The sequence below is a fragment of the Biomphalaria glabrata genome, chromosome 16 (assembly GCF_947242115.1).
Source record: "Biomphalaria glabrata chromosome 16, xgBioGlab47.1, whole genome shotgun sequence".
In the NCBI taxonomy this organism is placed as follows: Eukaryota; Metazoa; Mollusca; class Gastropoda; family Planorbidae; genus Biomphalaria; species Biomphalaria glabrata.
The window spans coordinates 30,380,464-30,445,665 of NC_074726.1; the positions used below are offsets into that span (position 1 = coordinate 30,380,464).

General features: G+C 38.6%; 2 protein-coding genes across 3 annotated transcripts; both read right to left on the reverse strand.

Moving 5' to 3' along the window:
- Positions 1–1,651: 1,651 nt before the first annotated feature.
- Positions 1,652–12,577, reverse strand: LOC106053261 (uncharacterized). 2 transcript variants are annotated; one of them, XM_056014245.1, is made up of 6 exons: positions 12,451–12,577; positions 10,708–10,809; positions 8,970–9,082; positions 6,529–6,729; positions 4,196–4,252; positions 1,652–1,809 (listed from the first exon to the last, which is right to left on the reverse strand). In XM_056014245.1, exons 3-6 carry the CDS (start codon positions 9,039–9,041, stop codon positions 1,762–1,764), a joined length of 378 nt encoding a protein of 125 aa, XP_055870220.1. In that variant the 5' UTR covers positions 9,042–9,082; positions 10,708–10,809; positions 12,451–12,577; the 3' UTR covers positions 1,652–1,761. The 2 variants fall into 2 exon arrangements, 1 of the variants encoding a protein (XP_055870220.1); XR_008775363.1 differs by lacking the exon at positions 6,529–6,729 and having other exon boundaries at positions 1,731–1,809.
- A 2,779-nt stretch (positions 12,578–15,356) lies between these two features.
- LOC106068849 (uncharacterized) lies at positions 15,357–44,791 on the reverse strand. The gene is made up of 11 exons (XM_056014448.1): positions 44,627–44,791; positions 38,718–38,867; positions 35,496–35,672; positions 34,250–34,579; positions 30,903–31,013; positions 26,545–26,754; positions 22,237–22,382; positions 18,905–18,955; positions 17,743–17,832; positions 17,304–17,348; positions 15,357–15,451 (listed from the first exon to the last, which is right to left on the reverse strand). The coding sequence occupies exons 2-11, from the start codon at positions 38,794–38,796 to the stop codon at positions 15,398–15,400; spliced, it is 1,293 nt and encodes a 430-aa protein (XP_055870423.1). The 5' UTR covers positions 38,797–38,867; positions 44,627–44,791; the 3' UTR covers positions 15,357–15,397.
- Between the last annotated feature and the right edge of the window lie 20,411 nt (positions 44,792–65,202).

Consider the following 65,202-nt stretch of genomic DNA (forward strand, 5'->3'; position numbering starts at 1 on the left):
TATATATACAGGGCCGGTCATACAGGTTGCGGGGCCCTATGCGAAACGGATTGCGCGGGGCCTAATTTGGGTTGTGATAAGGATAATAAGTGAAAATTAAGATTTTGTATTAAAAAATAAATTCGACTTTGCATTTTATTTATACTTTACTAAGTACAAAATCAGCGTCAAATTAACTTTACATTTACTTTACAGTAGATTGTAGTTTTCCAACAGAAAGCCGATAAACATTCAGATCTGTCTTTTAGATTTACTATCGACTAAGCAAAATATCGCTTTTTTTTTCCCTCAGAAGTCGAGATAGATTTAGATCTACAAATATTAGTAAGCCAGTGACTAGAAAAGTAAATGAAGTATTTGAACTTCTTGTTTTGGTTAAAATTCGACTTACTATTACATTTTAATTAAATGAAAGTTGACAATGCCGTTTTTTTTTTAATCGCGAGTAGGATTAGCGTTGTTCATATTGAATGACACCCCGAAATGACAATTTTGTCATTTTTAAGGAGACTCACATCAGTTTTAAGAAAATTTTAATAATTTCAGGAGAATTCCAAGAACGCTTTAGTAATAAGTTAAAATGGTTTAATTTAATAATTTACACTTAGAGTTCGCATCGCGCGGGGCCTATGAAAGAGCGGGGCCCACTGCGACCGCATAGGTTGCAGTGGCCTAAGACCGGCCCTGTATATATATAGCCACATATATAACATTATTCACAAAGATGCTATTTCAAGTTTTACAAAAGTTAAAATATAATACGCCTGCTGTGGTTTAGTTGTCTATCAGCAGTTTGGTGCTACAAGTCAACGATCGTCCACGAAACCAAACAAGTATTATCATACCATCAGACTACTTATGGTTGATGCATAAAAAAAAATTTGATAGTATCTAATTTAGCTGGATTTCTATCAATGAAAAGTTGATGAATTTTGGTATACAGATTTTGGTAATGTTCACTACATATTAGTTTGCTGTTTATACTTTTACCTAGGTTTTTATATTCTTGCTTTTAGTGTACGGTTCGGTTGTTGATCTAGATTTCTTCTAGATGGTTTTGACGTTTCCCAAAGTTTACAATTATTTTTTGAGTTTTCTGGATATTTAAAATTAGAAAGTTATCTTTTTTTTTCTTATATTAAGACGTCAGCGACGCGATGTCATTGCTGCCTTTGTTGGACAGATATTACAAGACGTTACATCGAACAGTAGCCTGGTCGTGCGGTTTGCGCGCTGGACTGTAGTTTGGATTTATCGATGCCTGCCCGCTCCCATCCCCCGTCGTCCTGCGGGAGGTTTGGAAAAGGAAGTAAACCATCTTCAACTCTGAAGGAACATCCGAAACATGTCAAACATTTTACAAACATGTTACAGGACAAAGCAGGACAACATTTTACAAACATGTTACAGGACAAAGCAGGACAAAGCAGGACAACATTTTACAAACATGTTACAGGACATAGCAGGACAACATTTTACAAACATGTTACAGGACAAAGCAGGACAAAGCAGGACATAGCAGGACAACATTTTACAAACATGTTACAGGACAAAGCAGGACAAAGCAGGACAACATTTTACAAACATGTTACAGGACAAAGCAGGACAAAGTGGGACAAAGCAGGACAGAATGACAAGTTGGATATAAGTGTTTAAAATAACATATTTATTACAGCGCGAAGTATTCAACCATTGGCTCGTTCGTGGCTTCAACCATTACGTCATAAGCAGACGAGACCACGAACATGCGCAGTGACCTATTTAGACCTCGCTTTCAATCCCTGAGTTGGACAGGTCATAGTTTCGTGCCTAGAGAATAGAAGCAAAATATTTTTTTTTAATTCTTTAAAAAAAACAACTAGCTTAAATTAAGTATAATTTGATCAATTAGTTTGGATCAGTCATGTAATTATATGTACAGGAAACAAGGCGCTATGATCCTATGAATAGTCAGGACCAGTTGTGAAAAAAAAGGGGGGGGGGAGAAAGAAGTAGGCCCCTATCTCTGTGAAGGATCGTTTATTAAAGGCAAAAAAAAAAAAAGTTCACTCAGGGCTCAAGAGTCCTCAAGAGGACTAATTCAACTTCAATTTCATTAAATAAACAAACCTATCCAATATAAATACATAGAAAAAAAAAATTAAAAAAAAAAATTATAAAATACGTAACGACAACAAACCAAGCATATCAAAGGGAAAGAACTCGTACAATTATATATCTAATTACTGTAGAAGCTATTTCCCCTATTCGATGTCAAACAAAATAATTAAGTGCCGATACTAATCAACCAATTGTTACTTATTCAATCAATTCATATTTTGTTAAGTACATTTAGTAATTGTTTGCAGTTTGAACATGATACGAGAATGATTATGGGGAATGTCGTGTGTTCAATGATCCAAGGGACGTAATCCTACATATTTAGACGTATGGTCAATACAAAAAGAAAATTCTTACCAGTATATTAATTCCTTAATTATTTTTTTTTTATGAATGTCTTGTCTAGTCCAAAATAATTGTGAAAAGTTTTAACTTGAATAAAAAAAAATGGATGTAGGAGAGATAACGTGTACAAATTTTTTACCAGACAGACAGACAGACAGGTAGTTGATATAAAAAAATGGATGTAGGAGAGATAACGTGTACAAACTTTTTACCAGACAGACAGACAGACAGTTGATATACAAAAATGGATGTAGGAGAGATAACGTGTACAAACTTTTTACCAGACAGACAGACCGACAGACAGTTGATATAAAAAATGGATGTAGGAGAGAAAACGTGTACAAACTTTTTACCAGACAGACAGACAGACAGACAGACAGACAGTTGATATAAAAAAATGGATGTAAGAGAGATAACGTATACAAACTTTTTACCAGACAGACAGACAGACAGACAGACAGTTGATATAAAAAAATGGATGTAGGAGAGATAACGTGTACAAACTTTTTACCAGACAGACAGACAGGTAGTTGATATAAAAAAATGGATGTAGGAGAGATAACGTGTACAAACTTTTTACCAGACAGACAGACCGACAGACAGTTGATATAAAAAATGGATGTAGGAGAGATAACGTGTACAAACTTTTTACCAGACAGACAGACAGACAGACAGACAGTTGATATAAAAAATGGATGTAAGAGAGATAACGTATACAAACTTTTTATCAGACAGACAGTTGATATAATCTTTGCAAAAAGTAAAACCAAAAATAAGTTAATCAATAAGCATTATCGGACATACAATGCAAAGGACATCAGGAAGTATTGCAAAGCAAAGGGGACATAAAGTCTGAAGAAACAAAAAGTTAATTGCGTGTAACTTTGAAGTTCTATTTTTTCGTTGACCTCCTTCAACCGTAACAACTAGGGTTCATATGAAAGCCTGGGCATTATTTATGAACGGAACGATGCCGCCCACACAGCAGTTCTTCCTCTACGCGCAGCTGGTGTGACCAAAGGAATGAAAATATCCGAAAAGTTTGGGTTCAGTAGCGTCGCAGGTTCTGCCAGGTTGTAGCACAGTGAGCTACGATCCACCTAAGGGTCACCACTTCATAACTTTTTTACTCAGGGTCGTCTACCATGGGGGGACGCTGTGGATAAGTGGTTAAGCGCTTGGTCGACCTCCACAGGACATTCTGTATGGCGATCTAATAGAAGGCAGGTGAGCCGCTGGTCGCCCACTTTTACGTTATACGGATGTATGCAAACGCGACATGAAGCTCTTCAAAATCGACACTAGCAGCTGGGAAGAGGTGGCACTGGATAGATCTACATGGAGAGAGAGAGCATAAAGGAAGGGTCACGGATTGCAGATGTCATACACAACAGAAGCAGAAAGAAGGGTGAAAATGCAACGGCGCCTGGTGATTATATATGCCCACACCTGCGATCGCAGCTGTGTATCAAGGATTGGCCTCTTTAGTCACACAAGAAGTTGCAAAGGGAAAAGATCATCTCACTAGACATACAATGCCACAGGACATCGTTCCAAGCTCGTTTCTTAATCATCAGTAGAGTTTAGGTCACGTGGACAAATCTGAGGCTCTTTTAAAAACTATCTCCAAGGGCAGTTATTCATGACATTTAGGTCTGGACTTTTTGCAGCTTGTTCTTCGTGATCTGACCCTCAAGTTTTCCCCCTTTTTTAGCGATTACACATATCGCACATATCTCTGTATACTGACCATAAGTTCTTCTATTCGAGTTCCCATCATTCCAGATGAGCTTGCGTCTTTTGGAAGCTGAAAGAGATAATTAGACCAGTTATTTCCCTTTCTACAAAATAAAATATATATTTACAAAGACTTAACTTAAGTGGTTGAGCGGTTAAACGCTTGGCTTCCAAACCTGGGTTCCTGGGTTCGAATCTGGGAATCAGAATTTCGGGATTTTTTAGGGCGCCTCTGAATCTCCACTGATTCTAATGGGTACCTGACTAAATTAGGGGAAAGTATAGTCAGTTGGTCGTTGTGCTGGTCACATGACACCCTGGTCGTTAACCGATGGCCAAAGAAATAGATGACATAATCTGCCCTATAGATCGCAGGGTCTGAAAAGGGAGCTTTACTTAACTTATGTAGAGACTTAGATCAGCGGTTTTCAACCTTTTAGGCTAGGCGACCCCTTTTTGCAATCCCCCACTCTGCTGTGACCCCCTCCCCCCCCCCCCCGCACACACACACAGCGATAGAAGAATGGACAAAAACAATCCATTTTTTCGATGGTCTTAGGCGACCCCTGGCAAATCGTCAATTGACCCCCAAAGGGGGTCCCGACCCTAAGATTAAGAACCACTGACTTAGATGTTGCTGGGTCTAACTTCTGGGTCCCCGACAAAATAGCGACGGAAAAAAAAAAGAACTACTTTAGATCTCGATATTTCGCTCTTTTAATTTTATCATTATTTTTTTAATCATTTTGCAGCAAACCCTTTAGATATCTTAAAATATAAATATTCAAGCATTATGCAGTAATTATAAAGTCCACACAACCGTAAATATATCATTTATTTACATTCCAAAAGTGGGAAGCGCTTGAACTTGGCTTGGCTTGGCTACCTAGAAGAGGCTCGAGGTTCGACACCCGGCTCGGGCAGAGTTGTGTTTACTGAGCGCCTAAAGGCAGCACGGAAAACCAACTCGTAGATACCCCCTCCCCCCCCCCCCCCCCCCGCTGGTCCACAAATGAGACTGGACCAAAGCGCTCTGAACATGCTATAAGCATGAAAGTAGCGCTATATAAAAGCTATAATAATAAAGTGAACTTCAAAAAACACGCAGAGATACTTCCATACTTGTTAGATTTACACGCACAAGCACGCATACACACAAACTTTCACAAAGTCAAATTGTATGCAATGTCCTGGAATGCTATCGGAAATCTTGTCTAAGTCATTGATTAATTAACATGCACGACTAGTTTGACCTAGTTACACGCGAAGGACGTAATCATCTTCTTTTTGTCAGCCAGCAAAACCAGTGATTTGGCAGAGTTTAAGTCATTGATTAACATGCATGACTAGATTGACCTAGATTCACGCGAAGGACTTAATCATCTTTATTTTTTTGTTGAAGTAACGTCTATATATAACAAGAGAAGAAGATAACATGTCTGCTAATCCTAAGCTCAATGTATCGATTCGGTACGTAAATGTCTAACTAACGACTCGAGAAGTCCATGCTGACTTAATTGCAGTGTTTCTCAAACATTTACCGCTGAAGTATTACAGTGATAGCATGTACCCTCCATTCAGCAACGGGGTCTGGAGGCATAAGCGTTCTCAGAAGGTTCGAGACGGAGCCCCCAGCATCAAGCGTTTTCCTGAGATCCGAGCGTCAGAATTCACTTTTCTTACAAGTAGAAGAGCAAACGCCAAATAAAGGTTAAAGGTCACTTAAGATGGAACAGGCCAATATTGAAGTGTTTTATTGCAATAAAGCCAACCATTCATTGTAGTTTTTAGTACAGTAGCAGATTGTAATAAGACTAATAAAGTAAAAGGAAGCACTGATTAATACTTTTATGCGGTAACATTCTAGGTACATATAACGCACACACGTCTGTAAAGAGATAATTGACGTCAAATCATCTTCGTATTGAGTAAGACGTCTTGCCGCTTAAAGTCGAATTTTTTTTCGCCACACAAAAGTTGTCAGCATAACGAAGTTCGGAGAATTTCGACCATTCAAACCCTAAGAAAGTCGAGAAGAATCACGTTAGTGGAGACGTTTTTTAAAAGTTTTTAGTCGACATTGTTTCCAAAAGATCCTTATTAGAAGATGAAACGACGCTTTCAAATATTTTCAATTAAGCATTTTTAATGATGTCATTTTACTTGGTTAATAATCAAACATGGATTTATAACTACAATGAAAATACTAATTTTATTTTATGTGCCGCTGGAAAAAGAAATGTTTCATTCTGCCAGTGTCGAGCAACCCTCGAAGGGACCTAAGGAGGCGCGCCCCCAACAGTTTGAGAAGCACTGCATTACTGCTTTGGACGTAGAGCCACTTACTTGGTCAGGATCGACGGAAGGCACACACGTTCGTTCCGGAATAAGAGGGCTTATGTTGGCATCCCCTACATTATGCCTTAGATTTTCATCGCTGGCTACCGTGATCACATCCTCGGCTTGGGTTATTGCCGCTGTTTCAGTCTCTTCGCGAAACTTATCATCCGGAGCTTCCAGAAGGGATGTCGCCTCTCCTGTGCCACTCTGGCGAGGAAACAGATCAGTAATTTTACTGCATTTTCGGCAGACGATTCCAGAAATGTTTTGACTTTTTAATTCTCGGAGTTTTTTTTTTCCGTTCCTGCTTTGTTCTCCATGTTCGGTCCATGTTTGGTCATGTGACTTGGATGGCTGCCTTGTCACGTGGTATGCGCGTCGGACTTTCGTCTCGGAGGTTCCGATTTCGAATCCTACCCGTCGCCATCCCCCGCTGTCCTCCTGGAGCTTTGGATAAGGATGAACTAATCTTCATATCTGAAGCAACGTCCCAAGACAATGTCCAACTGTTTTAAGAAAAAAATTTTTTGATTTGTGAATGACTTCGAGGTGAGGTAATGCCCAGATTAAGCAACGAACGGACCAACCCAATAAAAGTATGCAGAGCCTTCAAGTGATTGGACACGCGATCTCTGAGTAGATTGTGGCAATAGTCAAAATAGTGTCATAGACAAATGAAAACAAAACAATACCATTAACCCTTAAAACGCGTGTGGCCGTTTAGCCTCTAAACATCAGAATTGAAATTCCATTTTGTATGCACTCATTCTAAAACAGCTCAGCACTTTAAGGGTTAAATAACATCGCCGAATAGGTTACAGACTTAGAAATACATAATTCCATAATAGATTCGTCCGATTTATGTTTACACGAACAGGAAATGCATAGGACTATAAGAAATATAGGCTTCCAGAGTTCAATGGGTTAAAACCCGACAGAGTTATGTCACTCGGAGATAAGCCATGATTTTTATAACGGTAAATCTATTACACCGCAAAGTCTGTTAGAGATCTTTAATAAAACGCAAGACCACGGACAAACACGACACTCAGCTCTTATAAATGTATATTAGCATTACCCACCGGCTACGCCCGTTGATTTGTCCCCGTGAAAAATGTTTTCTTTTTTTTTTACCATGGATACATCCTTTTTTTCCCTTCCTAATAATAAAAGAAATGCCCCACAGGTAATCGCTGCCCCACAATTAAAAAAATAACGCTGCCCCGCATGTTTGAGTATTAATCAAGTAAAAATGACATTAGTACTTTTGTTTAATAAATGAAGTGTTTTAACTTAAATAAGGTCGTTTCATCTGTTTTCACCAGAGGTGCGTTGTAGACGTCAGGAGGGGCGAGGTGGCTGAGTGGTTAAGCGCTTGGCTTCCGAACCTGCTGTTCTGGGTTCAAATCTCGGTGAAGACTGGGATTTTCAATTCGGAATTATTAGGGCGCCACTGAGTCCAACCAACTCAAATGGGCACTTGACCTTAGTTGGTCGTTGTGCTGGCCACATGACACCCTGCTCGTTAACTGTTGGCCATATTAACAGATGACCCTAACATCATCTGCCCCATAGAAAGAGAAACTACTTTTTTACTAGACCCCAGAAGAATGAAGTCCAGAATGCGGGGAAAACGCTGGACGCCGCTGGAGCAGCATACATTACTCCCCAGACCACATGACTGCCTTGGAAGAGCGGTGAACATAAGTAATGTTCTTTTTGTTTGTACTCATATATCATGGGTACATCAGGAGTACATCAGAAGTACATCAGTAGTACATTAGGAGTACATCAGAAGTACATCAGTAGTACATTAGGAGTACATCAGGAGTACATCAGTAGTACATTAGGAGTACATCAGAAGTACATCAGTAGTACATTAGGAGTACATCGGTAGTACATTAGGAGTACATCAGAAGTACATCGGTAGTACATTAGGAGTACATCAGAAGTACATCAGTAGTACATTAGGAGTACATCAGAAGTACATCAGTAGTACATTAGGAGTACATAATGAGTAAATGTTTGAGAAACACTATCATATATCTACAGAGGCGTAGTGAAGGGTTTGAGAAACACTATCATGTATCAACAGAGGCGTAGTAAAGGGTTTGAGAAACACTATCATGTATCAACAGAGGCGTAGTGAGGGGTTTGAGAAACACTATCATATATCGACAGAGGCGTAGTGAAGAGGCAAAGGGGGCACGATGCCTCGGGTGCCACCATTGTGGAGGGGGGCGCAACACGCAGCCTATATTTCTATGTCATGTTCATGAAAAATGGGGGTGCGGCGCCAATAATGTACCTTTCCCCAGGCGCACGTTTTGCTCACTACGCCTCTGCACATCGATCCTTCATTTCGTTTGACATATATCGCAGTGCTTCTTCCAAAGTGAACCTTCAACTGTGAACTGTGAACTGTGAACCTTCAACTGTGAACTCACCATGAACGATTCCTCGTCAGCGATCTCATCATTGTCCACGCAAACGATCAAGATGACCACGGTCAACAGCATCCCGACTATCAGTATGGCGTAAACTATCAAGGGCTTCCGGGCTTAGAAACAAGAGGAAACACCAGATACATAATTTAAAACCCAGAAGCAGTGACGTAGCTAGGGTGGGGGGGGGGGGGAGAGGGAGAATTGGAAAATCCACCAGAGCCCCCACTTTGGGGGGGGGGGAGGCCCAAATGTTTTTTTTACGTTGAATATTAAATATTAGGCTACGCAAAATGCAGTCCCCCCCGCCCCCAAAGAGGTCAAGCCTCCACCCCTCCAAATTATGTCGATATCCTAGCTACGCCCCTGTCCAGAAGACAAAACTGTATGGGTTTAAAACACAAAAGACTCGATTTAATGGGTTTCATAACCCTTCAATCAAAAAAAAAAACAGTAGATACGATTATGTCGTTTTAACATGGCTGGAATTCATCTTCTTCCTATTAAGATGTTTATCAGAAATTTCAGAAACTACATAGATCAAATATTTATCTTAAAAAGTATTTAGAAAGCGTCTCTTGTATACAAATATATAAATGGCAAAAAAAAATAATTTTCTGTATAGTGCTACTCTCGCATCGTCAGTGTCTGTCCTATACGGGACAAGATGGTCTCGAGGCTATGCGATATACAAGAAATGTAACTATTAGATGAACACATTTCTCATTTTGTGTAATATGAGGATAGATTGTTAAGTCCAATCCTCGATTTAAAAAGCCGGCCACATACGTAGCATTGGATGGTTTGGTCCCGTTTCAGATAGGCCTGCGTCTTCTCTCAGCTTTTTGTTGGTTCGGCGCAGTAAATATGTCATTTATAAATAATATATTTTTTTGATTTTTTTTTACTGTAAGAAATAACTAAACTGTATGCATAAGGGATATATAAAAAATAAATGATATAATTATTATGCTTTCTAAATATAGCCTCCCCTTATGTTTTTTTTATACTAATAATAGTACATAGTTACCAAAAATGATATATATATAAATCTGTTACAAGTCTATCTGTATTTATCTTTATATTTATAGACTTATCTAGTAAAAGCGTGTACACGTTCTTTCAGCCACACCCATTCTCGGATCAAATTGAAACTTTACACAACTATTTACTATACCTAACAAAATTTGAATCAATTTAAAAAAAAACGAATTAATCAATCATCTTTTGGTTATTAATTAGTTTCATTGATATAGAAGAAGGGAAATAACTTCTACATTGTTGAGAAATATGGTTGTAAGTGCGGAATTCTTTCCCTTAGATAATCTTTTAAAACATGATTTTTTTTTATTCTACTGGTTGAAAATTGGTTTACATATTTAGTTTTACAAACAAAACTATTCGTTCTCGCAGAAGATAAAAAGAAGCTGTATCATAAAAAATGAACAAGATATAAAATATCATAAAAATCAGATTTTCAATCTTTTCTAGATTTTGAAATATAAGCGTGACGAACAGACGGACAGACAGACCACACAATACTAATAGCTGCTATTCCCCTTTTAAAAGGCCTCTACTAAAGAACGGTAAAAGATTACAGCAGATTAAAGAGATAAGCTTAATTAGGAACAAAGAGTAGAGGAATGAGATGAACTTTAATGAGATTAACAAAGAGTAGATTACTGGGATTAAGAGCAGTTGACTAGGATTAAGTTATGATGATTAATCGGCAGATACGTACGGATCTCACATCTACTGTCGTCGTACCCCTCTAGGCAGCCAGCGACACAGGTCCTGTTGTGTTGGTCACACTTGCCCTCCCCCGCACAGTTGTTACTGCAAACTGATAATGGAAACATTTTTACAATTTAGTAAATAGTCATTAACAGTTTTATAATTAAATAAATAGTCAGTAACTTTTTTCTATTTAATAAGTAATTAGTAACTTTTTTAAAATTTAGTAAATAGTCAGCAGTAACATTTTTACAATTTAGTAAATGGTCAGCAGTAACATTTTTACAATTTAGTAAATAGTCAGCAGTAAAAGTTTTACAATTTTTTAAATAGTCAGCAGTAACAGTTTTACAATTTAGTAAATAGTCAGCAGTAACAGTTTTACAATTTAGTAAATAGTCAGCAGTAACAGTTTTACAATTTAGTAAATAGTCAGCAGTAACAGTTTTACAATTTAGTAAATAGTCAGCAGTAACATTTTTACAATTTAGTAAATAGTCAGCAGTAACAGTTTTACGATTTTTTAAATAGTAAAATTTTTTACAACTAAATAAATAGTAACATTTCCACAACTAAGTAAATAGTCAGTAACATTTTTACAATTTAGTCAATAGTAATTTTTTTTACCAGTAAGTAATTTTTTTAAAATTTTTTTTTGAAATTGCCATGTAGAGTTGACCATCGCACTTGGACCCCTAAGGCCAGCAAAAGCGAACAAGAGCTTCCTTAACCTGACCTGAATGAACTGTGTACACTTCGTACACACCATTCTGTCTGGCGGTGGGGGGAGGGGGGGGTCAGACTCGGGGAGGGGGGGTAATTTGACGTTCACTTCCAGTGGCTCGGACACTCCGGACTCTCGGACTAGAGACACAGCCGCGACACCGGGGCCTCAGCTATATTCCTTTTAATCTACCAGGCTAACCATGCGTGGCGCGCCGTGGACGCAAAGGCCCTTGAGGGGCGGGGCCTGGGCGTTGACAGATGTTGTGGGGGCTCTTTTTACATCCCCCGCACAGTGCGAGGAGGATACTCCCGCACCTGACTTAAGTTGAGGAAAGTTAAGGCTATAATTTAAAAAAAAACAGAAATGGAATAGTGGTTTGAGTGCTGGGACAAGTCCCAAAAAGCCCGCCTGGAAGCGCATGAGGCGCCCTGACCGCACTTCCCCGTGGTGGGGGCTGTCCAGGCTTGAGCAAGCTATTATAGCACAGTGCAGGACAGGCCATTGTCCTGTTGGCTCATATTGCTCACGGCTATGGCCAAATTTCCATTCACGGTGCCTCCACTGCGGGGAGGAAGAGGAAACCGTGCCTCATATTCTGTTTGACTGCCCCAGACTTGCTGATCTCCGTCTCGACAGGTCTGGGAAACCCAAAATTCTCGACCTGTATGGCGACATTTATGCACTACGCAAGACAGCAGGGTTTCTGTCCAGGGCTTTTGCAAGAGAGGATTTGAGCCTCTCAAGCCCTCAATCTAATGGAGTTTGATGATGATGATGAAGGCGGTTGGTAGGTCGCTTTACTGGCTTCATGATACCCTGCTCGTTAATCGTTGGCCAAGAAACAGATGACTTTATCATCATCTGCCCTATGGCTTGCCAGTTTTGAAAGGGGATATTTACTTTTGCTTCTTCAGCGTACCCTAGTATTTATACATGACTTCGAATCCGCGTATGCCATGTGATTGTGGAGACAATACAACACTCGGTCTCCTAAGCAGCATAGGTGACAGTACTAATACTTACCCTGGTCACAAAGAGGTCCAGTGAACAGACCAACACAGCCGTCAGAGCATTCCCAGGTATAGCCGTCACACTTCCGGTTCACGCAATGATCGCTACAGGCTAATCACATACAGAAAGCAATTAAAATATAAAAATAATTAATTTAAAAAAAAAAGACAATGCCTTTTTGATATAACTTACATAGCGATTAATTTTGTCGTATTAACTAATGAATGCTACATTTAACTCTTTGTCTCTTAATTGACTATGCCAACGTTGATTTGACCCCCGTTAAACTAAATGGATTTTTTGTTTATATACTTTAATTTGCAGCGTAAAAAGAGCACAGCATTCTCCTACAATTCAATACCAACTATAACATTTTCTGAGAATAAACAACAAATAGATAAAAATAAATTTCATTAAATGACGAGCTTAACAACTCCCATTCTCGGATGAAGTTGAAACTTTGCACAATTATTCAACGCCGTAGACAAGATATGAATCAATTTAAAAAATTAACCAATAAGTCAATTAATTACTAGTAAATAATTATTTCGTTTCATGCCCAGAAGGGAAATAAATCACAGATAATGGCTAAATTCTCAGGTTTTATCCTCTGCAATATATGCATACGCTACTCCACCCAATCTCAGATCAAGTTCCAATTTTAAAATATTGTAATAACTTAAGGGAGGCAACTCAAAGAGGTAACTATGTTTATTCACAGGACATCACAAATACATAATAGCAACAACTGCCTTGAACACAGTCTCTTCAGAGTGGATTGGGAGTCTGTAAGGACAACAATATCTGATGGTGGTTGCACTCCTTCATATAATTTGTTTTCCACTGTCTGGACTGCTATGGTAATTGCCTCTATTTCGGCTTGGAAGTTTGAGCAGTAATCGCCACAGGGTGCGCTTATCTCAAAGTGTTTATTTTGGGGAAAGACCAGGAAGGCACCAAGACTAGCATTGATGGTGGCTTTGAAGGCCGATCCGTCGGTGTATATATGGATAGCTGTTTTTGGATAGCTTTCAATTGTTTCGAGCGTGCCTACTTTCAGCTCAAGTGGATTTGATTCTTTTGTTAGGGTATTAGTTAGTAAATGTTTTTTAATGGTTGGTTGTTTGTAGTTGAGTCCGGGCGTTATATTTGGTAATTTTTTCTCTGTTATTGGGTAGATGGTGTTTTAGGGCTAGTTCGTCAGTAAGTTGGATCAGAGTTCTTTGCTTTTTTTTTTTTTTGTTTTTCCTATTTCTCTGTGTTAGTAGTTTATTAGGATGGTCGTTCTCCAACCTTCTGCATCTTTAAATAGCTTCTAATGCTGCTCTTTTGCGCCGCATATACAGTTCTTGTCAATCGCCTGGATGCAGTTGCCAGTTACAATCTCTTAAGTTCTCTATTAAGTTGCTGGTAAAGTCAAATTGGCCATTGTTGGGGTCCGCATTCACAATTTCACCCGACGACATCCAAGGCAACGAATTAGAAACGGTTATCAGGCTTTCATGGTTGGAGTTCTCGTGAAAGGTACTGACAGATAAACAGAGGTCTTCAAAGTCCACAGCAGCAGGCTTGGACGCAGACCCAACGTTGTTTTGATCTGTTCGGCTCATTGAGGTACTCGTTGCAAATACATCAGGAACAAAAGCTTCAGGCACATAACAGACTTTTCTAGTTTCTTCATCTGTTTCTTTCCCATTGAGATCGTCGCAGCAATCGTTGTCACGTTTCTCGTCTTGAAAGTCACACCCGCAAGACTTGCCCACAACACAGTCACAGACGGCGCTACAATCCCCAGCGCCCCCTTTACTACTGTTTGTGCTGCCACAATCCTGGCCATGCAAATGCTCCTTCACTAACGAGTCTATTCCTCCTTTCACTTGCGACACCATTTTATCACTTTAGTCTATTTGGCCTTCCTTTTTCAATACAATCTCATCCACCTTATTCCCCATCATGCTCACCATCATTCTCATTTCTTCACGCATCGAGTCGTATATATCTTTTAGCGAGTGTTTCATAGTTTTCAGGCCGATATCTGGATCCACCTCAAACAAATATATTTCCGGATCCTCCCCTTCATCAGCTAGAGCCACCCGAAGACGTGCTCTTAGAATGTCCTTATTCTTTTCAAAGCGTTTCAGACGCTGCCACTCGAGCTCTACTTTCAGTTCAACTCCAGCTCGTCTAGCCGTTTTATAGATATCATTTTAAATTTTAAGATCCTACCTAAGGCCTCCGTTGACACCATTGCAATAACTCAAGGGAGGCAACTCAACGAGGCAACTATGTTTATTCACAGGACTAGACAAATACAAAATAAAAACAACTGCCTTGAACACACTCTTTTCATATCGGCTCTAGACGTGTGCGGAACTTTCTTTTCTTCCTAATGTTGACATCCTTTTCAGTCTAGTCTCTAACAGTGCTCACCTTCTGCACTAGCTTAGATGGCGGTGCGCATGGCAGGGTTATAACAAAATTTATTGTTGTAACTAAAAAAAAACATGAACCAAATTAAAAATTAACCAATTAATAATAATAATAATCGTGATAATAATAATAATGATAATAATAATAATTGTTAGTACATTAATTATTGATAATTAAGTAGTTTGGGTGATATCGAATAAGGGAAATAACTTCTACATTATTTAGAGATATAGTTGTAAGTGCAGAGTTCTTTTATTTTGATTTTTCTTTTCTAAACAGATTTTTATATTTGGCACTGTTTAACTCAATTTACAAACTTAAATTTTATGTATTAGCGAGTCGACATGGACTCATAACAAATGAATCCATTTCCTTTATTTCTTATGGGGAAATATGTTTCGGATGCCGAACTTTTCAGGTTGCGACCAACTTTCCAGAACGGGTAGTGCTCGTTAAACCGAGGTTGCACTGTATTGCTACAACTTACTATAGTTACAGAAGTCTCCGAAACGGTTCTGACTGCAGCCTTTCAGACACACTCCAGTAGTTCTGTTACATAATCCCATGCGACAAAACGAACACACTGCCAGAAACAAAATTTGGAGGTGTACATTATAAGCTATCTGCATATATAATTCTCTACGTCGCCCAACCATGCGGGACACCACGCACGCACTTCAACTCTCTAACTCTCCTCCCGCCCCCTCCCGCCCGCACCCGCGCCTTCATCGCTCTCCAGGCATGCGTTCACAGTCGTTTGCTTAACTCACCCCATTTGGACAACTGTGTATTTCAGGAAGTGATAAACCGTGACTAAAAAGCGGCGTATGCTACGCCGCGGGTCGGCTTGTTTTACTTTAACAGTCAGTGTAATGAACACTCGGCACAATTCTGATCTGGATTCGCGTTATGGAGGGTATGTGTGTTTCTGATGGGAAAATTGAAGCGGATGCTTTTGGTTGTATGGGCTGATTAGATTCTGATGAAATAACGAGGTGGTCTTTCGTCAGGTATGAAAGTTGAACAAAGAAAGGATGTGAGAGAGAGAAGACGTTTATTTTTACAAAGTTTATATCAACACAATCTGTCTGTCTGTCTGGTACAAAGTTTGTATACGTTATTTCTCCCAAAGCCAATCTCGCATCAAGACGAAATTTTGCACAATTATTTCTTTTAGTTCCCCTTATTGTTTGTAGTAACAAAAAAAGTAAAATAATTATAAATAACTATAAAGCATATTTCCATAAGCAGCTCTCTGGCACAGTGGTTAACGTGTTGGCTGGATGAGGATGAGGAGGCCGTAGCTCTCGAGTTCGAATTCAGGTCGCTCACATTTTTTTAAAAAATACATTTACAACGCGACGACACAGAGACCCCCTTATTTCTCTCCCCCCCCCCCCCCAAAACATCTTTTCAATTGTAAATTATCATTTCCGTTGTGTATCTCCATAAATCTACTTTCAAATTGAATCTATGTATATTTATAAATTAAAGTTGTATTCAGTTTTGTTTTAAAAGAAGTTTTTTAATGTTTATTTCAAGCTCTACATTAAGAATGTAAAACCCTATATCGGGTTAGTTGTATTAGCTGTTTGGAGCAGCCAACGACCGACCTATATATATATACTTTATCTAGACCGGAAAACGGTAACAAATTCTTATCCGCGATTGATCAACTCACAGACCTATATATATAGATTGTTATGTATTAATCACAGAACTATATATTCACACAAATTCATGAAATAAAGCCATTTCCTGTTAGTTTCCATTAAGATGATACTACAAAATCCTAGATAGAAATAATTCACGTCTATAGATTTTAGTCTTCTTATATACATTTAAATTGATTTTGTTTTTTATGAACCTAAAAATTGCAAAATAATAATTATGAGACGAGAGGGCGCTTATTTTCAATGTTCAATTACTAGATCTAGATCTAAGCGTTAAATTATATGTTACATAGGTTAGGGTTGAAAAACAACTTTACTTCTAATTAGTTTACAAAACAACTAATTGTTGCATCTTTTTTAAAAGTTTTTCACGACATTTTTGTAGTGTTCAGTTTCCTGTTCAAGTAGGCTCAGCCAACACCCTGTTCAGTTTGGGATCAGAGGTAGCTATGTGCGCTGCAAGCTGCCTAAGGTGCAGCGGCCCCTGTTTTTTTCTCAGAGTTGACTCCCGAAACCTTCCCCATGTTTGAGTATGGTATGTTTAAACTTGGGACCTGATCGCCGTCTCTTCCTACAGTCATGCAAGACTGTGCGACATAGGGGTAGTTTTTAAAAAGTTGAATTATAATAAAAACAACAACCTGGAACTTACAATATTAACATTTTGTTGTTTTTGTTGTTTTTGTTATGGTTGTTATAAAAAAACAGACATTGAAAAACATGGTATGAGAAAAGAAACATTTTTTAATAGACATTACTCACTCTGACTGCAGTTTTCACCATATTTAAACAGAGGACACTGGTCAACTGTAACAAAAAAATAAAAAATTTGTAAATGATAAAAACCAGTAAAAAGTTAATTAGAATACTGTTCAATATATAGCCAGTAACAAAAATTAAACAATGAACATAACATATATATAGTAATAGAAGGACTTTAGATGCGTAATGAGTGGCTGATAGGCTCAAGCCACCTGTGTCCAGATGAGTGCCCCTGCAGAGCGCCAAATAGCAGCACGGAAACTCTCTCACAGAAACTCCCTCATCCCCAAGGAACCAAGAGCATAGCTTATTGAAAAAGACATAAGCATGAAAGTTGGGCTTTACAAAATGATGCCTTTAAAAAAAAAACTCTTCACGATTCCATTTGCTAATCTGTCGATGGGCTATGTCGAGAAAGGAATGCCGATATTCTACCTACCACGCAAAAAGCAAACCTCTGGTGGGCCGCAATCCTTGATACATGCCCCAGTCTTTCTGTCACACGCTCCCCCGAAACAGGACTTGCAAGCTGTGGAAACATTGTGGCCGCTGCGTTAAATATGCAAATAATGTCTACCTCTATACTATCAAAGTATTCACATTCAAATATTGCCTGTCAATATACCATCAAAGTATGCACCCGCAAATTATAGCTGTTTCTGTACTATTAAAAGATTCTAAGAATTACAACATGTTTTGTTAGTACATAGGGATTAAAGAAGATCACTTATGCCTACTAGCAGCAGAGAGCCTGGCTCCAAATCTCTGATGAGGACGTTTGAGCCAGGAATGTTGGGCTACAAACCGGAAGTGCTAGTGTAGCTGGAGCCTGATTGAATTGTCGCCTCTGAGTCCACCCAGCTCTAATGGGTACATGATATTAGTTGGGGAAGAGCAAAGCCGGCTGGTCGTTGTGCTGGCCACATGACACTCTCTTTAACCTTGAGCCACAGAATCAGATGATCTTTACATATATATATATATATTGATATTTTGTGTTTTTGACGCTTCGGCACAATTTAGACCCTATCGTACCAATGATCCCTGAAGAGCTACTTTCTCTTTATAGCTCAAGATACTATGAAGTGACGTGTGCGTGCTATAATGCAAATAGTGGTTGCAGGTTTAAATGCAAATATTGTTTCTGGTTAAATGGTTTAATTAGGTGTTATTGTGATAGACTAATGAGTATAGATATGATACTGAGGTTTGCTATTGGAGAAATATGCAACGTACATGTCAGGTCTCCCTAGAACAGCGGTTCTCAACCTTTTAAGCTCGGCTACCCCTTTTTACTATCCCCCGCTCTGCCGCGACGCCCCCCCCCCCCCTTATACATACACAGCAATAGAAGAGTACACAAAATATAATCCAAATTTCGATGGTCTTAGGCTACCCCTGGCAAATCGTCAATCGACCCCCAAAGGGGTCGCGACCCACAGGTTGAGAACCCCTGCCCTAGAAAGACAAATAAAGCAGGTCAACTAGACCAGAAGTTCTCAAGCTTTTTTTTGGACTCGGGGATCCCTTCAAAAAGTTAAAACCTACACACGGGGGACCCCTACGTGAGAGAAATAAACAGCATCAATGTAAAGACTCACGTTTATTGCACTGAGGTCCGTACTTATGCTTGCCACACGTAAATGAGAGATCTAGAAAGAAATTAAAAAGTGATCTCTTGTTAGTTCGAGTCATAATTAGCATTTTCATTTTCAAGTCTAATATTCGTTACTAGTCGACCGGCGGCGTAGGATACGTTGGCGAATTTCTCCTCATCATCCACTGAAAGTTGTTCTCGTTTTGAGGCGCAGCCTCTTATTTTCTTGAATCCTTCCCAGCATTCTTTTTGAGTTGTTATTTGCAAAGAAATTCTCCATTTTTTCTTTGTATGTTTTTTTCCCTTCAATTATTGCTTTTCTCAGTTTATTTTAAGCATTTATAAACTCTTCGTTGCTAGCCTTTTACTTTGTGTTTTCTTTTCAGTAATAAGGTGTTTGATTTTTTTGGGTCATCCAGGGCTTATTGTTTCCATAGACTTGTATTGTTTTTGTTGGAATTGTTAACTCCTCGCAGAATGATAGATATGAGTTAACAGTTTCTGTTAGTTTATGTCTCGACAGTTCTCAATAAAGATTTCCCAGTTAGTTTTCTCAATGCATCCTCGAAGTTTTTCTACAGTCTTATCAGGCCACATCTTGACCGTTTTTATAACTCTCTTTGTAGTTTTAAGAGTAGGTTTGTAATTTGGTATAAGATGACATAACGCGTCGTCAGATTCTCCAAGTGGGAACAAACTTTTACATTTGCAAGCCTGCTTAATGGTTACGTAGCATTTGTCGAGCGTTCTACCCTGCCTTGTGGGGAGGGAGACATACTGGCAATAGTTTGGCAGTGTGTTGTCAATATTTAGGTTGTTGAAATCTCCAGTTACGATACAAACAGAGTCTGTGTGATTTGATTCTACATTGTGAAGCACATCAAAATTTATTTCCGACGCAGTTGCTGTGTCAGCCGTCGGTGGTATGTACACAACAACAACACACACCTGGGTGAATTCTCTAGGCAAGAAGTAAGGCCTAAGTGTGACACACATAAGTTCAATGTTAGGGTCACAAATTTTATTCCTGATGTTCACATTATTGGCGTTGCAGTATTCCTTGTTTATATAGATTGCGTGTCCTCCTCCTTTTGACTCCCCACTATTAATTGTTCTGTCTGCTCTATAAACGTAAAATTTATCGAGATCAACAGAAGAGTCGGGTATCGTATCATTGAGCCAGGTTTCAGTGAAACACATTAAGGAACACTCTCTAAATTGATACAAATGTTCACAGCAACCTGTTAATTCTTCCATCTTATTTTGTAAAGATCTAACATTGCCTGTTACGATGGGTGGAAGGAAGCCTCTTTGTCCTCTTCTTCTACACTTAACTCCTATTCCTCCTCTACGTCCTCTCTTCTTACGTCTTACAAGTGTAGTCTAGGAAAACCATAAAAATATGCCATCAGGTCTATAAGCTCGTTTTGAATCCTATATACGAGGTTCTGTTCACTACCCTATGCGTTCGTAATTCGTCGAAGATGTTTTTTTGCATGGTTGGGTCGAATTTGTCAAGCATCTCAACCAAGCCTAAAAACTGACCGTTGTTCGCGCTGAAAGTTTCATTGTTCTCCCACGACATGCGCCATTTTGTTGTTTTCTCTCTTTTTTATTTTTAAAGGTACTGATCTATTGCTAAAATTCTTGCTAAGACTGCGCGCCAATGCATTTTTTGTTTTTCTATTTTGTTCTAGCACCAAGTTAACCATTTCACTACCATTGGACATTCTCAGAACTTAATCCAACCGCGCTGACACATAATTATAATTATGGAATGGATGACTGGCCGTGCGGTATGCGCGTCGGACTGTTCTTCGGTCGTCATGATGGTCCCGGGTTCATATCCTGCCCGCTGCCATTCTCCGTCTTCCTGCGGGAGACTTGTACTAGGAAGTAGATTATCTTCAACATCCGAAACATTTTACAAACATTTTAATGTGATTTACAGAAATCTCAAGCAGCTGAATTTTATTACCAAAAGGTTTCCATTCTCAGATGCTTGTGTTTGCTAATTGGCCTTCAGTAGGAAAACAAAATACTGTCTTTAGTCTTTGGTATGAGAGCAAAGAATATGAGAGGAGCTGCAGTGGTCCATTGTTTTTCTTAGATCCGACTTTCTAATGAAAAAATACGTCCGCGTTTGTTTTTTTTACCCTGAGACCGAAGTTCTCCTACTTCAGCCGATGTATATACAGGCAGTGATGCCCAACCTTCTTCAGCCCGCGGGCCTAATAAATTCCCCACACTATTGTCGCGGGCCACATCATTGCGAAAATGGAAAAGCAATAGAGCAGACGACATTTTCATTAGAAACAAGTTGTATTCAACATTAATTCTATAGCAATTAGTTGGATGTTTCAAACTTCTGAATGACAGGCTGCAATGCAAATATTCCATTAAAACTGATATACTTTATGTATTCTATATACAAAATAAAATGTGTCCATTTTCCTATTTATTGTGTTCACTCAAAGCCAAGTATTTGTTTAGCATTCCCATGTATTCAACACTCAAATGTTGACCAGCAAGCTACCAATCACGTCGCTACCAAAAGAAGTCAACTAAAAATGGCAAGGACACACGGTTTGGTTATTTTTTTAATTATATATTTTACATTCCCATTTATTGTATTGTGGAGAGAGGTTCGGAAGGGCCGGTTAGACCTTAATCGCGGGCCGGATGTGGCCCGCGGGCCGTATTTTGAGCATCACTTATATACACAGAAGCTTATTGGGTGGAAAACGAATACGACATCGTCAAACTTTCTGGATGCTGATTGGCCGAAATAACTATACGAGCTAGGCCACAGTACCAAACAAGGAATCTTTTGCACAGCCCTCGTCCTTTTTTGTCTATGACGAACTAAAGTAACAGTATATTTACTATTACACATACCAATTCTTTTTTTTAATGTAACACGACGTAACAGTACTGTATGACTCTTTATTTACGAAATAAACGATTTTGATTGGTTGCTTCTGGCTACGTGTTTTTATTATGCCAAGGTGAACAAGGTGAAGGGTTAAACAGTGATAGCCGCTTATAAAGTACAGGTCATAAGATGATGTCTTTACCAAAACGGAATCTGTATTTCGAAACAAAAAATGTCGTAACATGGACGCTCCTTATATAATTGTGGTGATCTTAGGCTGTGTCGATTTGACCTACATTACTAAAGTAGATCAATGAGGCATGTTGGCATAGATACAAAATATTAAAATAGCGCAGCTGCCTTACTATATAACAAAACGAAAACAGAATTTAAAAAAAAATAACCCGAGCAAAGCTGGGTAAAAAACAGCTAGTATATATTTCCGCGTAAGTCTGGTTCACCTGGGCTAGGATTGTCGCACTCCACCTGTTCTTCACTGCATAAGATACAGTAGCCATTCGATATGTCGCATGAGTCATAGAAACAGGCGCTGTCACATCTCTTGTCACACTGCAGACCATAGCTTCCCTCTCTGCAGTCTGCACGCCTCGTAAAGAAAGGAAGAAAAAAATACAAAAATTCAAAAACAACTCTCAACCCATCTTACGCTCTAAAGCATTATCTCTACATAACAAGATACGAATCTATAATACAAACGTTAGGTCGGTCCTTCTATACAGTACAGAGACAAGGAGAGTCACTTAAACAAATACGTAAAAGCTCCAGATCTTTGTTAAGAGATGCCTATTAGGAATTAGGTGGCCAGAAAAGATAGCTACTGACAATTTGTGGGAGAGAACTAGACAAAAGGCCTTAGTCCAAGCCAGCACAAAACGAAAGAGGGGCTGGATAGGACACACCCTGCAAAAAACCCAGCTACCACTTGATTGGAATCAGCAAGGAAAATGGGCAGACCAAATCAAACCTAGGAGAGGTCAGTCATCAGTGAGGCCGAGGATACTGGAATGACACGGGAGCAGATGAAGAAATCTTCTCAGAAACTAGTTCGATGCAGAAGTGTGGTTGCGGCGCTTTGCTCTCTTGGGAGTGCACAGGATTAAGTAAGTAACAGAGACAAGGGTCATCAGCATCATAAAAAATTGTGTGAGGACTTCAGAGGCTCTAATCCAGTGTTTCTCAAACTGTGTGCCGCGGCACACTAGTGTGCCGCCGAAGATGTGCAGGTGTGCCGCGGGAGTTTTGATGTAAATTTTTTAGGTGTATGCTAATAATAACAAGTTATCACTAAGCCTTATTCATTGTTATCCATGAAGAAATACGTTAGCAAGAATGAAACTGCGAAAGTGTTAAATGAAAAGCAAGGAACCAAACGAAGGTACAAAGAAGATTACATCGGATATGGTTTCATATCTTCTGGACCTGAAGATGCTCCATTGCCATTCTGTCTGATCTGCAATGCAACTCTGTCGAATGAGGCGCTTGTTCCAAGCAAATTGAAGAGACACTTGGAAACAAAATATCCAGCTATAAAAGCGCAACCGAAAAAATACGTTGAAAACATCAGGGCTCAACAAAATAAACAAGCTAAGAAACTTACAAAGTACCTAAAGCTGCCAGAAAAGGGATTAATTGCAATTTATAAGGTTGCTCAGTTATTAACAAAAACGCAAGAAAGCACACACAGAGGCTGAATCAATCATTGCACCAGCTTAAGCAATAGTTGTTGAAACTATCCTTGGACCCGATGCCGCCGAAAAAGTTAAAAAAGTTCCTTTGTCAAATGATAATATCTCGCGCAGAATTGAAGACTTATCGTCAGATTTACAAGATCAAATCTGCGAACTCTTCGACGTGACTGACGATGAAGTGTCTCTGCTGTGGTCTCTTCAAGTTGATGAATCCACAGACATTAGTGGCAAAGCCCAGCTGCTAGCTTTTATTCGGTTCATAAAGGATGAAAAATGTGTCAACGAATTCTTATTTTGAAAAGACTTACCAACTACGACCAAAGGCGAAGATATTTTTAAAGTGGTGAAGGAAAACATTTAGCTCTTCAAACTACAGTGGAAAAACTGTGTCAGCGTTTGCACCGATGGCTGTCCTTCCATGCAGGGAAATAGAAAGGGATTCGTCACTCTTGTGCGTCAAGAAAATCCAGATGTATTAGTTGTTCACTGCATGATCCACAGAGAAGCTCTTGCCTTCAAATCTTTACCGAAAGATTTGATGTCTGCTCTGGATCAAGTGATTGAAGTTGTAAACTTCATCAAATCTCGACCGCTTGCATCCCGACTTTTCTCAGAGTTTTGTGAAGCAATGGATTCAGACTACAAATGTCTCCTGTATCACACCAACGTTCGTAGGCTCTCCAGGGGAAAAGTGTTAAAGGTGTCGTCCAACTCAAGGCTGAACTGATTTCATTCTTGGAGGCTGAAAACAAAAAAGACTTTGAATTTTCTATTCATGACGAGATCTGGTGGGTTAAGGTGACATTTCTCTCTGATTTATTTGACAAATTAAATTCACTGAATTTAAGTCTTCAAGGACCATCGGAAACCATCATCACTGCATCCTCAAAACTGAAGTCATTTGGTGAAAAATTGTCTTTGTGGCAAAGTAAGATCTCGAAAGGAGTCTTCGACTGCTTTCCTACATACTATGAATGTGCTTCAAATAAAGAAATCACCCCCGAAATTCTGGACATTTTGACACACTTGCGGTCAGCATTGCAGCATTACTTTCCAACAGTTGGAAGTAATGAATATGGATGGGTCAGTTATCCATTTGGAAACAATGAGGCTACAAATCTGAAAACTGAAGAAGCATAGCAGCTCATTGATTTAAAAAAACAAGCAGTTCTTAAGTCAAGTTTTGCCGAGAAAAGCCTGGATAAGTTTTGGATTTCAATCAACAAGTTATATCCTGCAATCAGTTTAAAAACAATCAAAATAATTCTTCCATTTGCATCTTCATGGTTTTGTGAGTTTGGATTTTCAGCATTGACTGAAATCAAATCTAAGAAAAGAGAAAGACTTCTTACAATAGACGATGAAATACGAGTTTGTTTGTCGACTCTGGAGCCTCGATTAGATCGCATTTGCTCTAAAAAAAACAACTGGCAAACCCTTCACATTAAATGTAATACTTCAAAAGAGGTAAAATACTTTTTTTCCTTTTTATTATAAAATAACTGTTGCTCTTCGTGGTGTGCCGCGAAATTTTTGTAGTTTTTTTACTGTGCCGCCAGACAAAAAAGTTTGAGAAACACTGCTCTAATCCTCTCTTGCTCAAGCGCTGGACAGTAACCCTGCTGGGTTTTTTTTTAGCGCATAATGTCACCATACAGGTCAAGAAACTTTGGTTTCCCAGACCTATCGAGATGGAGATCAGCAAGTCAGGGAGAGATCAGCAAGTCAGGGGGAGATCATCAAGTCAGGGGGAGATCGTCAAGTCAAGGGGAGATCATCAAGTCAGGGGGAGATCATTAAATCAGGGGGAGATCATCAAGTCAGGGGGAGATCATCAAGTCAGGGGGAGATCAGCAAGTCAGGGGGAGATCATCAAGTCAGGGGGAGATCAGCAAGTCAGGGGGAGATCAGCAAGTCAGGGGGAGATCAGCAAGTCAGGGGGAGATCAGCAAGTCAGGGGGAGATCAGCAAGTCAGGTGGAGATCAGCAAGTCAGGGGCAGTCTCAAACAACCTGAAACACGGTAACCTCTTTTTCTCCGGGGGCACCGTGACACAAAGTTCGGTCAAAGCCGTGAGAAATATGAGCTATCTGGAGAGTGGCCTGTTCTGCATCGTGCTACAACAGCTTGCTCAGGCCTGGACAGCCTCCACCAAGGGAAAGTGTGGTCAGGGCAGGGGTCACAAAAATATCGTATGTGTAGTAGGTTAATAAATGTATCGGTACCTTAGTAAGAGAAGGAATGTGTTTTTACTGTACTGAAGTGAAGAAAGTGTCTGTAATGTGGCAAATAAAGAGTTTTTACTGTAATATGGCAAAAAGGATATTCATTGTAATATACCAATGAAGGGTCTTTACTGTAATGTGGCAAAGAAAGAGTCCCAAAGAAAGTGTATTTACTGTAACATGGCAAAAAAGGTTTTTACTGTAACATGTCAAAGAAAGTGTCTTTACTGTAATATGGCAAAGAAAGTGTTTTTACTGTAATATGACGAAATTCTAAATCCCAGCCCCCACCGAGATTCGAACCTAGGTTCGTAAGCCAATCGCTTTACCACTCTGCCACAGCGTCCCCATTATTGGATTGTAGACACTGTAAAGACACTTTAAAAAACATACCAGTGTAAGGATTCACTAAAGACACGTTCTTTGCCATGTTACAGTAAAGACACTTTCTGGAATGCCCTCAATGATAATGGACCTCATTCACCAATCGTAAACAAACAACATTTAGCCACGTGACAAAATTGATAAAACAATGACGTGACAGTTTTTATGGATTGCGTATTTTGTATAGAAGAGATAGAGAACCACGTGACTAAATGTTGTTTGTTTACAAATGGTGAAGGAGGTCCCTTCACATGTACAATGGAACTTTTACTGGTTTATTTTACACTGTGAACTTTTCAAATTTCAGCTTTTCAACACGAGCTTTGCAACTATTGAACTTTCAACCTTTGACCATTTCAACTTTGAACTTGGCAGCTTGAAATTTTCAACTTAAAAAAAAATATGAATCGTTTTGTGGTAAATAGATACGAGTCAAACACATTTCACTTACCTCCGTAAATGTTGAGGCTACAGATGGACATAAAGGAGGAGGCGGGGTTGCCGACTTCAGATATGAGAATTGTTTTAGCCCATAAACCGACCAATGCAATATCGATGGTGTGGGACTGAAACTGGGTCAAGTTGAGTGCTACTGTTTTGTTGTACTGCTGATAGCTATTTACATCGATGAATTGGAAAAGGATGGCATGAGTACCATTATCTGAAAATACGACATATATAAATCATCATCGTCTTTCCTATGCGTTCCTCGTGGAACATAGGGCCTCGGTCAAAACAGGCCACTCTCCGCGATCACATGCGAGATTATTAATGGCTTCCCAGCTGTTGGAAGACAACAGCCCCCCCGCTCCATCATAACTACGTCAAGTCGTCGCAAAGTGGGCGAGTTCTGTCAATCAAGGCTAGAACAGAGCGGTATAGAAACTCGTTCGTTCCTTACTCGGTCAGACTATATCAACGCCACTCGTTGATCAGAAAACATGTCAAGGATCAAGATGCCTGTGTGTAGTCGCTGAATGAACTCTTCTATGTTGTGTCTGTTCTATTTATGTGTATGTTTCTGTTGTGTTGTCTTTATATATGGAAAGAGTCCTTGTAATCACAACACATTTCCATTTGGATCAATAAAGCAGTCTTAGTCTTAATCTTAGTCTTAATCTTAGTACGGCTTTATCTAGTATACTTCGTTGCCACGATCTTTTTGTTCTTCCTCTACGTCAGGGGTTCTCAACCTGTGGATCTCGACCCTCAATGCCAGGGGTCGCCTAAGACCATCGAAAAAATGAATTGTTTTTATGTGTGTGTGTGCGGGGGGAGGGAGTCGCGGCAGAGTGGGGGATTGTAAAAAGGGGTCGCCGAGCTTAAAAGGTTGAGAACCGCTGCTCTACGTATTGCTTTTTAATTGGTCGAAGTAAAGTGGCGGGTCTTAGTTTGTGTATCACTAATCCAGTGGATTGGATTTACATCTATGTCAAACTTAGCTTTCAGGTTTCTCTCTTTCGCCACGAAAATAAACGTAGTTTTGCAAAAATGGGTTTACCCGTTAAGCCAATACATTCATATCTATTAAAAACGAAAGGAGCGCGAGATGAATAGGACATAAAGTACAATTAAAACGGGTTTACCCGATCTGTTAAATGAATGGGATTCCAAAGTACGTCAGGACTTCTAAATTCGTAGATATAAGAAACGAATTTATGTAAAAAATGCTTTTGAAACACAAATTTGAAGGTTTATTATATTAAATAATGAAATCAATAGACTATATTTCGTATTTTCATGCAACAAATAAAAAACTATCAGTTCAAAGTGTAGTTTTAAAAATTAGATCTAGATTCTTTCGATTTAAATATGGTAAACATGGCCTAGAAAAATCGATGAAATTTTAATACTTTCATAGAGTTGGTCAACTTTTTTTTTTTTGAGGTCTTAAGTTTGTTTTAGGTCTACAATATATACACTTCGGTATATATACATTCTTAAGAAGCTCAGTCATTCACAGTGGCGTAACTAAGGGAGGGGGATGGGGGGGAGAATTTTAAAATCCCCCCGGGCCCCCACCTAGGGGGGGCCCCCAAATGGGTGTCCGAAATTTATTTGTAAATACATAAATTAATATATTTGATTGACAAATAGTGTCAACGGGTGTCTTTTTTTAATTAACATTTATGGATTAAATTTATCACAAAGACTAAACCTAGATGTCTTTAAAATATTTTTGCCGCACAGATCAGTTTTTAAGGATGAGGAATGTAGTGTATTTTAAACTTTGTTGCCACGAATAAAACTGCATGATATACAGCGAATTCCAGGTATCTTGTTACCTTTACTAATAATAGATCTAAATGGCGAGTATTATATGGCTACACTAATTAACCTTGAAGCAAAATTTACAGAATCGAGTATAACTAAAAGTTATTCTTAACAATGCTAAAATTGTCCATTATTCGGGTTTGGCGTCTATAATTTCAGAATTAAACTTCACACTCGAGTTATAACCCCTTTATTCATCTTTCCTCAATCCAATGGAAACTCTCTTTTTTTATTTACATCTAATGATCTTATCCTTTTGCTTTCGCACAAAACATAAACAAAAAATAATGACGTAATATCATATAATATTAATACATCCTTCCTATTGAAGTTATTATCACACCCTTCCTTTTAAAGTTCTTAATAATGATATCTACTAGGAGGGCCGGCCCTAGCATTTGCGGGGCCCTATGCGAAACGGATCGCGCGGGGCCTAGTCTGGGTAGGGATAAGCATAATGTCAAAATTATTATTTTTTCAATTAGAAAATAGGCCTACTTTTGTCTTTTGCAATAAATTTTTATCAAATGAAAGCTCGCAGCCTCGCAATGCCACTTTTTATTTATTGGCACCCCAAAACGTCAATTTCGTCTATTCTTTAGGAGATTTGAATAAATTCAAAAAAAGTTCAGGACTTTATCGTATATTTTGCCTTTTCATGAGATTTCCTGGAGGCCCTGGAAAATCAGGAGGTCGCGAAAACCCTGTTATACGTTATAATGGTTTAATTTAATAATGTACACTTAGAATTAGCGCGGGGCCTATGAAAGCGCGGGGCCCACTGCGACCGCATAGGCTGCAGTGGCCTAAGACCGGCCCTGTCTACTAGGAACTTAAACAATTCGTTCACTTCTGGTTGTCTTGACTGGCACAACAAGTTCTCTAGACGTTGGTCTATAACTGTCTGTTTCGTTTGTTCCAAGAGTTTGCAGTTCATTGTCTTCATCGGTATCATAGTACCCAGAGATGTCTTCATCGAAATTCTTATGTAAAAAGCGTTGATTTCTTCTGTATGTTTTTCCATCGTTTGTCTTTATGATGTAAGATCTGGGTGCTGAATGTTTTTTTTTTTTATGACAACTGCTTTCTGCCATGTTTGACCTAGACGAACTCTCCGACAGAATAATCTTTAGGTAGTCTTGCTTTTGCATCGTATTTTACTTAGCTTTTCATCTGTCGTTCGTTGAGTAATGTCTCTGCATTTTCAGCTACCAATGGTTTCAATAGTTTGTGATCAGTTGGAATAATTCCCTGAGTCTTCTACTCGTCAGCAGTTGTGATGGTGAATACGGCAGTCCACTTATCGGAGTATTTCTATACTCGAGCATAACGAGATATGGATCTTTCCCACTTTTGTATACTCTGAATCCTTTTGCTTTCGCACAAAACATAAAAAACCAACAATGACGTAATGCCATATAATATTAGCACAGAATCTTCTTCATGCAGTGGAAAATTACAATTTTTTGCCTATCTTGAATTCTGGTCAAAGCTCCTGTGCCCAATTAATATAGTTCGGAAGAAACTACAAAAGTCTGGACTGCATATACGGGAAGCTGCTAAAGAAATTAGTACCCTTTCATGCTTTCTGCAAAATGATGAGAAACTGACAAAAACCCAATCCATCGAAAAAGCAAAAGAAGATAGTGAATACTATGGATTCCCTGTAATCAAAACAACCATATGAAAGAAAAGACTTGATGGGAAGTTGAGTTCTAATGTAGGACTGTCAATACAACTGCAATTCAAACGTGTTGCGACAGAAGTGCTGGACAGATTTCATATGGAGATGAAGGGCAGATTCCAAAGGCAGGAAAGAAAATGGATACCTTTGGGTTTCTTCTTGAACCAAGACACCTGTTAGAAGACACGCTTGTGACAAACTGTGCTACTTTTCCTGTTTGTATGATGAAATAAATGGAAAATCGCTATTTCAATGATGTCATTGATGCACGAGCACTTTTCATCAACAAACAGTAATACAATCACCAATAGACATATTGAGGAAACAGGCTTCATATGGGAATTACGTGTGCTCAGACTTTGCAACCTCCTCCGAATACCGCTAACTCAGGCCACTTCCATTACGTCATGTGAGAGATCATTCTCAAAGCTCAAGCTCATCAAAAAGTATCTCAGGAGCACAATGACGCAAGAAAGGCTTATCATGGTTTTAATGTCAGTGAAGTCACAAATACTAGAAAGTATCGATGTAGTTGATGTTATAGATGTCTTTGCTGCACAGAATGCAGGACGTGAAGCGATATCAATTGAGAGTTGTCACTTGTGCATTATTTAACTAATAAACAACGGTATTATTCATTAAAAGAGTCTTGATGATTACTTTTTGTTAAGTTTACTGATTTACTGAACCAATTTGATTTGAGGCTTATATATTTTTGCGTACATTATCTCATGTCATATGTCGAATGTCAAAATGCAAAGGGCCCCCAAAGAGGTCAATCCCCCCGGGCCCCCAAATCCCTAGTTACGCCCCTGGTCATTCATTTCCGTTGGCTCGGTCATTCCACTTACCTAAACTTAATACAGTGATTAAAAGACGGTACATTACGTACTCCACATTCAGAGTCACACTCAGTTTTTCATTTTTATCATTGCTTAAAAGTTTACACATAGAGAACAGATCTGAAACATACAAAAAACAACAACAACAAGGATTATACGAAATGTAATTGTATCGATTAGTTAAGATCAGTACTGTCATTAAATTTGTAATTGATCTAGACCGACAACTGCAAATCTGTGCGATTAGAAATATCTTTTACCAATTGTTTTCATTACAGTTTGCTCAATGTGCTATGAACTTATCACTTATCTAGACCAGTTTGGAAATGGAAAAGGGGGGGGGGTTGTGAAAGAGAGTTTTCAGGGTGAGTTTTAAATCGGTTTATCGAAATCATGACTCACGCCTCCTCAATCCGACAATCTAACCACTCTGCAAGGGAGCTGCTTAGGGTTTAGGGACTATAGAAGATTGTAAAGTTATTCATTCTTTGTTCCAACTTAGTTTAAAGCGGCGACCTATAGAGGGGACTAATTCAGCTTATACCATCACTTCAGTCAAGTACAATTTCCTCCCCTTGTTCGAGATACCAAACAAGATCATTAATTAATAGTTAATCAAATAACTGGATAATTTTTTTTCCGATTGATTTTAGTGTTGTCAGGTAAAAGAAATAATTATGTACATTTTTCAGCTTGATCCGAGATGTGGTGTCGGAGAAATAATGTGTACAAACTTTTCACCAGACAGACAGAGGGAGTTGATATAAACTTTGTACAAATATTTTACAAGAACGTTTAGTACCTTAAATCCTTAATTGGATGGCTGCCTGGTCGTGCGGTTTGCGCGCTGGACTGTCGTTCGGATTTATCGACGGTCGAGGGTTCAAACCCTGCCCGCTCCCATCCCCCCGTCGTCCTGCGGGAGGTTTGGACTAGGAAGTAAACTATCTTCAACTCTGAAGGAACATCCGAAACATGTAAAACATTTTACAAACAAACATCCCATCGGACTAATCAATATTTTTAACTGTGATGCGATTAGGAACGCATGTGTCATTTTTTACAGTGTTATAGCCTACTATTTTATCTTATGATCTATCTGCTTATTAGGCGCTTCCAGGCTTTTGTATTATGCAGATAAGTCAAACCGAATGTAACACTCAAATCACGAGCTTCAATAACACAGGCAAAAGGCCAACAGCAAGGGCGAAAAAAGTGATACCGAATGTCGAACAAGAAGTTTAACTCTTTCTCTTCTAACTGACGATACCAACGTTGATTCCACCAAATTGTGGTAAATAATTACGGAGAGAAAGAGTTAATAAAAGCGAAGGGAACTGTCGAATGTCGTTATGGCTACGTTCCTAAAACGCTCATTATCTCTGAAGTCGTCTGTTTACATCGGTCGATTTATCGCTATTCTTTTCAAAAACCTAGTCTAGTTTTTACTAGTCGAGTCATTGTGTCTAGGTCAAAACTTTTCCCCAATTAACGAAACAAATAACTTCTTCCTAATCGTGCCCTAACATTTTGTTATAGAATAAACGTAGGCGTCAACTTGCTTAAAAGAAATATATCTTCGTTTATGCAGTTAGATCTAGGATCTTGTAAGCAAAGAAAAAATGCGTATTAAAAGTAGATGTACATGCTTGACTAACCACGGCAGTCTGTATTTTCTCGCCTGACCACTCAACACACAAACACTTTCGCTTGGTTGTCTTGTCATGACCGACTACTCGTAGTCTCGACTAGCCTTACACTGACCAGCTTGTTCGAATCAGTCAGACACACGATCTATTTACTTCTTGGGAAAAGGAGAGGCTTAGATGAAAATGTTACTTTATTATCGAGTTGGTTATCCTAATGCTTTTAGATCTACCTATACATGTATATATATATCTGTACCATAGCTCTGGAATAGGCCGTCACTAAGACCAAGAGCCTGTATGAATGAAGCGATACGATTGGTTAAATCTAGTTTCCTTTTCAGTATAGTTGCTGGAAGTGACGTATGCCTAACCTAAAAACAAAATCTCAAAGTACCCTGGTTTTTGTTGTTTTTTTTTGAGATGTCAAGAATTTACTGTCTAGTTTATTAACTATGAATGTTTCTAAGCATTTAAATAAAAAATGGTAAAATTTTTACTATTACAACTTTTTAAGCAGAATTCAAATATGTCAATAACTCAAATTTGAAAAAAACATCGGAGTTTCCCATTAATTACACGTGAGATTTCTATAACATTTTATGCCTGAAGGATGTCGTCATTTGTTCAACAATGACTTTTGGTTGACATCCTGATATTACGGTGCTAGCTACTATATCAATGAACTCGATGCATACATTGTTAAAAATCGAAGCAGTGTTTATATCAATGCAGCTAGTATACAGCTGAAAGCAAGGTTTCACATCTACTTTTGATACAAAGTATGCAGTAACGTTTTGGTCTAAATATATAAAAAATATATATTTAGCCGAAATATTTTAAAATATATATGTATAGATCTATTTATCAATTCTGGACAACATGTTCCAATATTTGGCCACTAACACCTACTTTTAAAAAATTGTCAGTTATTCCAAAAGTGCTTTTTTTTTTTTTACTTGGGTGACATCCCCCCCCCCTAACTGGTGTCACCAGCTGCGGACCGCACCCCCCCCCCCGCATCCCCCTAATGACGCCACTATATATATATATATATAAATAAATATATATATATATATAGATAGATAGATAGATAGATAGATAGATAGATAGAAACAGATATAGATATAGATAGATAGATAGATAGATAGATAGATAGATAGATAGATAGATAGATAGATAGATAGATAGATAGATAGAAACAGATATAGATATAGATAGATAGATAGATAGATAGATAGATAGATAGATAGATAGATAGATAGATAGATAGATAGATAGATAGATAGATAGATAGAAACATATATAGATATAGATAGATAGATAGATAGATAGATAGATAGATAGATAGATAGATAGATAGATAGATAGATAGATAAATAGATAGATAGATAGATAGATAGATAGATAGATAGATAGAGAGAAACAGATATAGATATAGATAGATAGATAGATAGATAGATAGATAGATAGATAGATAGATAGATAGATAGATAGATAGATAGATAGAGAGAAACAGATATAGATATAGATAGATAGATAGATAGATAGATAGATAGATAGATAGAAGCTGACAGGGTTGAAGGATTCAAACGCCGAACAATCGAAATGACAGTCCGGAGGCTATCAAGCAGCCGTCTTGCATTAAAGTTTAAGTATCTAATAACGTAACTATGAAACAGAATGAAAAGGCAAGGGACTTAATCAAACCTCTTTTAGCGACATTTTTCATTGACGATATTTCCATTGTGTTGTTCCGGGTTGTATTTCCAAATGTTGAATTCTCCTCCGTAACCCCCAGGATCTGCCCTCCCGTGCTTTCTTCAAGTCGGGAGGTTTTTTTTGCGCCCGAGGAGGATCCGGGAAGCGGCGATGACGTCACCAGGGTCTTGATTTCGACTTCCCTTGGCGAGATCGTTTCGGTGCCAGGGGACCCTGACGACGTGGAGTCGGCGGTTGAGTTCGTGCGGCTGGTCGAAGCGGTTCTGTAAGAGACGGTGACGTATGGCACCTGGAAGTTGACCGACATCACCTTGCGAGCTGGATTAAGAGTTGAACACATAAATTAGGGATCTTCTTATTTAGTCTTGAGAGGCACCCTCCCCTCTCTACGCCTCTGCTTGTCATGGAACTAATTCTTCTATTTAACGTCAACTCTAGTTTCAGCTCTTATGTACAATCTCATTGGTTATATAGGTAAATTTATTCTTCTGTGGTTGTGTATGTTGACTATGGCACAGTTGAGAGTTATATGTTGGGAGATTATTGTTTTATTAAAGATTTTGGTTTTGTGAATAAATTAATTTATTTCAAAGAATCTTTCTCGAGTTAATTGCTTACATGTAGTGATCTGTACCTAGGAAAAGACTTTCAGTAAAATGCACTGTGACTACATTAAATAATCTGAAGTCCACTATGTGGGACTAGGTGGCTGAGTGGTGAATTGCTTGGCTTCTCGTACCCTGGTACCTGGAGTTCGAATCCCGGTGAATACTGAGAGTTTGCGATTATTTAGGAAGTCTCTGACTCCAGCTAACTCTAATCGCTATCCGATATAGGTTGTGAAAGTATAGCCGGTTGGACTGTGAGATGGACACATGATACCCCAGTTAATTAACTATTTGTAATAAATTATTTTGCTCGGTATCTCGAACAAGGGAAAGAAATTGTAATTGACTGATAAGGTGGTATAAGTTGAATTAGTCCTCTTTATTGTTTGTAGAAAGAAAAATGTATAAATAACTGTAAAACATATTTTCATAAGCTGGCGAATTGGTTAGCGTGTTGGCTTGAGGAGGCTGAGGAGGCCTTCGACTTCGACTTTAAGTCGTTAACTTTTATATTCTAAATAAATTTGAAAAGCGATCACACAGATACCCCCTTCTTCTTCCCCCCCCCCTGCTTCCGAACCCCTTTTCAACTGGTTCCAGACAAGTGATAGGACCACCAGACATACCTCCGCTGATGTAGATGCTACAGATCCTGGCGGCGGTGAGCCACCATATGGTAAGCTTGTTTACCGCGTTGTCCACTTTGCAGAAGATGTCCCACTCGCTCGGGTATCGGATGAACACCCGGTACTGACTGCAGCTGACGGTTGAAGTGAACTCAATGATGATTAGATCAATTACAGCTGCAAAAAAAAGATCTGTCCATTGACTGGATCTATCTATTGACTGGATCTATCTATTAATTGGGTCTATTGACTGGATCTATCTATTTACTGGATCTATCCATTAATTGGGTCTATTGACTGGATGTATCTATTGACTGGACATATCCATTGACTGGATCTATCTATTGACTGGATCTATCTATTGACTGGATCTACCCATTGACTGGATCTATCTATTGACTGGATCTATCTATTGACTGGATCTATCTATTGACTGGATCTATCTATTGACTGGATCTATCTATTGACTGGATCTATCTATTGACTGGATCTATCTATTGACTGGATCTATCTATTGTCTGGATCTCCCTTTTGACTGGATCTATCTATTGACTGGATCTATCTATTGACTGGATCTACCTATTGACTGGATCTACCTATTGACTGGATCTATCTATTGACTGGATCTATCTATTGACTGGATCTACCTATTGACTGGATCTATCTATTGACTGGATCTATCTATTGACTGGATATACCTATTGACTGGATCTATCTATTGACTGGATCTATCTATTGACTGGATCTATCTATTGACTGGATCTACCTATTGACTGGATCTATCTATTGACTGGATCTACCTATTGACTGGATCTACCTATTGACTGGATCTATCTATTGACTGGATCTATCTATTGACTGGATCTACCTATTGACTGGATCTATCTATTGACTGGATCTATCTATTGACTGGATATACCTATTGACTGGATCTATCTATTGACTGGATCTACCAATTGACTGGATCTATCTATTGACTGGATCTATCTATTGACTGGATCTATCTATTGACTGGATCTACCAATTGACTGGATCTATCTATTGACTGGATCTACCTATTGACTGGATCTATCTATTGACTGGATCTATCTATTGACTGGATCTACCTATTGACTGGATCTATCTATTGTCTGGATCTATCTATTGACTGGATCTATCTATTGACTGGATCTACTTATTGACTGGATCTATCTATTGACTGGATCTATCTATTGACTGGATCTATCTATAGACTGGATCTATCTAGTGACTGGATCTATCTATTGACTGGATCTATCTATTGACTGGATCTATCCATTGACTGGATCTATCTATTGACTGGATCTATCTATTGACTGGATCTACCTATTGACTGGATCTATCTATTGACTGGATCTACCCATTGACTGGATCTACCTATTGACTGGATCTACCTATTTACTGGATCTATCTATTGACTGGATCTATCTATTGACTGGATCTACCTATTGACTGGATCTATCTATTGACTGGATCTATCTATTGACTGGATCTACCTATTGACTGGATCTATCCATTGACTGGATCTATCTATTGACTGGATCTACCTATTGACTGGATCTATCTATTGACTGGATCTACCTATATACTGGATCTATCTATTGACTGGATCTACCTATTTACTGGATCTATCTATTGACTGGATCTACCTATTGACTGGATCTATCTATTGACTGGATCTACCTATTGACTGGATCTACCTATTGACTGGATCTACCTATTGACTGGATCTATCTATTGACTGGATCTACCTATTGACTGGATCTATCTATTGACTGGATCTATCTATTGACTGGATCTATCTATTGACTGGATCTAACTATTGACTGGATCTACCTATTGACTGGATCTATCTATTGACTGGATCTACCTATTGACTGGATCTATCTATTGACTGGATCTATCTATTGACTGGATCTATCTAGTGACTGGATCTATCTATTGACTGGATCTATCTAGTGACTGGATCTATCTATTGACTGGATCTACCTATTGACTAAGTCTATCCATTGACTAAATCTATCCATTGACTAAGTCTACCCATTGACTAAGTCTATCCATTGACTAAATCTATCCATTGACTAAGTCTAGCCATTGACTAAGTCTATCCATTGACTAAGTCTACCCATTGACTAAGTCTACCCATTGACTAAGTCTATCCATTGACTAAGTCTACCCATTGACTAAGTCTATCCATTGACTAAGTCTACCCATTGACTAAGTCTATCCATTGACTGAATATATCTGTATATAACTGTCTGTATATTCACTTTGTACAGGACTAACTATTACATTTCTTGTAACATTATTAGTTGATTTCCAGAACTGATAACTTCAGAAACGGTCTTATATTCACCAACTGACTTAACTTCACCAACTGACTTAACTTCACCAACTGACTTAACTTCACCAACTGACTTAACTTCACCAACTGACTTAACTCACCAACTGACTTAACTTCACCAACTGACTTAACTTCACCAACTGACTTAACTTCACCAACTGACTTAACTTCACCAACTGACTCAACTTCACCAACTGACTTAACTTCACCAACTTACTTAACTTCACCAACTGACTTAACTTCACCAACTGACTTAACTTCAACTGACTTATCTTATCTTATATAATACAGACGTTACTTCAAAAAAGGAGATGATTACGTCCTACGCGTCATGCATTTAGTCATTCATATTAACCAATGACCTAAATTCTGCTAAGTCACTGGTTTTCATGGCTAGCTCAGGCAACCCATTCCATGCTCTAATAGCACTAGGGAAGAAGGAGTACTTGTACAAATTTGTCCTAGCATATGGGACGAGGAATGTTTTTCTGGGTATTTTATTAAATTTTGTTTTTGTATTTGAAGATTATGGTTCAGTATTTTATGTATAGTTGCTACTTTACTTTTTGTGTCTTCTGTCCAGAAGGCTTTCTAAATTTAGTGATTCTACTAAAGGTGTTACTCTGGTTAAGTGTGAATATTCGTTTGTCATGAATCTCACTGCTCTATTTTGTGTCTGTTCCAGTTTCTTAATGTTTTCTTGTGTTAACTCCAACAACTGACTTAACTCTCAATCTCTCTCTTCCAGTCATGCCTATTTTATATGTTCACTATTTTACCTGTAACATATACACTATTGGGAGTACTCACAGGTACATATATAAGATCACATAAAAAACGGCATTCTAGTGACCACATACCTGGTGTTTTGGAAATGAATCGGAGGAAAGCGATTGAGTAGTAATTGTCCAGTTCCACGAAGGTCATGGTGTTGTTCATTAACAGACAAGTGGTGTCGCTTTGATCAAAGAGTGTTGGATGAGAAGTTTTAGCTTTGAAACCTAGATCAACTAAAAGAGAAAATATTCAGATTTTGAAAACCTAAACAAAGTACCATTTGTTTTTATTTTTGACATTGAGAAAATCCAAATATTGAAGTGGCAAACGAAAATGACACACAGAAAGCTAAGAGATATCAGAGGGCAGTACTCGAACTTGGGACATCGTGGCACCAAGTCGGAACTCAAGCATCACGCCCAAAACCTGTTTGTCGTGGCGTCAGTAACAGTACGAACTGTTTTCCTTTATTTCTCCACAAGAGATAGAAGCATATGAGCACTGGCCTGGGATAGTTTGAAAAAAATCAACAATTCAATCATCTAAGGATTCAAACGTTAAATTCCAAACCGTAGCTTTTTATCTGTACCAATATTGTCGATATCAAAATATATTGCTTTTACAAGATTTTAAAGAATCTAATTACATAATTGTAATGCATGATATGTGCTGCAGTCTTGATTAAAGGGAGGACACTGATAAAAATCTTGAAAAACCCATAATTCATGGATTATGTGCCTTTCTGGTTAGCAATGCTAAATACAATAAAGCTCTAAAGAAGACTTAAGTCTTTAGTAGACGTCCACCGCAGCACTTGCAAAACTCAAAACAATATGGAAAGACAAAGGCACAGACCTGAACTCTAAAATCAGACTGATGCGCTCCTTGGTCCTGGCAACATTATTATACACTTGCTTATCTTGGACGCTTACTGCAGATCTAGAAAGGAGGATCCTAGCATTGCAATCGGGGGAAGGTTTGGTTTGGTTTTGGTTTTAGGCACATCGGCACAGTTTTAGGTCATGTCGTGCCTGCATTCCCTTAAGGACTACTCTCTCTACTCTCTAGGTATCACAAACATAAAAAGCATGACAAACGAAGAGTTAGATACATGATTAGTACAGCGACTGGGCCCCACGATAACCTGATAGCTACTGTCAAAAAAGCGCATACTAAAACTGTATGACAATTATAAAAGGTCTCGCAAAGACCTTCCTTCAGGGAACAGTACCAGAAAAAAAGGAGATGAGGCAGACAGAGAAAGTGATGGCAAGACAACATTATAGAATGGACTGGCCTTCCATTGGAAAAGATTATATGTAGGCAAAAGACTGAGAGGACTGGAGAAAGACGGTCAACAGATCCTGTGTGGTGCCCCAACGCCACTGCATATAAGCCTACAATATAACTCATACGCAAGGCATGTGAAGATCATACATTCATAAACCACCTAACAGACTCAAGGATATGTGAAGGTGATATATTTGATATTCTTGGTTTTTGGCACATCGGCACACTTTAGGCCATGTCGTGCACAGCCGTGCCCATATCCCTCAAGGATTATTCCCCCTTTCATATCGCAAGAGATAAATTGTATACAGTTAAGTCATTAAAAACAATGTTAATTCACAGTTTATATGCAAAATAATTGTAAAAATTTATTAATTTAATAAAAATCTGTTGTAAATATTATTTTGTTATAAACCTGGTGGTGGCACAGATGGGGGTAGTGGTGTGTGTGTAGTAGTCAGCCGACGCAAATCGCCACAGGCCAGCGCTAGACGAGCGGTCAACCGTGACGAGTTACCACGGTCAGCCGAGACGAATTTCAACATGACGGTTCGGGAAGGATCGGCGTCGTGAACAGAGCTCAGGAGCGTCACGAGGGATGTAGTCATGTGACAAAACTAGAAACGTCGAGCGACGTTCCGCCCGGTTCTAGAAGGCCAGTAAGGACCCTATATAAAGAGCGGAGGTGTCGCAGTCAAGATGGTTGAGAAGCCCGGTTCACTACAGTCCGGTTCAATACAGTCCGGTTCAATACAGTCCGGTCGACTACAGCACAGTTCAGTGTGGTTCAGCGTCGTGGTTCTGTACGAAGCATTACGACGGTTCAGTGCGGAGTACTATCAAGTACAGTTGAGACGAACGGCGTCTTGATCTTGATCTGTGATCGAGTCCGATACAACGAGCCCAGTGTGTGAAGTCAGTCCTGAAATGTTGAACCCAGTGCAAGCCCGGAACGAGACGGAGAGGCCAGTGCAAGAGCTGAAACGGCGGTACGGTTGATACGGAGAGATAATTGTACAGCCTGTGTTACGTGTTGCCAATTGTACAGTATTGGCTGTTATTTATTGGACATTAAACTGTTACGTTGCTTTGGAGCCCTGAGTTGTTAAGTTCTTTAAGTTGGTGTCGTGTGGTGCAGTTTTCAGAGAACCTAGATAGTGAGATTCGTAACAATATATTCACAAGTCATTGTCCTATCACAAATCAAATTTTTGTAGTCAGCCCCACCGGCCGGATAAAGCCCAGTTTTTTTTCCAAGGTCGACAATATCAATCAGTGAAGGTGAAACAGCATGTATTTCTAAATGTATGAAAACGCTTGGCTCCGGGCTCATGTTTATTACAGTGTACTTGTAGCCATTAACAGTCTAAGTAGATGGCTGTCTGGTCGTGCGGTTTGCGCGCTGGACTGTCGTTCGGATTTATCGATGGTCCCGTGTTCAAACTCTGCCCGCTCCCATCCCCCGTCGTCCTGCGGGAGGTTTGGACTAGGAAGTAAACTATCTTCAGCTCTGAAGGAACATCCGAAACATGTAAAACATTTTACAAAAACACAATTAGTAGTTGTTAGCTTTTATTATTATTTTTATTTGTCGCCATTGGTAAAGGTTTGAGAACTGCTAGTGTGTCATGTTGACCGTTTCAGCTACTTTTGGGGACTTAGTGGAAACATTAAGGGGGGAAAAGTTGGGAGGAAAAGGTGGAAGAATGCGGAGGGAGTGTCAATGATTAATACAACAGCCGATATTTAGGTCATCTGTTGCGTTTTATTTAAAAGTATGAATGAATTAATATGAATGAAAAGTTATGAAGAGAGTCGCAAGTATAAAGGGGGGGGGGGGGAGGGGGGAGGCATGGTTTTGTGTGTAGTGGTAGAAGCTTGCTTTGATCCCTGGTGACGACAGGTTCGAGCCCCCCAAAAAAACTGAGTCCAGATTCAAAGTGATATGTGAAGTAAAAAAAAGGGGGGGGGTGGAAGAGTGGTAGACACACTTCTGTATTGTACTATCTATCAGGGGGCGGACTGGCTATGTGGGCATTTAAGCATATGCCCGGTGGACCGGTACCTAAATTGGCCGGTAGGCCACCGAAAGGGCCGCATGGAATGCCACTATGACACGTATCAAATTGTTAAAGGTTTTGTAATAGTCCCTTCTAAAAGTGACCCTTTGAGCGTCGTTTAAAGAAATCTTTCCGAAATAATGTAAGAGCTTACATCCGTCGACAGTGCTTCTAGTAGGCCCCGTCCCTTTAAGGCCGACACGTTTAGCGATTAAAAAGCAACATATGGCCTACATTTCTTATAAAGATATTGAGCATGTTACAGTTATCGGTAAATTATCATACTTAACAATGATTTTGAGGATAGATAGACATAGAAGTGGATGCCCATCATATTATATACAGATTTTTGGGCCGGATTGTATAGAAGTGCCGGAGTCGAGTCCGCCCCTGCTAGCAATGTCTAGCATAGTAAGTAAAAGACTTTGTTTATTCTCTAAAGCAGGGGTCCTCAACCTGTGGATCGCGACCCCCTTGGGGGTCGATTGACAATTTGCGAGGGGTCGCCTAAGACCATCGAAAATATGGATTGTTCTTGTCTATTCTTCTATTGCTGAGTGTGTGTGTGTGTGTGTTAGGGGGTCGCGGCAGAGTGGTGGATTGTAAAAAGGGATCGCCGAGCATAAAAGGTTGAGAACCGCTGCTCTAAAGAATGTCTTGTGACAAAAAGAAGGAATAATAAGGGAAGTAACTTGTTTTTTTTTTGTCAAGAAGAGTTAGTCCCCTTTTATACACCATTTAAGTCTCAGTTGACAGTATTCAATGGCTACTTACTCTTGAGTCTTTGGGCTGACCAGTGTACATTATTTTGAACTGAATCTATGTCATGTTTATATAACTCTTTTGTCGTTGCTCTGTCTGTGTTACTCAAGAGGAGTGTGCCACTGTTATGGGAATGTGTCTTTCGATAGCGAGTTCATTAGACTTTATTTATTTGATAAGTTGGTTTATGTAAACATTCTATGTCTACTTAGTCTCTTATCCTCTCCTGTATGTGTGTTTTTTTTTCGGTAAAGACCAGATGAGGGTCGAATAGTTTAAAAGACAAACTTTTGTTTTGAAACGAGACAGTAGTGTGTCTCAGGGATGACGGCAGGGGCGGACTGGCTATATGGGCATTTGGGCAAATGCCCGGTGGGCCGGTACCCAAATGGGCCGGTAGGGCCACCGAAATGGCCTGATCGAAGTCACTATGGCACATATCAAGTTGTTAAAGGTTTTATAATATACTTATTATGTTGTTATTATTATTTTTATAAAAGGCCCTCTAAGCGTCGTGTTTAAACAAAAAAGTCTTTCACAGACATTACAGTGTAATACTCTTTTAATCGAACACATTTTCCGAAAATTAAATGTAGAATGTAGACAGTGCTACTAGTAGGCTTCATCTTTTTAGGGCCTACATAATTGCTGATTTAAAAAGACGCTATATTGCTTATTAAGATATAGAGTTCACTGTATGCATGCATATCGATACACTATCAAACTTAATAATGATTTTTAAGGACCGATACACCTAGACATGGATGCCCATCACATGATAGAGAACTTGTGGGCCGAATTTTAAAGAAATGCCCGGGCCGATTTTGACACTCAGTCCGCCCCTGAATGACGGTCATTTGAATGTTATGACCTGTATCTTTCCTACTATGTTATTGTAAGCCATCGTTTTGTTATTGAGATGAGACAGTAGCGTGCCTCTGTGATGGCGGTTCTTTGATTGTTTTGCACTGACCCTGTCCTACTATTTTGATTTGTTTCATTTTTGTTTGTTTGCCTTTATTTCCGTTTTTTTTAAATAATCTTTTTTTGTTTGTTTCTAAATAAACTCATTATTAGTTGCAACTGAAATCTTATTATTATTACTTGTATGTCTCAGCAAGTTGTATATCTAGAGGCTATAATTAATAGCATAGGTAGTATAATTTGGGACCTCGAAGTCATCACCATCACCATCAAACTCCATTAGAGTGAGGGCTTGAGAGGCTCAAATCCTCTCTTGCAAAAGCCCTGGACAGAAACCCTGCTGTCTTGCGTAGTGCATACATGTCACCATACAGGTCGAGAATTTTTGGTTTCCCAGACCTGTCGAGACGGAGATCAGCAAGTCTGGGGCAGTCAAACAGAATGTGAGGCACGGTTTCCTCTTCTTCCCCGCAGCCGGAGGGGGGGGGACCTCGAAGTACCACTGGACAAACTTACCAGTCACTGGGTTTGAGTTGAGTTTTGAGTTTAGGCACATCGGCACAATTTAGGCCATGTCGTGCCCGTAATCCTTTAAGGATCACTCTCCCCTTTACATAACAAGGGCTAACTTCTATACAGTTAAATTATTTAAAAAAAAAGGTCTATTCACAGTTAAAATAGTAAAGGTAGTAAAAATGTAATAATTTTGGTAAAAATATTATTTGTTCACAGTTCAAAAATCAGATCTTCGTAGACAACCCTACCTCCCGGACAAAGCCCAGTACCTTCCCAGGGTCGACATTGTCGAAGTATTTTCAAGGTGTGTGTTCTAAAAAATGTCTCCCAGTCACTGGTCTTATGGCCTAATCATAGTACAAGATCACAGCTCTGATAATAGCAACTCAGTGAAACGAATGTAAATTAAATTAAAGAAGAAATTTAACGAGAATACTAACTGTATTGACACAGATACCCAAAGAAACCAGGCTTGCAATTAACGTCAGGTCGACACTCTCCCGTTTCAGTGCACAAATTCTGATTGCAAAGACACTCATTAATACAGTTTGGTCCAAATTGTCCCGTGGGGCACTGCGCTTTAGTAAAAAACAAAAACAAAAAAAACAAAAACGAAACATTTCAAGAGTTTACTTGCCTCTTATAAACATAAGGCACTTGCAAATGCGATCAGAGTTTAAATAATTATATGCAAGTAGGTCAGTTCATAGTTCAGTATCTCAAGTCTCCACCAATGAGAAGGTAGGTAACTGTTTTCTTCTTCATTGTAATTTGTATATGATCTAGTATTCAATAAGTTGAAGGTCTAAAATTCATAAGTTTTAACTCTTTCTCTCCGTAATTATTTACCACATTCTGGTGGAATCAACGCTGGTATCGTCATTTAGGAGAGAAAGAGTTAACTCTCACTTCAATACGTTTTAGCTCTTACGACAATAAGTTTTAGCTCTCACGGCAATAATTTTTAGCTCTGATGTCAATATGTTTTAGCTCTTACGTCAATAAGTTTAGGCTCTGATGTCACTAAGTTTTAGCTCTGACGTCAATAAGTTTTAGCTCTGATGTCAATATGTTTTAGCTCTTACGTCAATAAGTTTTAGCTCTGATGTCAATATGTTTTAGCTCTCACGTCAATAAGTTTTAGCTCTCAGGTTATTACAACTTCCATCCTAAAGTTTGTAGCAGTTTCACCATTGGGTTTCAGAACTCCCATCATCAGGTTTAGCACTCCTGTCATTTGGTTTAGCACTCCTGTCATTTGGTTTAGCACTCCTGTCATAAGGTTTTAGCAATTAGGTTTAACACTCCTGTCACTAGGTTTAGCACTCCTGTCATTTGGTTTAGCACTTCTGTCATTTGGTTTTGCACTTCTGTCATAAGGTTTTAGCAATTAGGTTTAGCACTCCTGTCATTTGGTTTAGCACTCCTGTCATTTGGTTTAGCACTCCTGTCATTTGGTTTAGCACTCCTGTCATTTGGTTTAGCACTCCTGGCATTTGGTTTAGCACTCCTGGCATTTGGTTTAGCACTCCTGTCATTTGGTTTAGCACTCCTGTCATTTGGTTTAGCACCTCTGTCATAAGGTTTTAGCAATTAGGTTTAGCACTCCTGTCACTTGGTTTAGCACTTATGTCATTAGGAATTAGCAACTAGGTAGAGCACTCCTGTCATTAGGTTTTAGCAATTAGGTTTAGCACTTCTGTCACTAGGTTTAGCACTTCTGTCATTAGGTTTTAGCAATTAGGTTTAGCACTTCTGTCACTAGGTTTAGCACTTCTATCATTAGGTTTTAGCAATTAGGTTTAGCACTTCTGTCACTAGGTTTAGCACTTCTGTCATTAGGTTTTAGCTATTAGGTTTAGCACTTCTGTCACTAGGTTTAGCACCTCTGTCATAAGGTTTTAGCAATTAGGTTTAGCACTCCTGTCACTTGGTTTAGCACTTATGTCATTAGGAATTAGCAACTAGGTATAGCACTCCTGTCATTAGGTTTTAGCAACTAGGTTTAGCCCTCCAGTCACTAGGTTTTAGCACTACCATCATAAAGTCCTTTACATTACGATCATTCGCTTTTAGCGTTCCCATCCTTTAGGTTTTAGCAGAGCCATCATTACCTCTTAACGCTCCTATAATTAGGTCTTAGCACTTCCATCTTTACGTTTTAGTCACTTCTTTCAATATGTTTTAGCACCTCCATCATTAGTGTTTAGCACTCCCATAGTTATTCTAGAAATAGACAACTGTCTCGCCAAGGCCAACGGGGCTTGGTAGTCTTCATTCGAGAGAATGGCGGACTAGGCCTTTTCGATTACCAACAAAAACAGTATTTATAAAGCAGTGATTCTCACCATACTTTTGTATGGGTGCTCTATAGAAGGCACTTGAGGTTCCTCGAAAGCTTCCACCGAAAGTGCCTCCTTTAAATAGTGGTCATACGCAGACTTCTTACAAAAAACAATATGTTATTCCGCAGGTCAGAATGGACAGTATATAAGCCCTACATTTTGACAGCTGGGTGAGAAATTCATCCTGCTGGGGGGGGGGGGGGGGGAGGGGGAGAGACAGCATGCCAAATGCGATCTTTTCGGGTGTGCTTAAAGCAGGGCCGGCCCTAACAATTGCGGGGCCCTACGCGAAACGGAATGCGCGGGGCCCATTCTGAGTAGGGATAAGGAAAATAAGTGAAAATTAAGTTTTTTGTTTTAGAAAATAAATTCGTCTTTGCATTTTATTCATTCTTTACAAAGTAGAAAATTTACGTTCAAATTTAAAATATAATTATGGCTTTTGATTTTGTTGTAAGAGAAACATCTCAATCCATATTTATATGTCAACAACTATTAAAGTTTTTGGATAAAATTCGCCCTATTATTGCAATGACAATGACAATGCTGTTTTTTTTAAATCTTTTTTTTTTTTTTTTCATATTGAATAACACCCCAAAACGACAAATCATAACATTTTTTAGGAAATTTTCGTGAGTTTTCAGGAGATTTTCTAATTACTTATTATTTCTAAACCAATAATATATTAATGATTTTGCACTGTAAATTAAACGATGTTATCTCCCTTGGCACAGCCTGTGAAACAATATGGTGGTGTTATTACCTAAATCTGCATCAAAAAACAGCGAGATGCAACAGTAGAAAGTCGTAACCACTTTGAATGTCTGGGGCCACATAGTCGAGACACTGTAACAAAACAATTTTATGAACATAAAACTTTAAACATAGATACAGCTAAATATGTAGGGTTTCATCCCCAAAGTAAATGGAACACATCATTTCTCCAACAGTCATTCTCCGATCAAGTTGAAACTTTAGACAATTATGTATTGTTTATAACAAAAGATTAATCAATTAAAATTTTAACCTATTAGTCAATTAATTTATTTTGCTTGACATAAGGGAAGTAACTTCTGCATTCTTGATATAGCAGTAAGTGCGGAGTTCTTCCCGTTACATAAAGTTTGTTTTCTAAAAAAAAAAAGATTTTTATATTTTGCTTGTTCGAGCGTTCAGCTCTAAGTTTCTAGCTTCTACTATTTAACTTATCTGTGGCGGGGTGAGTGTCGGTCTTGTTTTTATTCTATTTCATGAATGACATCCAAAACAACGTCTGACCAACTCATTGTGTATGGTATGTTAGTACTAAAAGTACACACCTGTGTGAATTCTTTCAGCAAACGGGACTAAGCAAGACCAGTCTTTATAGTAGCCCTCAACACTGACCCTGCGACCAGTGGCGTAGCTAGGGTGGGGGATGGGGGGGGGATCCGAATTTGAAAATCCCCTAGGGCCGCCACTTGAGAGGGGCTCAAATTGAGCATCCGAAGTTTGTTTTTACATTGAATATTACGCCATTATCTCATTTCATGAAGTCGAATGTCAAAAGGCAGGGTCAAAAAAGGTCAAGCCCCACCCCGCGGGCCCCTCCGTATCCCTAGCTACGCCACTGCCTGCGACGTCGCAGCCTGTGGGTTGTAAAGACCAATAGCTCGTTTTCATGTCACAGGTCTGACGTCACGCCCACAGCGGTTTAGCTACCTACCAGCAGTCTGGTGCTTCAGGTCAACGCCCATCAACACCACCGTTCTGTAATTTGTTTATTTTAAAGTTTCAAAAATGTCTCCATAATTAAAGACTAGACCCATCCAGGCCCGAGTCACAAGAGGGACTGCGGGGGAATGACGGTGGGAAATGTTCGATCCGGAGCCATCGAGCCGACAGTCCAGAGCACATACAACACGACCAGACTTCCATTTCATAGCACTTGCATAGATAGAGTACTTATGCGACTATTTCCTAGCATATAAACAAAGAAATGTGCATTTACCTTAGAGTCTTTCTGATTATCTAAATAGTTTCTTTTCTTTTAAATTTGTAAATTAGATCTAGATCTAGATCTGCATTATAATTATAGATCTAGAACATGCATGACTAGATGCACCTAGGAACACAAGTAGCCTCTGTAGGACGTATCCATCTTCTTTTTTGAAGTAACGTCTGTATTTTATAAGATAAGAATTAGAATCAAGATCTAGAGATCTACATTCTATATTGTAGCTTTGTATCGACTCAAGGATTGGCCTCTTTAGTCACACAAGAAGTTACTAACAAAAAAGATCCTCTCTTGAGACGTAAAATGCAATACATTGTAGCATAATGTGATATTGAATTAATCATTTAATCAATAATCACCAGATTCTGCCCCGTCTCAAGACGAAACCAAAGCCAGTGACTCACCTGGGCGCATCCATTTTTCTTCAGAGACATAAGGAGCCATACAGGGAACAAATGAATTAACTCAGTTTTATGTCTATTCATTATCAATAAGTAAAAAGGAATTACTAAAATCAAATATCTGTATCTAAAATCTATAATGTACTTACATACAAGAAAGGAATATGAACAATTAGCAAAATTATGACACAAGATTAAAGTAATTTGGAAAATTTAGTCTCTTTGAACGGAAAAGCACTTAATGAGTTCTTGCAGCTGTGGGTGTGCAATTAGGTGCGTAAAAAAATCTTTTACGATGAGTTCTATTACATCTGGGCAGACTGGGCTCTATAGCCATGAGTAGCAGCAAGTCTCAGACTGGGCTCTAGAGCCTTGAGCAGCAGCAAGTCTCAGACTGGGCCCTATAGCCTTGGTCAGCAGCAAGTCTCAGACTGGGCTCTAGAGCCTTGAGCAGCAGCAAGTCTCAGACTGGGCTCTAGAGCCTTGAGCAGCAGCAAGTCTCAGACTGGGCTATATAGCCTTGAGCAGCAGCAAGTCTCAGACTGGGCTATATAGCCTTGAGCAGCAGCAAGTCTCAGACTGGGCTCTAGAGCCTTGAGCAGCAGCAAGTCTCAGACTGGGCTATATAGCCTTGAGCAGCAGCAAGTCTCAGACTGGGCTCTAGAGCCTTGAGCAGCAGCAAGTCTCAGACTGGGCTCTATAGCCTAGGTCAGCAGCAAGTCTCAGACTGGGCTCTATAGCCTAGGTCAGCAGCAAGTCTCAGACTGGGCTCTAGAGCCTAGGTCAGCAGTAAGTCTCAGACTGGGCTCTAGAGCCTTGAGCAGCAGCAAGTCTCAGACTGGGCTCTAGAGCCTTGAGCAGCAGCAAGTCTCAGACTGGGCTCTATAGCCTAGGTCAGCAGCAAGTCTCAGACTGGGCTCTATAGCCTAGGTCAGCAGCAAGTCTCAGACTGGGCTCTAGAGCCTTGAGCAGCAGCAAGTCTCAGACTGGGCTCTAGAGCCTTGAGCAGCAGCAAGTCTCAGACTGGGCTCTATAGCCTAGGTCAGCAGCAAGTCTCAGACTGGGCTCTATAGCCTAGGTCAGCAGCAAGTCTCAGACTGGGCTCTAGAGCCTTGAGCAGCAGAAAGTCTCAGACTGGGCTCTAGAGCCTTGAGCAGCAGCAAGTCTCAGACTGGGCTCTATAGCCTAGGTCAGCAGCAAGTCTCAGACTGGGCTCTATAGCCTTGATCAGCAGCAAGTCTCAGACTGGGCTATATAGCCTTGATCAGCAACAAGCCACAAGAAATACTGCATTCCTCACTAATCTTCGGACTCTAAGACAAGCCTTATTATTATTATTGTAAACAAAATCTCACTACAAAAAAAAAAAAAAAAAAAAAAACACCTTAACATCATCTGCCCTATAGACCGCATAGACTGAAAGGGGAACTTAACTGTCTTTTTTTTTACACATCAAGACTAAGACTAAGACTAAGACTGCTTTATTGTTGTGATTACAAGGCCTCTTTTCTCATATAAAGACAACACAACAGAAAAATACACATAAATACAACAGACCCAACGGCCCCAGTATGTTAAAGTCAACAACACCAAATCGTCAACTCGAGTACTATGTACGGGTGCTCCACAAGGTTGTGTACTTTCTCCTGTACTATACACTCTTTACACTAATGACACTAATCTCGTTCTGCGAGATGAACCAAAATCTATTATAAGTTCTTTAGTTTTTGTTACATTCAGTTCTAGAAAGTTGTCGGTGCACCAGTTTGTAAACTCTTCTATCGAGCTTCGATACTGAGTTTCGTCTCCAGAAATAAGACCGACTATGGCAGTATCATCAGCGAATTTAATGAGTTTAACTGAGTCATAGATGCTTCTTATGTCATTAGTGTAAAGAGTGTATAGTACAGGAGAAAGTACACAACCTTGTGGAGCACCCGTACATAATACTCGAGTTGACGATTTGGTGTTGTTGACTTTAACATACTGGGGCCGTTGGGTCAAAAAGTTTAGAACCCATGCTTGCAAGTAAGGGCTTACATTTAAGTTACTCAGTTTGTTTATCATTAGATGTGGCTGTATGGTATTGAAAGCCGAGGAGAAATCTACGAAGAGGACTCGTGCATATGTTTTGGGTATATCGAGATGCTTATAAAGCTGGTCCAAAAAAAACTTCCGGGGCGCTGCACAGCAGGCGACCTGATTATGCTGGACTCTTTTTTCTAATTTTTTTTCTGTTAATATTTCATGTAATTTGTTACTACTCCAATGTTTCAATGGATGTGCACTGTGTCTTTTGGATTCTAATGTTGGTATGGATTTTAATTTGTGTGGAAACGTGTATTTCAGTGGAGTTTTGTGGTAAGACGCTTGACAGTATGGACAACACACCCGCCATCTTGGAACCTAATAACGAGCCTAAGCCCAAGGCTTTAACCGTACAAATCCCTAGCACAAAACGTAAGAAGAGAGGACGTAGAGGAGGAATACGAGTTAAGTGTAGAAGAAGAGGACAAAGAGGCTTCCTTCCACCCATCGTAACAGGCAATGTTAGGTCTTTACAAAATAAGATGGAAGAATTAACAGGTTGCTGTGAACATTTGTATCAATTTAGAGAGTGTTCCTTACTGTGTTTCACTGAAACCTGGCTCAATGATACGATACCCGACTCTTCTGTTGATCTCGATACATTTTACGTTTATAGAGCAGACAGAACAATTAATAGTGGGAAGTCAAAAGGAGGAGGACTCGCAATCTATATAAACAAGGAATACTGCAACGCCAATAATGTGAACATCAGGAATAAAATTTGTGACCCTAATGTCACAGTCCAGTTTTAGAACCGCTGTGACATGAAGTGACACTCAGTCACCTATTGTAATATTCCGTGCGGGCAAGCACGAAGTTAAGTGAATAAGTTAAAGGACTCTGAAAGAAGGGTAAAAGTTAGTTAGTGAAGAACTCCAGCAGAGAGTGGATGTACGATTTTCTCTGTCTGTAATATGTACCTTAATGAATTTGATTTAATGTTAACTTGAGAGTTTTCTTCGGACTTATATTTTGAACATTTCATTGATGTGATGACTTATTCCACATGGCATGAACAGCCAGTATTTATTGGTGTATATTTTGTGACGGCTGAAGTCGCCAGTATTTTCTGTAATTTATCTTATATGTAATAAATTCCATGTCTGCTACCAGTGTGTTTATCAGTAATTCTAAATGTTATCGTTGGAGACTTTAGTATACTAGTATTGTTGCGCACTTGCAAATCTAGTGCGGTTAACAAAGTACGTCGTAAGGAAGGGCATTGCACCAGTGCCAGAAGAGGCACCTACAACACACGGACACACCCACGCCGCTACGCCTACAGCCAAAACCAAGTAGCGACATTTGGTGGCCAGTATGTCTTAAATGACAGAACGAACCTACACTCTTTAACAAGTAAATCTTCGATCGTCTACATTCCATCTGGCGTAGAAGTACAAGGACTATTTTTCTTTCACCATGGCGGCGAAAACAATTCAACGAACTTAGAGGGCTAATAAACTTTTCTTCAATAAGAAATCAACTCAGGTGGCCTTGCTACAACATGATCTCAGAGCGATTCCTAGATCTTAATATGCTATCTTAGATCGGGAAGTTGAAACAACCAGAAACCAAGATCTGATGCAGACTGATGATAAACAACAGTCGACAAAACAGGTCAAGGCCCATTCATCTTAACCTTTAGAGATCTAGATCTACTACCTTAACATCCTCATACACATAAAAGTCGATTTAATTAGTGTGTATGAAACTGAATACAGTCATGCCTGATGAGCCGCAATATGGGTGAAAACAATTACTGAAGAAAAGCCGAAGCCGGAGTACAGCTACCTGTCTGTGCTAATCAATTCCGACGTCATTCAAGTCGACGATTCATCGTGGTGTACGTCTTTTGAGACTCACCTAATCATTTGTTCACTGTTCCAGTAACAAATTGTGGTACACTGGGGCACGTGATACCACCATATCGTCCTAACTGAAGAGAATCTTCTCCATAACATCTTCTGTGAAGAACTTCTCCTGTCTTATATTGCTAATTAAGTCAGTCATAGACTATTGGATTATCTTCTAAAAGATCAAGTACTTTGGATTATGTATACATATACTATTTGTCATCTTAGTCATCGTTGCCCATACTATTTGTACTAAGCCCTTATTGGATCACTAGCTACCAGTTTATTTGATTCTGTTGGGGATTATTGAACTCATTGGATATATTACCTCATTTCATTGGTTTACTTTGTGACTGGACTATTGGATATATTACCTTATTTCACTTATTTATTCTATGTTTGGATTATCACTGGACTATGGATCTACACTAAGAGTATCGAGCTTATCTACATCAGACTACACTAGAAAGCCCCTGTAAGTTTTGATCAATTATTGAATATATTTGTTATACATTGATATAATTTAAAGCATCCAACTAAGTATTGTTGAATTTAAAGTATCCAATTAAGTATTGTTGACTATTGAAGATAGTCACTAGTGAGTAACTATTTTCATTTTTCTAAGTGTTCTTTTAAGGGTGGCTGGAGAGGGACTATTGCATGAACTATCATAACAATAGGATCTATTAGGGTCTATCCTATTTGTTCTTTAACCTCTATAAGGCCCAATGCGTTTGAGGCTCTCCTTGTTGGTACGGAGGTCATAGAATATAGTGGGAAAATATTTATTTAGCTGTTGAGTCTTGTTTGTATTTCTGTCAGTGTACTTAATCTGTATCTATATTGTTGTTTGTTTAAAAGTCCTGTATCCATATATCTGTATTTCTCCTGTCACATTTCTACTTTTTATTAATTTCTTTAAAAGCAGACTGTGTTGTTCTCTATATTGTTTCTGTGTTTGTCTCTTTACTTATACTGTACATATATTTTTCTTTCTCTTACTAATTTACATTTTTTTACTATTTTACTTTGGCACAACAGCACACATGTATAACATATGTTGAAATTTATGACTATTGAATTTGAATAGTCTATAATTGAGTAACTGAGTAAATTTTGATCTAGATCCATACATTTGTTTCACAATTATCACTACATTCTTTCATTATATTGTAACCATTGATTGAATTTTTTATTGTTGTACAATATACACATGTAAAATAATTGACACACATTGTATTAACAAGTATAACACAGTACATTTTTTTCTTTTCTCACTTAATTAACTACACAAAGCATTAAACATGTCTTCCTATGACAAAATTTTAGAGCTAGTGAAAGTCATGGAACTAGAAGGGGATGAGAAAAAGGAATTTATCAAAAAAGAATTAGAAAAGGCTGAGAAGAAAGAAAGGGAGGAAAGAGATAGGGCTGAAAAGGAAAAAGATAGAATAGAAAGGAAAGAGAGGGAAGAAAGGGAAGAAAAGAAACAAATTAGAGATAGGGAAGAAAGAGCTGCTGAGAGAGCTCATCAGAAAACATTAAAAGAACTAGAAACTAAACAAAGAGAAAGCCAAGACAAAGTAGAGTTAGCTAAACTAGAAGCTGCCAAAACAAATTCCAACATTAATACACAACAGTCTACAACAAAGCCATTCATCTCCAAATTCCATAAATACAATTCAAAAGATGAAACACTTGAAAACTATTTAGTCCAATTTGAGCATATAGCCTCAACCTATAGTCTTGACAATGAGGACATGGCCAAACACCTACTAGCAAATTTGTCCGGAGAACCCCTCAACATCATTTCCACTCTAACAATAGACCAAAAGAAAGACTATGCAGCAGTAAAGACTAGATTATTAGAACACTTTGGAAAAAACTCAGATTTCTATCGTAAGCTATTCAGGGACACTAAATTGAAAAAAGATGGGGACTTCAACAGAATAATATTCGACATGAGGACTAACATGATAAAATGGTTAGAGCTAGCAAAATGTGACATCAAAGACCCGACACAAATCCTAGACATGCTACTCATTGACAATGTCCTCAACAACGTGACAGACCTAGTATTTACTTTCCTTAAAGAAAAGAAGATCAAGACAGAGACTGAACTGATAACAAACCTAAATTTATTTAAAGACAGTCACCCTGGAAACACGATTGACAAAAGAGACCTACACCAACTAGTAGCCACAGCAACAACATTCAACAACAACAACAATGACAAATTCAAATGGTCCAACACCAAGACTTGTTTCAATTGTGGGAGAAAAGGTCACGTAAAAAACCAATGCAAAGCTCCTATAAACTACAATAACAATTACAGATACAGAAGTTACACCAATTTCTACAACCCAAACAGCTACAAACAAAACAACAATAATTACAATAATAGACCATATAGACTACACCAGAGCGCAAGTCCCAATGAAAGAAGAAATTTTGCAAACAGTTACCAACACAATAACTATAATAGAAACAACAGGCAATCTAGAAGGGACCAATATAACTACCACACAAACAACCACCCAAACAACTACAATAGAGGAAACAATAGAAACAACAGTGGCAATAACACCAACACCCATAGAGAGGAAAATGTAGCCTACATGCAAGCAAATAAGTCCAAAATAAAAGTCTTTCCATCCTATGTTAATTCTAAAGAAGTAGGATCAATTCGCGACAGTGGAGCCACGGCAATAATAGTTAAAGCCTCTTTAGTCGAACCAGGACAGTACCTAGAAGATACAGTAAAAGTGACCTATGCAAATATACAGAAATTCGATATTTGCAAGACCGCTAAAGTCCTAATAGAATCACCCTGGATTACAGGAGAACTAGAAGCCATAGTCATGGACACCCCAGCACAAGATCTAATAATAGGCAATGTGGATGGTGTAAAAGATCCAACACTAGAAGAAGTTATGCAATGGGCGGAAGATAGACAAAAATATTCCCTATTTAAACATGAGGCACTATTAGCTCAAACCAGATCACATAAAAAAATAACACCAGAAATAGAATGCCCCACTGTATTACTCAATGAAATAGGCATAACTAGGGAGGAACTAATAGCTATGCAGAAAAATGACACCACAATACAAGACCTCTTAAGCAAAGATTATAACAAGATAAATTTAAATAACCACCACATAGAAATTAACAACTTAGCCATTAGATATAACAGGAAAGAAAACTGTACTAGACTTCAAATCCTGATCCCTAAAACTTTAAGAGTTAAAATATTAAATATGGCACATGATGACCCCACAGCAGGACACTTAGGAAAAAAAAAGGTATATGCTAAGATAGCCAACAAATTCTTCTGGCCAAAGATGGGAAAGGACATTAAGAACTATGTAAACAGTTGCACAGAATGTGCCAAACAAAAAACAGTAACTAGAGCCCCATTAGAGAAATCAGATAAATCTCACTATTTTTGGGACAAAATTGCCATGGACATAATGGGACCCCTAACTACCAGCAGTAAAGGTAATAAATATATTCTGGGTATCATTGACATGTCCACTAGATGGGCAGAGGCATTTCCTCTAAAAGATATAAAGGCTATTGACATATGTAATTGCTTAAAAACACTTTTTCTAAAATTTGGATTCCCCAATAAGTTACTGTCAGACAATGCATCAAACTTTAAGTCCCACCTTAACCAAGCATTTGCAGAAATGACCAACATCCGCCTAGTACATAGCACTATCTACTCACCACAGGGAAATGGAGTCATAGAAAAATGGAACAGAACTGTAAAACAGATGATATATAAGCTAGAAAGAGACTCAATGAATACCTGGGACCAGACTCTTAGTTATGCTATATTTGCCTACAACACTAGCATCCATGAAACCACCAAATTCAGCCCCTATGAGCTTGTATTTAACAGAAAACCTAAAGGACCGTTAGAGTTATGGGCTGACAACATGTTAGACTTAGAGAACATAGAACAGTACCATCCTTGGATAATTCAGACCAAACAACAGCTTAGACAAGGAATAAAACTAGCAGAGATAAACATGGACAAAAATCTAGAAAGGCATAGGAAAATAAAAAACAGAAATAGAAAACTAAGAACACTAAATGTAGGTGACCAAGTTTTTGTTAAGATAGAAAACAAACACTGTAAAGATAAGAATGAGGGACCATTTAAAGTTATAGAGAGAATTAATAACAAAGTGTACATCATTGATAAAGATGGTAGAATGCAAACTCAATATTGACAAACTTGTAAAATTGGATAAGAGACAAATAACTGACACAGATATAATTGAACCTGAGGTAGAAACCAAACACAATATACAAGAACATATAGTAAGCACCATAAACACCACACACAACAGTAGTCCAAACATTGAAAATGATATGTTACAGAATTTGACAGTTAAATATAGTGATGTAATTACACAAAAGCTAGGATGTACCAATCTGATAGAACACACAATAAAACTCAACAAAGCACTACCAACTAAGACAAAAGCCTATAGTATCCCCAAAGCATATGAGGACTTAGTTAGAACAGAAATGACCAACTTAATTAAAGATGGGAAGATAGAGAAATCAGAAACATGTAAATATGCATCACCCATGGTCATTGTAAAAAAGAAAGACAGTGGAGTAAGAATCTGCTGTGACTTTAGAGAAATAAATAAATGCACAGTCATAGACCCAGAACCCCTACCAGACACTGACAGCATAATTACAACTTTAAGCAAATCATCCCTATTCACAACAATGGACTTAAACAGAGGCTTCTGGCAGATTAAAATGGACCCTGACTCTAAGGAATATACAGCATTCAAATGCACTATGCCAGGCCTAGAAGGTATCTATGTCTGGAATGTCATGCCATTCGGCTTAATAAATAGTACAGCCACATTTCAGAAATGCATGTCAAAATTATTAGAAGGCATAAATAATGTATTGTCCTATGTAGATGACATTTGTGTTTTCACCAACTCACAACAGGAACACATTCATGTACTAGAGCAAATATTTTTAAGACTAAGAACACACAACATGACATTATCCCCCAAGAAATTAAACCTAGCCAAGCCTGAAATCCAATTCTTAGGATATTGCATTACCAATGACAAAATCACACCCACTGAAACAAACCTAACAAAGATTAAAAACATAAAAGAACCTAGGACTAAGAAAGACATGAGATCATTATTAGGACTTTGCAACTTCTATAGAAAGTTCATTCCAAATTATGCACAGATAATTGAGCCCCTTGTTGAATTTACTAAAAAGAAGCATGGAAACACAATTTGTATGGATGAAAAAAGTAGACTAGCATTAAGCAACTTAAAAGATAAATTTAATGAGAAACTAGAATTAGCCAGTATTGACCCAACATCAACACTATCACTATACACTGATGCATCCAACACTGGTATTGGGGCATGCTTACTACAGCAAAGAGAGTCATTTTTTAAGCCAATAGTACACATCAGTAGAACACTGTCTGAAACTGAAAGAAAATACTCAGTGATTGAGAAAGAATTATTAGCCATTGTATGGTCAGTTGTAAAACTCAAGAATTACTTGTTAGGTAGATATTTTAGCATTAAGTGTGATCATAAACCATTACTGGCACTAAAAAGAAAAGAGCTAAAAAATGACAGGATAAACAGATGGACACTCATTCTCTCAGATTACAAATTTGATTTAGAAAGCATTCCAGGACATGAAAATGTAATAGCTGACTTTCTATCCAGATACATAATACATGAAAATGAAGCAAGTGAAAATAATGACATTAAACACATCAGCCAGGACATTCTGATAGAATAAATAACCAGTACAAAGCACTTAGAAACAAGTAGTAGTAGTCAACTAAGTCAAATTAACATTCTACACATTTTAAAATAGGTCATGACACTTTATTGTTACACTTTTCTTTTGGGTCATGATGACATTTATGCTTATGATCAATAACAGATCATCTATTTGCTCATTGTATTTTATTGTCAACTTGTAATATGACAAATACCAGATGTGTTTATTTTGTGTGTATATATTGTATTTCATTACTGATTGTGCACAGCAATGTAAACAATGAGATGTAAACAACAGTGAACTACTTGAACTGTTGACCGGAAATTTTTTTTCATAACAACTCACAGATGTAAATATTGTCTAAAATTTTTTACACACCTGAATACTACAATGAATGTTTATAATAAACATGGAAATTTGTTTACTATTGTACTTCAATACTACACTCAGACTATTTATAGTAGTCTTATGCAAGGTCAACCTTGAACTGGATTGACATGTATCTGAAAATTTTTTTTTCATTTTTCTTGATGATGAAAACTTAGAATAATATCTTGACACAGCACATCACAGTTGTAAATAAATATGAAATTTTTTTCTGTAATCATTTTGAGTAAATTTACTCAGTGTGTCAAATGATACACATTGATAATGTTGTGCATCTACAATTATAGTAAAACATTGGATGTGGAATAACTTGTATATTTTTTCCTTTTTTATATTGATTAGCATGTGATTGCTTGTACAAATTTTTTTCAGTACAAATGTATGCATAAAGTTTGTTAACACTTCATGGAGGTACTTTTCATTACAATTAGTGTGATATTTCAGTGATTTTGCTCTCAGTGAATTAAGTATATAAATGATTATACATTTTGGACTCAGCAATTTATATGATGTTAAACATAACTACTAAGATTATATAAGATGATATGAGCAATTGGAGTGAACTTACAGCACTTGATAGAATAATGGACTAAACTCATATATATTTGTACAGTGATATTGATGTAAAATATATTTGTCAAAGATTTTTGGACAAAAATCTTTTTGGAGTGTGGGGCGTATGTCACAGTCCAGTTTTAGAACCGCTGTGACATGAAGTGACACTCAGTCACCTATTGTAATATTCCGTGCGGGCAAGCACGAAGTTAAGTGAATAAGTTAAAGGACTCTGAAAGAAGGGTAAAAGTTAGTTAGTGAAGAACTCCAGCAGAGAGTGGATGTACGATTTTCTCTGTCTGTAATATGTACCTTAATGAATTTGATTTAATGTTAACTTGAGAGTTTTCTTCGGACTTATATTTTGAACATTTCATTGATGTGATGACTTATTCCACATGGCATGAACAGCCAGTATTTATTGGTGTATATTTTGTGACGGCTGAAGTCGCCAGTATTTTCTGTAATTTATCTTATATGTAATAAATTCCATGTCTGCTACCAGTGTGTTTATCAGTAATTCTAAATGTTATCGTTGGAGACTTTAGTATACTAGTATTGTTGCGCACTTGCAAATCTAGTGCGGTTAACAAAGTACGTCGTAAGGAAGGGCATTGCACCAGTGCCAGAAGAGGCACCTACAACACACGGACACACCCACGCCGCTACGCCTACAGCCAAAACCAAGTAGCGACACCTAACATTGAACTTATGTGTGTCACACTTAGGCCCTACTACTTGCCTAGAGAATTCACCCAGGTGTGTGTTGTTGTTGTGTACATACCACCGACGGCTGACACAGCGACTGCGTCGGAAATAATTTTTGATGTGTTACACAATGTACAATCAAAACACCCGGACTCTGTTTGTATCGTAACTGGAGATTTCAACAACCTAAATATTGACAACACACTGTCAAACTATTGCCAGTATGTCTCCCTCCCCACAAGGCAGGGCAGAACGCTCGACAAATGCTACGTAAACATTAAGCAGGCTTACAAATGTAAAAGTTTGTTCCCACTTGGAGAATCTGACCATGTATTACTCCATCTTATACCAAATTACAAACCTACTCTTAAAACTACAAAAAAGAGTTATAAAAACGGTCAAGATGTGTTCTGAAGAGGCTGTAGAAAAACTACGAGGATGCATTGAGAAAACTAACTGGGAAATCATTATTGAGAACTGTCCAGACATAAACGAACTAACAGAAACTGTTAACTCATATCTATCATTCTGCGAGGAGTTAACAATTCCAACAAAAACAATACAGGTCTATGGAAACAATAAGCCCTGGATGACCAAAAAAATCAAACACCTTATTACTGAAAAGAAAACAAAGTATAAGGCTAGCAACGAAGAGTTTATAAATGCTAAAAATAAACCGAGAAAAGCAATAATTGAAGGGAAAAAAACTTACAAAGAAAAAATTGAGAATTTCTTTGCCAAGAACAACTCAAAACAATGCTGGGAGGGATTAAAGAAAATAACGGGCTGCACCTCAAAACGAAAACAAATTTTAGTGGCTGATGATGAGAAATTCGCCAACGAACTAAATTATTTTTATTCTCGTTTTGACAAAGAAGATTTTGTTGATCTACACAAAGAACCTTTCAACACTCTGTCCAAAGGAAAACAAGAGCCCTACGTCAATTTTGTAACGGAGGATGAAGTGACATTGTTATTTAAAAGAGTAGACGTAACAAAAGCTTGTGGACCAGACAAAATTAGTGGCAAGCTGATCAAGCTATGTACGGAGCAAATTTCTTCTATCTTCTGTCATATCTTTAACCAGTCATTGCAAACGTGCGTAATTCCAAACATCTGGAAAACCTCAGAAATCATACCAGTGCCTAAGAAACCAAAAATAGATTGCTTAAATGATTTCCGCCCAGTAGCACTAACACCTATTGTTATGAAATGTTTTGAAAAATATATGCTTAAACAACTTGTAGCAAAAGTCAATAACAGCCTAGACCCTCACCAATTTGCATACAAAGCAGCTAGAGGAACTGAGGATGCCATTCTATTGCTTTAATCAAACGACCTGAGCTCACAACCAGACTCGAGCAGAGTTTTGTTTTATGATCTCCTAAATACAACACCTCCGTTACGAGAATTTAATCAAACGGGACCTCAAAACAGTGAACATTGAAACTGACCATTGGTAAGACATGGTCCTAGAGTGTCCTAGACCAGACAACGTGTAGGGAGAGGGTGACCAAGAAAGCTATGGAGAGCGAAAAAGCATGGGCCTCAGCTATTGAAGAAAAGCGTGCCATACGAAAAAATGGCTGGCTCCTCTGATAAAGCGAAAGCCACTTTAACCTGCAATATATGTGGACGGGAGTGTCTCTCCAAAATAGGGCTCCGTAGTCCCAGGAAAAGGTGTTTTACGAGATGAACCAAAGTCGTTCTACGAGATGAACCATAGTCAATATACGAGATGAACCATAGTCGTTCTGCGAGATGAACCAAAGTCGTTCTACGAGATGAACCATAGTCGTTCTACGAGATGAACCATAGTCGTTCTACGAGATGAACCATAGTCAATATACGAGATGAACCATAGTCGTTCTGCGAGATGAACCATAGCCGTTCTACGAGATGAGCCATGGCCATTCTACGAGATGAACCATAGTAGTTCTACCAGATGAACCATAGTCGTTCTACGAGATGAACCATGGCCGTTCTACGAGGTGAACCATAGCCTTCTACGAGATAAACCATAGTCATTATACGAGATGAACCATGGCCGTTCTACGAGATGAACCATGGCCGTTCTACGAGGTGAACCATAGCCGTTATACGAGATGAACCATAGTCAATATACGAGATGAACCATGGCCGTTCTACGAGGTGAACCATAGCCGTTCTACGAAATGAACCATAGTCAATATACGAGATGAACCATGGCCGTTCTACGAGATGAACCATAGTCGTTCTACGAGATGAACCATAGTCGTTCTACGAGATGAACCATAGTCAATATACGAGATGAACCATAGTCGTTCTGCGAGATGAACCATAGCCGTTCTACGAGATGAGCCATGGCCATTCTGCGAGATGAACCATAGTAGTTCTACCAGATGAACCATAGTCGTTCTACGAGATGAACCATGGCCGTTCTACGAGGTGAACCATAGCCTTCTACGAGATAAACCATAGTCATTATACGAGATGAACCATGGCCGTTCTACGAGATGAACCATGGCCGTTCTACGAGGTGAACCATAGCCGTTCTACGAGATGAACCATAGTCAATATACGAGATGAACCATGGCCGTTCTACGAGGTGAACCATAGCCGTTCTACGAGGTGAACCATAGCCGTTCTACGAGATGAACCATAGTCAATATACGAGATGAACCATGGCCGTTCTACGAGATGAACCATGGCCGTTCTACGAGGTGAACCATAGCCGTTCTACGAGATGAACCATAGTCAATATACGAGATGAACCATAGTCGTTCTGCGAGATGAACCATGGCCGTTCTACGAGGTGAACCATAGCCGTTCTACGAGATAAACCATAGTCGTTCTACGAGATGAACCATAGTCAATATACGAGGTGAACCATAGCCGTTCTACGAGATTAACCATAGTCGTTCTACGAGATGAACCATAGTCAATATACGAGATGAACCATGGCCGTTCTACGAGATGAACCATTGCCGTTCTACGAGGTGAACCATAGTCGTTCTACGAGATGAACCATAGTCGTTCTACGAGATGAACCATAGTCAATATACGAGATGAACCATAGTCGTTCTGCGAGATGAACCATAGCCGTTCTACCAGATGAACCATAGTCGCTCTACGAGATGAACCATAGTCGTTCTACCAGATGAACCATAGTCGCTCTACGAGATGAACCATAGTCGTTCTATCAGATGAACCATAGTCGTTCTACGAGATAAACCATAGTCAAGATACGAGATAAACCATAGTCAATATACGAGATGAACCATAGTCAATATACGAGATGAACCATAGCCCTTCTACGAGATGAATCATAGTCGTTACACTGAGTTAGGCCAATAAAAAAGACTACAAGGGGATCTTCTCCCAGAAACCACTCCCCACCACTCCACAAAGGAGTATGAAGCTTAGCGTACTGAGCTTGCTGTAGTATAAAAGATGCGCAATACGAAATCCATTTAAAAAACAACAACTCAAGTTTCAAGAGTTGTCTGATGACACATAACTCTTTTTCTCAAAACTTAAGGGGCTCAACTCTTGAATTATTCCCATAGATTAACTCTTTAGCCTTGAGCGTAATTAGGTAATCGGAGACTATCTTGTTCCCCGGCGGATAACGCTGTGTCCAAATATTCATTTAGTGTCGGGATTTGAGGGGGGTCACGTGAAATACTGAAGTCTTACTTCATCTCCATAAACGAAAGACAATGCATTATATCTCTCCAGCATGATATAGACTAGCTTCTAGACTTTAGACGTCCAACATCTGTAAGAAACTCTCGGCTTTAAAAAAAAATATTTAAAAACAAAAACAAAACAAAAACTATTTAAAAGAAAACTAAACAAAAAGACTAAACTCTAAACGAAAAAAACAACAAAAAACAACAATAACAAAGAAACAACAACAAAAATTAAAAAGCAATAATAAAAAAAACAGTAGACACATAATCCCCGAAAGACACGATATGAATTTTTTAACTAAGAAAAAATTTAAGACATTTTTTTTTATTTAGCCAGAGCAATAAAGTTATGAGAATGCGTTGACACCTTTCTACAGTACAAAAATAGAACATAGAGTTCCAGGGAGATAACTCTAGATAACTATACTTATGCATGAAGCTAATGCAATGAGTATCAAAAGTTTGTACACGCTATTTCTCCAACACGAATTCTCGGATCAACTTTAAACAATAATTTATTTAACTAAACATGAATCAATTTAAAATAAAAAAACAACAACAACCAAACTAGTCAAAAAATTATTTATTATTTAGTTGGATATCGAATAAGAGAAATAACTTCTACATTAATTAGAAATATAATTGTAACTGCAGAGTTCTTTCCCTTGGATAAGCTTTTTTTTTTTATTAAAGGATTTTAAAATTTTGCTTGTTTGCTTATAGACAATTAGTAACATCATTGGTACAGAAATTAAATTAAGGCAAATAAAGCATGTAATATATAACAGAGCCAAATATGTGAATTCTTGCAACACCGTAAGTGTGTGGTTTCCAATATGGGGACAACAATAGCCAGCAACCTAGATTTAGAGCTGACAGAAAGAACAGGAAAGGCTTCTGCAGCAATGGCAAAACTCTCCAAGCGCATGTGTGAAAATACCCAATTGACTACGGCAACAAAAATCCTGGTCTACAAAGCACACTTCTTTATGGCAGTGAGAGCTGGGCAACTTATATGCGCCAAGAATATAGATTAAACAGCTTCCACCCTACGCTGCCTGCGACGCTTAACGTGCATCTCCTGGAGGGGTCAAGTCACCAACCAGGAAGTTTTGAAATATGCACAGCATCTATGCCAAGGGTGGGTCGCGACCCCTTTGGGGGTCGATTGACGATTGGCTATGGGTCGACTAAGACCATCGAAAAA

What these genes read in the sequence shown, in the direction of transcription:
- LOC106068849 (XM_056014448.1), bottom strand. Translation starts at nt 38,796, where the DNA reads ATGAACAACACCATGACCTTCGTGGAACTGGACAATTACTACTCAATC. An exon ending in GAAAAATGTCGCTAAAAGAG is followed by an intron (nt 31,014 to 34,249) that starts GTTTGATTAAGT and finishes TGTATGTTTCAG; the next exon opens with ATCTGTTCTCTATGTGTAAA. An exon ending in AATCACTGTATTAAGTTTAG is followed by an intron (nt 26,755 to 30,902) that starts GTAAGTGGAATG and finishes TCGTATTTTCAG; the next exon opens with ATAATGGTACTCATGCCATC.
- LOC106053261 (XM_056014245.1), bottom strand. Translation starts at nt 9,041, where the DNA reads ATGCTGTTGACCGTGGTCATCTTGATCGTTTGCGTGGACAATGATGAG. An exon ending in CTTCCGTCGATCCTGACCAA is followed by an intron (nt 4,253 to 6,528) that starts GTAAGTGGCTCT and finishes TATCTCTTTCAG; the next exon opens with CTTCCAAAAGACGCAAGCTC. An exon ending in CTCGAATAGAAGAACTTATG is followed by an intron (nt 1,810 to 4,195) that starts GTCAGTATACAG and finishes TCTATTCTCTAG; the next exon opens with GCACGAAACTATGACCTGTC.